Genomic DNA, 65,000 nt, shown 5'->3' on the forward strand with positions numbered 1-65,000 from the left:
GTGAACATGTCTACTAACAGATGTACTATGTAGCATCCATTCTAAATAACAGAGTCCACCCAGTAGAGGTTCTGCAGGGGTTAATACTAAGCCCAATCCAAAGAAACAGGAACCAGGAGGGTCCAATTTCAAAAGGCTCTGGAGGGTCTGGGGGGCTCAGGTGTGCGTGTGTGTGTATGTGTGTGTGTGTGTGTGTGTGTGTGGGGGGGGGGGGGGGGTGTCCACATTCCCTGCTCAGAAGCTGCCGCTCGACACCCCCGACATCACACGAGTCAATTAGAAATTCCACATTGTGTATCCACATGCTAACGCCCCCTTCGTCTTCGCTCGCCGGCGTGTGCGCCTCGTCTTGCTCGTCCCCGTGGCAACCTTACGAGTTCATCAGGGGCTTCTGCCTGGGCTTCAAGCATCATGGTGACAGTGTTGGTGTCTGCGTGGGTGCAGGGGGTCCTCAGGGACTAGCCTGGACTTGCTGCCACAGTGTGTGTGTGTGTGTGTGTTTGTGGGGTGGGGGGGCGGACAGGCGCTTTTGAAAGGGCGAGACGAGGCCCAGTTGGTACGCTGGCGGGCAGGAGGGAGAGCCGTGGCTAATTGCGCTTCCACCTGGAGCGGGCCAGGCACACGCTCACGCACGCTCACGCACACGCCGCGCTGTAATTGGCTGCGAGCGGCCGGCGTGACTGACAGCGGTCTGCTATTGTCACCTGACAGGCCATCACTCAGAGCTACTACCCCCGCACTAGTGGAAACCTCGCCCGCCATGCTCTGTTCTCTCTGGAACGCACTCTCTCTTTGTCAAGCGCGCACACACACACACACACACACACACACACAAACACACACAAAAACACACACTCAATCAACCCTCCCCAAAACCCATCACCGCCGCATCACTTAAAGACAAAGGGAGTCTTTGTTTCTGACAGGACTGTGGGATGTAATGATAGTGTTGCCATGTGCCGTGTGTACACGCGCATCTCTGCCGTGTGTGTGTGTGTGTGTGTGTGCGTGCTCCTCTCTCGTCTGCCATGATTACGCTCTGAACAGCTTACATAAAAGGAAACAGCTCTGAACAGCTTGATTCAGCTTGATTTTGACCAAACGCAGCAAATATAGCTAAACTACATCTTAGAGAGATGACGTGTACAAGCGATGTGTACGAGGTAAACCTGGACAGATGATGCTCAACTCTCCCCTTCTCACTCATTAGCATACGAGGTGGTTGCAACTGCTTCATCTCCTTCCAAAAACTCCAGAACGTTCCAACCCCCCCCACCCCCCCCACACACACACCCCCCCACCCCAAGCTCTTTTTTTTACCACCATTATATAAAACCCGAAGGCTTTTAAATGCACATCCCCTGTTTGTATTCTCCCTTTGCGTGTTGGCGTGCGTCATGCCAATGGGGAGATGGGGAGATGGGGAGAGAGAGAGAGAGAGAGAGAGAGAGAGAGAGAGAGAGAGAGAGAGAGAGAGAGAGAGAGAGAGAGAGAGAGAGTGTAGCAGTAATTTGGTAATAGGTATCACAGGACTGGACTGTGAATGAACTACTCAGGAGGGAACATGGAGACCTGAGCAAACTGCCAAACGATCCATCCCAGAGCACAGAACGAACACTGCGGCTCTTCTGAGAGAATTTCAGAAGTAGAGAGTGAGAGAGAGAGATTGGGGGGGAATGGGGGGGGGGGGGGGTGCAACACATCTGAGCAGGAGAGTTTAGTGTTGCTGGCTCCCAGCTGAGAGGGTTTTTATTTATGCGCACAAGAGGATTGTGAGCAGGCAGGTTTGATAGACAGACACGGGGCGGCCCCCTCCGCCGAGAGCTGGGAGCCAGCGCATTGTAATCACACGGGCCGGATGAAAGTGGCGGGGTGCGTGTGCGTGTGTGTGTTTGTGTGTGTGTGTGCGGCCGCATCTCTTACCTGTCGCAGTGGTTACACTTGAAGGGCTTGGCGCCCGTGTGTTTACGGTAATGCCTCGTAAGTTCGTCGCTGCGGGCAAAACGCCACTCACAGCCCTCCCAGGAACACTTGTATGGCTTCTCACCTGCAGACACATCACACACACACACACACACACACACACACACACACACACACACACACACACACACACACACAACTTTAGAACTCTCTCCCCAAATCTTGGACACACACGATCCAGTGAAGTTCACCTGTGCATTAAAATTCTATGTTAAAATCTTTACTGTACTTGTTTGTGTTCTTTCTAGCATTATTTGACAAGCTCTATGTGTGCGTGTGTTGTGTTGTGTATGTGTGTGTGTGTGTCAACCCAAACCTCGGGAACACTTAATGAACCAATCAAGGGCAATTTTCCCTTCTTCTGAGAAAAAAAACCCACAACAGGACCACGTAAATTAACTCATTCACCATGACAACATTTATTCATAATCCGGAGTCACGTTTCCAAAACACGAAAGCGCTTCCATTAACTGCTCCTACCCCCTGATGGGAGATCTGAATTTCAGATGAAGTTAAGCAGATGTGCAAGGAGATCCCCATTGTTTGACATGCCATGGTTTTATCTATCAGATGCGGGGCAGGGTGTCCGTGGTCACGGCTGTACACCAGCCTTGAGCGAATCTTCCTGCGGAACAGACGGGCGTCTGGCCCCGAGCCGAGAGGCCTGGAGGTGGAGGAAACAGGGGGGGCGTCAGCGGCTCTGATTCACATCCAGGGGTGGGAGTGATAATTGGGGCCTTAATGACGCGTAATGGGGGGTAATACCGTACGAATCCTCCAGCTGCCTGCACGCCTGATTGTTGACGCGTCAACCAATCTTCCTAACTAGACCAAACTGATGTTTAAAGTGACATTTAAGCCTCTCGAATGGAAAAGCCGGAACTCTAGAGCGCAGCTGAGAGTACAGTAGAGACAGACTGGATCACATGGCCTCAGGACTGCGACTACTGCTGAGTAATACAGATGGAGAATGACCAAGAAGCCTCCTGGAAGGGATTAGTGACTAGACGTCTTGTTTGCCCCTCCCCCCCACCCCCGAAACATGTGAGCTGAAACAAAACGCGAAGCATTTCTGGCTAATGGTCCCGTAATTCCCGCGAGGCATCAAGACATCGTGTCTGGCTGCACCGTGCTTTAGAAATCTACAAATGTGTGAATATGTTTATTTTGGTTGCATTTTGTTGAAAAGTGTCTTAAAAAAAAAAAAATAATAAAAATAAAAAAAGGTTTACATAATCTGTGGGAATACTCTGGATTTTCTCATCTGGTTGTGGAAGCCTGTGATGATGCAACAGAAAGCAAAGGATGACGGCACCCGGGCCACAAAGACGAGCCGTGTGATGTAACCCCCCCCCCGTCTGCATTTCTCTTTGCGGATTACGGGCTACGCCGGGGCCAGGACAACGCGTTTCGTTAGACCCACTCAAGTCCGTCGTCTCCCGGGCCATCGCTACGCTGGAGTCCCGGAGGGGCGGAGACGATTGCGTCACGTCGTCACGGCAGCAGCACCGAATGTCGCTCTTTGTCTTGCGATTTTATTTGATTTGCCCGTCCTTGGGCCCCACTGGTTTATGAAATCAGTAGAAGATAATGTCCCCACGGCGACCTCTTATATCTATACAGATGGGCCGATTGGGACAGAAATACAGTGGCCCGGGAAGTCAAACCACAACAGCATTTACAAAATAAACAGAAGAGAACACTAGCGCTCTGAGCACCGTAGCAGGAGGCAAACACACAACATTACTAATACAAAACGGCCAAAATGCCACAGTACTGAGAAATCAAGAGACATCACTGAGCATAAAGCCACGACACAACAACATCAACCCAAAAGAGAAACATATTCAAGAACACTACACTAGTGCATTTGAAACGTCCACAGCGGTAGGGCTCCTGGTTTATAGGGACCCTTTAGGGGACAATTAGCTGATACGTTGATCTATTAATGCATGAGCGAAACAAGCAGACTACAGGAGGAGAGGCGGAGTGAGACGCACTGCGGTGGCCTTTTAAAGAGACGCTTTCTGCCCATTTACAGCAAGAGGGTAAACAAATAACCAGGAAATGCTTTGTTAATGATTCCCTGATTCAATTCTCAGTAATCCAAGTTAAAAAGACCCTTACAGTTCAGGAGAACGTCCGTCGCGAGTGACCTCAACGCGCCCTTTTTAAAATGCATTAACTGCATTTTTTGTCATGTGTTTTTGCTTTAATGTATTTGTGTTCTGCCTTAATGCACTTGCGGTCCTGTTTGTTTTGTAATTACTGTTGTGATTTGACTCTCTTGGCCACACCAGGAACCTCCCTCACTCGGCCATTTGCAAAGTGCCGGGCCGCAGGTGTGAGACGGCGTGGCAAACATTTCACACTGCACTATGGGTAATTGGCCAGAGACCCCCACCCCCATCCATCCACACACTCACAAACATGCATCCTCTCCCACCTCCTGCTACAGCCCCCCCTCTGATAACACACTCTCTCTCTCTCTCTCTCTCTCTCTCCTTGTCTGTCAGACAGCAGCAAGGCAGGCCTGGACCTGCAACCATAGCAACCGCGACGCCGGCCAATTATAACTTGGGAAGGCATAGATGCATGATACGGTCTCCTAGCAACCAGTCAGAGAGAGAGAGTGAGAGAGGGGGAGAGAGAGAATGAGTGAGAGAGAGAGAGGAGAGAGAATGAGAGAGAGAAAGAGAGAGAGGGGGAGAGAGAGAGTGAGAGAGAGAGAGAGGGAGAGAGAGAGAGGGAGTGAGAGAGAGGGAGTGAGAGAGAGAGAGAGAGGGAGAGGGAGTGAGATAGAGAGAGAGGGGAGAGAGAGAGTGAGAGAGAGGGAGAGAGGGAGTGAGAGGGAGTGAGAGAGAGGGAGAGAGGGAGTGAGAGAGAGTGAGAGAGAATGAGGGTGATCTGTGTAGTTGCAACACAGGGAGACTCTGCAGCCCCAGCCAATTATTGTTCGCTTTAGATGAGTGTGATGTAGTTGCCTGGCAACCCAAACCTACAGGGGGGGTGTGAGGAGTGGGGGTGTGGGGGAGTGGTGGTGTGTGGTGGTGTGTGGGTGTGGGGGAGTGGTGGTGTGTGGGGGTTCTGTGGGGGTGTGTGGGTGTGTGGGGGAGTGGTGGTGTGTGGGTGTGGGGGTTCTGGTGGGGGTTCTGTGGGCTGATGCTGGACCCTCGTCTGGAGGATCTTGGGCTGGATTGGCATGTTGGAGCCCTTAACTAGTGTCCAGAGCTGCAAACAATCAGCCTATTACCACCATCCTCCTGCCAATGATACGGTTTCCTAGCAACTCACCCCATCCTAATCAACAACCCCCCAACCCCCCCTGCGTACCCCCCCCTGCATCCACTCCAGTGTCCTAGGTGCACATGGTTAATTACATTTTTGCAGTCGACTGCAAATGGATGGAGCCACTGTGATGTATGAAGTTTGGATTTCAGTAGCAGCCCAATTGCAGGGCGAGTGTTCCTCACCTCTCACGCCTTACACAGCTTACGCCTTCAGAACCAGCTTTCAGAACCAGCTTTCAGAACCAGCCTTCAGAACCAGCCTTCAGAACCAGCCTTCAGCTCACGCCTTTTAGAACGAGCTTTCAGAACCAGCTTTCAGCTCACGCCTTTCAGAACCAGCCTTCAGAACCAGCCTTCAGCTCACGCCTTTTAGAACGAGCTTTCAGAACCAGCCTTCAGAACCAGCCTTCAGCTCACGCCTTTTAGAACGAGCTTTCAGAACCAGCCTTCAGCTCACGCCTTTCAGAACCAGCTTTCAGAACCAGCCTTCAGCTCACGCCTTTCAGAACCAGCTTTCAGAACCAGCTTTCAGCTCACGCCTTTCAGAACCAGCTTTCAGAACCAGCCTTCAGCTCACGCCTTTCAGAACCAGCTTTCAGAACATCTTCTTCTTCCCCAACTGCCTATTTGGGGACCACACCATTAACCTTCACAGCACTGCACGCTGTTGACACGGCCAAGAAGCACTTTGTCATCTCTGTGTAGGTTTCCCTGCAGTAATCTTAATCTCTCTGTGTCAGTAGTCTAGTGAAATAATAACCGGAGAAAGAGGATTAAGTTAATTACATCATTCAATCCAGCTCGTAATGAACATATTGGCTGCTGAGCAGGAGTGTCTCAGGGCTTTCTGTCATTTTTTTTCCCCTCTCTCTCTTTTCCCTACATTCCCCCCCCCGCTCGATTTGTAAAAGCAGGAGCAGGCTGTGCGCTAGCATCACATGCGTGATTAGCGTGGCAGGTGCTTGCAGGAACCTGCGGGGTCCACAGGCGTCTCAGCCCCCTCCGCAAGCTGGATTAGACCCAGCAGGGTGGTGGTGGACCCCGGACCACGAGGGACTGGGCCTGGCGCGGCGGGTTCAGTGAGAGGGCAGCGGCACCGGCTCCAGGGCTGGACGGCCCCGAATTAGCTGAGAAACGAGATTTAGCCCGCCTGCTCCATCAATCATCTCGCAATTACTGACTGCGCCGACAGCTTCTGAACGGAGCTGCCGTGTGTAGTTCGGCACCACACAGAGGTACAAGACTTATTCAGGGTAGCGTTGCCGAGATATACCTCACTGCACAAAATAACTGCAAACCTACACTGTAGTACATATATATATATATATATATAATGTTTCTCTCTCAGTGTGTGCTCTCAGAGTGAGCGAGAGGTAGTAAAAATTGCAGAGTGGTACACAAGACTTCCAGAGAAACAGGATGTTTCGGACAGAGATCCTTCATCAGCTGTGTAAGCAAACCACTTCAGATGAGGAATCTGTCTGAAACGACCTCCTCTGAAAATACTGTGTGCCACTCTGCAATTTTTACTACCTTTACATCGTCACTACATTACACACCACACACACCCTCACCCTCTGTGTGTATGTATATATATATGTATACACACACACATTTACATGTGTGTGTGTGTGTGTGTGTGTGTGTGTGTGTGTGTGTGTGTGTGTGTGTGTGTGTGTGTGTGTGTGCATTAAATCTAAACCACGGTCAGATTTGTGTGCTGTGTTGGCTGGGTGGCGTTCTCAGCCTCACCTGTGTGTGTGTGTGTGTGTGTGTGTGTGTGTGTGTGTGTGTGCACCTCACCTGTGTGTGTGTGTGTGTATGTGTGTGCACCTCACCTGTGTGTGTGTGTGTGTGTGTGCACCTCACCTGTGTGTGTGTGTGTGTATGTGTGTGCACCTCACCTGTGTGTGTGTGTGTGTGTGTGTGTGTGCACCTCACCTGTGTGTGTGTGTGTGTGTGTGCCTCACCTGTGTGTGTGTGTGTGTGTGTGCCTCACCTGTGTGTGTGTGTGTGTGTGCCTCACCTGTGTGTGTGTGTGTGTGTGTGTGTGTGTGTGTGTGTGTGTGCCTCACCTGTGTGTGTGTGTGCCTCACCTGTGTGTGTCCTCTGGTGTGCCTTCAGGTGGGAGCTCTTCGTGTAAACCTTCCTGCAGCCATTAAATTGGCAACGATGGACCCTCTTCTTGTTCTCGGGCACGTCGCCGATGCCCGCCGTGCCCAGACCCCCCTCCCCGTCGCTGTGCGAGCCCCGCCCGGGCGGTGAGGGCATGGAGTCCGTGGCCACCAGCTTGGCGGCACCGAGCCCCACCTTCTTCGCCACCAGCTTGAGCGTGAGCGTGCCGTCGGCCGCGGCCGTGAGGGTCTGGGCCGGCTTGATGAGGTGGCGGCCGAGTTCGGGCGACGAGGGTGGCGTAAGGGAGGTGACCGCGCTCAGCTGCGCCGGGTTCACGCCCCCGCTGCCCTCCTTCGCCGACGCTGCGCCGCTCGACCCGCTCGACCCGGTGTGGAGGCTCCTGGGTAGGGACACCAGCAGGGGCGGAGGCGGGCTGGGCTGGTCGGACAGGCCGGACAGCAGCGGGTCCATCAGGTCCTCGTCGCTGTCCCCCTTCAGGTACGCCGGCGTGAGGAGGCAGTCCAGCTCCTCGTCGAACAGGTCCGACAGCCGCTTGGGTTCCGTCTGCAGGTAGCGTTCCAACTCCAGACACGTCTGTGGGAAGGAGACGGGCACATGGTCAAACACGGGCAACCGCACCAACCCGTCCGGTGTTGCTCGCCCTGCCGTTTTAGATCTACCGTTCGGTCAAGATATATAACGGTACAGAGGTTTGCTTAAGTGTGAACAATCCAAACCCAACTTACTTGTTAAGTGAATTAAACATGGTAGCAAATTCATTTTGGCAAGTCATATTAAACGTGAACAAACACCGTGACTCACTTTACACATCACCCGTTAGTTCGCGGTGGAGAACACACAGGAGGTAACGTGACCCTAATCCCAAATGCGCATTAATTGTGTTTCCATTCACATGAGTGGCAGATGCCAAAATGAGGTGCTAGCCGGACGCGGTGAACGGAGACGTAGCGCGATAACGTGATGGAGCATCGTCGCCTACGGATGAAGGCGTGAAGCTGCCCGCCACATTAGCGCCTTCCCCGTCAGACTGGCCTGTGCGGTCAGCTTCACGTCGGGGGTGTGAGCGAGCCCACCTGCTGTAAGGAGAGTGACACGCAGGTTTGTGGTGATCGATCACAGCCGCGGGGGAAGCGTCTAGCGATGTGGGACCCTCTCACATCCGGTGTGTTTTTGGGAAGGGGAAATAAGACATCTCAGGAATTGCCGTTATTCTGACTGAGCACGGTGTGTGTGTGTGTGTGTGTTTGTGTGTGTATATATATATATAAGTGTGTGTGTGTGTGTGTGTGTGGGGTGGGTTAGTTATCCATGTGGGTTACGCTTCTACAGAGGGACAGCTAGCGTCACGCTACTGCTCCAGAAACAAGCACCTTGCTTAAGAATATAAACCATTGGCCTTCTTTGAGCAAGAGGGATTCATTAAAGTGAGAAATACCTCAGTTAGAGAAAGTGTGTGTGTGTTTGTGTGTGTGTGTGTCCATGGCTCACTGAATGCACCTTCAGCAGTTTCCTTTCTAACGGTCCAACAATATTGTTCTCCAGTCACAGTGGCCAGTTTGGATATTAGAACTTTCCACTCTGCATGTTGTGGTTAAAGCAGTCTGGCAGCAGGGTGGACTGAGTGAAAAGGATTAAAAAATAAAGAAATATATTTCAGCTCATTCCTCCATGTCATCAGTGCAAATTACAGTTGCCGGGACTCCATTATCTTAACTTCAGAAACATGACAGGACACATCTAGAGCTTATACTCACATTTTCCTCTTCAGTTCCTTTAGCCACACCACAAATATATAAATATATAAAATATATAAGGAGACTGCACATTTTCACAAGCGTCTGTGCTGTGCCGATAAGCTGTACTTTTCATTCATTCATCCAAAAAAAAAACCCCACTGTATTTTCCCCTCCATTAGAGGAACATTTGCATATGAACATAAATCAAAGGATTTTCTTCGAGGTGACTGTTTCAAACATAACCCACTGATAAGCATAGCTTAAATACAGTAGGCACACAGCACAATGTCTCCTACAGTGTTGCAGGACGTGTACAAGGCCGCCCTTTGGCTAGCCCATTGTCCGCAGTATTGATAGGACTCGGTATGTCTAAGTAACTCATTCTTGTAATGGAACATCAAACATGTTAGTTTGAAGGGAAAAAAAACGCTTAAAGCTCCGAATCCAATTGAAACAAAGAATTTCTAGCACAGCTGAAAATCAGCTATTGTTAAGCACTGACGTACAAGACCAGTATAATTTAAATATCATGGTGACACTTCCGGCAAACGCAGGGAAACACGTGCTGCAGGGTCTGCAAGTCGTTTTGCAACAGACAAGCAATACTGTAGAAATACTGAAATTATAGCATCCTAGCTTTACCATATGATTCGTCTGACCACATACTGCAAGTTTATTTCAAATGTAAGACCTTTCTAACCATCTCGGAAATCGTGTAACGGCATGAATATGAACCGAAGCTCGCGCGTTTTGGAATGGTGGTGCGAAGCAGCGTCAAACTACCTGGCAGGTGCATAAATTATCCATGCGGACTGAGGATGAGGAGTCTTTGATCTTCGCGTTACTGAGCGAGAAATTCTGACAGGGATTGTGTGTGTGAGGGACTCGTGTATTTTGCCAGTGTGTGTTGCAGGCCTCGGCACTTTCAAAGACATCGCTTCAAGGACGCGGGAGAGTCACCGCTGATGAGGGTGCGGGGAGATGTGAATACTTGATACCGGGGCGGCTTCCTGTAACAGGCGATGCAGTGGTAAGACAAACCTGAAAACAGTATATATTTATCTGAGCAAACGCAGTGATGAGCCCACTTTTCAAAGCGGAGGGGAGGGGGGTGGGGTGTGTGTGTGTGTGTGTGTGTGTGTGTGTGTGTGTGTGTGTGTGTGTGTGTGTGTGTGTGTGTGGGTGCTAGGTGAAACCACGCCGCCTGGATCCCCCGCTACCAGTGCTCGGACGGAGCGCTACAACCAGCGAGCCCGGTCGTTTGGCTTCCAGTGCGTACGCTGCGAGGCATCAATAATAGATACGGGGCCGGGGGGGTTTCTGTACGCAGCTAAGAAGGATGTCAGACAATGGGGCAGCGCGAGGGGGGGGGGCGCAGCATCGCAAAACTGGCATTAATACGGCTCGGGTCCAGACTAGACACAAAGGGAAAATTTCCACCAATCTCCAACTCGGTTTTTCTCAGTCTCCGTTCAGCGCGTGGCTAATAAATTCAGAGTATTACGTAAACCAACACGTCTATATGTGCGGCCTTATCTGGCAAATATCTTCTTTTTCCTCCTTCTTCTTCATCTCTATTTTTGGAATGAGAAATATGATCCCCACCCCACCCCACCCCACCCCACCCCACCCCACCCCACCCCACATACAAATAGATTTTAATTAAAACGATTTGGCTTTCATCAGATGCCGTTTGAAGATCTACCTCACGACGAAACACTGATCTCTCCTGGTTGCTTACACTCTCTCTCTCTCTCTCTCTCTCTCTCTCTCTCTCTCTCTCTCTCTCTCTCTCTCTCTCTCTCTCTCTCTCTCTCTCTCTCCTCTTACACAGCGAGCGCTGATGACTAATTAGCCACTCAAACGACCCTGCAAGGAGAAGCTCTTTATTCAGCTAATTTGCTGATGGGAAGCTTAAGCGTCTGTATGCCTGCATCGCGTGTGCGTTTGTGTGTAGATCGGAACGGTAACTAAGAGGTCCCTCCTTTGGTTTCCGCCGAAGCCCCTCCCCGTCGGGGTGAAGTTCGGGGTGTCGGCGGGACCTCTTCAGGTCACCGAGAGCTCGCACCAAGGTCCTCCGAGTGTTGGCAGACATGGCGCACGTCCATTTTCAATGAAGCGGGATGAAATCTGTCCATAATACGCCATTCCACGTCCTCCCTTGCAGAACCCATAACAATAACCCATGGTGCCGTCTATCCATTACGGTTATTATCGCTCATACATTCCACAGATCATAACCATTCCTCTGTAAAATTGGACTTCTGTCCTTGATGCAGGATTTTTTCACTGTTTACACAAGAGTGGAGACTCAGTTCTTCTTCATTTATTGGAGGAATATTATTTTCTTTTCTTTTTTTTTTTGTGGCCAAGGAGCTCTTAGTGGCCGTTGCACCATTAGCTCTGTAACATCACCACAGTTCCTAGGAGACCCTGGGAGAGTCGTTGTGTGAGCTCAGCAATCAACCATGCGATACATTTCAAATATCTGTCCATAAGGGCCACCTCCCACGTCCCAACCATCAGCAATGAGATATAGAGAGAAGGGGAGATGGAGGAAGGGAGGTAGAGAGAGTGAGAGAGAGAGAGATGTAACTAGGTAAGCACACAGGCCCGGTCAGAGGTATATCTGTTCCAATGACATTTAAACCATGATCACAGCGGGAAGAATATCACAGTCATTGCAGGGCCATGGCGTCATGGACGGGATTTCACGGATTTGTTCGCCGTTTGAGGCAGGTGACCGTTGGTTGGTTGGTTCACGGGGCTCTCCACACTCTCTCTGTCTCTCTACACCCCCCCACACCTGCTCTCTCACAGGGTCCAGACAGCAGGTACATCACTTCTGGCCTGCAGTCCAAACTGTGGCTACGAGTAACCCTGGACTGGCTGATGAGGGGCTGCTGACTTCAAGATCACACACACACACACACACACACACACACACACACACACACCTGCCTGTCCCCACCTCCTTCACAGCCACAGGGTCCCTGACATTTAGAGGATACAGTTACAGCATGAGGCAGTGCACACTTGGTGATTTACTCCGTATTTGTGTATTGTGTGTTTTCACTTGAGCAAGTGTGTGTGCGTGCGTGTACATCCACACACCTTTCTGGAGGGCCGACTGAGAAGTGCTCAGAAACCCAACGAACTGGAGCATCTAACAAGCAGATCTCCCAACAAAAGCACGGAAACGCGTCTCAATAAAACAGTTAATGGACAGTAAATTGAAAGGCACTTATGTGAAAAGTCAACACGCTTCGGTTTGGTGCGGAGGATCGGCCAAAGCGAGACCCTTTGATCTCGCCCGCCATTCCCACGATCAAAGCGAGCCATCCAGATGAAGAGATCCCCGCGTCAGAAGCCCCGTCTCACAAAGGGGATTTCAGCAGCTTGTTGTGAGGCCAGAGACTGGTTCTTGTCCGCTAGCGGGCAACACATCCATCCCACGAGCTGTCTCTATTGGTGAGCCACGGCGTTTGAACCCGTGAGCGGCTCGACGAGCCCTTGGACCAAAAGGCTGCGGACCGAGCAGGACTAATGTCACGACGCAGCGCGGCACGCAAGCGTATCCCGGAGGCGACTCCATCCTGTGACCTCTGGTTACCGAGATACTGCATCCAGTCTCGCGGGCCTCCTCCTATGAAATTTTAATGAGCGACCGGTGATGGAGTGGGTCCACTCAGACTGTCCTGCTGTGTAAGTGCTCTCTCGTCGGCCTGGTTCTGCCCCTGCTCCCTCTCCCCCACTACAGTAGACCTTCGATCAGTCAGCCTCTATGGCTTAACAATAGACTAACACACACACACACACACACACACACACACACACACACACACCCTGTTACCACCCACACTTTCTGTTCTACCCCACTGCAGCCTAATAAACACAGGTTATAAAACTAATGAATGGAGGAGATCCGTGAAGAAGAAAAATGCTAACAGCTGTTAGCAGAGACAGGACAGATATGCCCGTTTAATTTGGGTGGATAATTTAATCCCATTTCCTCTGGCCCTCGGCCACCGATACAGCGGTGCCGCTCACCCTCACGGGGTCTTTTGTTAATTCTCAGCTCCTGCTCTCCGACACGTGGCATTCGACCACAGTAGGAGAAAAAAAACTGACTGCTGGTTGTTGGAGATTCGTTCCATTGGCCAGTAACTACACCATGCAAATGCAAAGTGCAGTCTACCATTTTTTATTTTTTTTTTAAGTCATAGGACACATTTCTAGAGCTAAAAATTTTACTAGTAAAGTCTTATAATAAGAGTGCTCTTTCTGCCAGGCCTTCAGGGTGAAAGTGCTAATGACTGCCCAACACAAATGTTCTCCTACCGTGCAGAGGTTAAAAAGAAGCCAGAATGCGTCATGTGGAACTGGGCAAGTTCTTAAGTCACGAGGAGCTGAACAGCGGTGGAGGGAGCGAAGGGGAGGGCCTTTCTCCGTCCTGGCCGCATCAGGTCTCCTCCAACGGCACGAAGGGGTTAACGCAGGACAGAAGCCGCATCTGAACTTCACAGCTGGGAGTTTAGGCCATTGAGAGTGCGGAGCAGAGAAATAAAAGACCAATTGCTCACAGAAGACAGATCCCTATTAGCAAGTTGGCTGGCCAGGCACATGGTGACTGATGGCAGACTGCAGACAGCCCCTAGGCTCTCACTGTCCTGGTGCCTCAGTATTGTACGCGCCAGATTTTTTCAGTGTGCGTCTACCAGTGGAACCTCTGCACCTGATTTCTCCGAAAAAGGCACTGGGGGGGAGGCCGTCGCCACGGCGCTCCTGTGCCACATTTACATACGCGTTTCATTATTGTTGTGGTTGCCTGGATACCGGGCGATAGTTAAATCCCTTGTGTCTATCCGCACAAGCAACTCCTACCGCTTATGAGCCAGGAAGCAGACACAACTGGGAACCGAGTTTCAAGAGGGTTTGCACTGCCAAAGACTGTGACCTTGAAATCTTTGACGACTTGTGATCAACTGCCCTAAAATTGGTCACTCTGCTAAATTTATGCATTTCGACAACGCCGTGATCCAGAGCACACGCACGCCGAAGTTAATACACGAAAAGAGGTTTTCCATGTATTAAATATAAAGCAAATGCATTTCTCTTGATCAATTATTGGACCTTTGATTGGGAATCCACTAACTCTTAGTTTGTCTTTTTTTTTTGTTAACATTATTGAGCACAGAAGATGACTGAGGCCCTGCAGAATGTCAATATCGAACATGAATTAGTCTCCACAGTGGAGATGCTTTCGTGCAGCAGGTCACATGTTCTCCACGGGGTCTTTGGTTTTTTTCACCCCCGTTAGGAATGCTGTCTGGCTGCCAAACCTGTGAGTGTGTCTGAGTCGTCGGTTATGTAATGACTAACACGCTTAAGATGAAGACGCTGGCTGCAGTTTCAACCGTAATGTCGGGAGTGCCGGTGTACCCAGTTTAACCTTGGTCAAATGTGTACTTAGAGTAATGGAGCCACTGGCCCTCTACCAAGAGCCTAAGAGGGCGTCTGTTTTTTTTTTTTTTTACTTGAGACCCATTTCTTGTGACAGCAGGTCTGACAGAAATAGAAAAGCAAAATGAAATCTGTGAAATATGGACTCTTTGTTCTGAATCTCACATATAAAGTCTAATTGAATTTCTGGTCAAACAGAACAGATGGTGGTCAAATCTACGAGCAATCAGCCTGCTTGACACATTAATTTACTGTATCAGGTATATAATCTTTGATAGTCTAAAGCAAATTAAGATAATATTTGCTGTCATTTTCCCAATGCTCCTTTTATAACTCACATTTTTAATGCCTGATTACTGCTTTATACCCAGCAGAGACTCAAGACTTCACCGAGAAATGGAGCAACATCTCACAGCTGGGCTGAGAAAGTTTCTTGGAAGAAAAAAAAAATGTCTAGAAACCCAGTGAACACAATACTCCTCAGAGGTCTCCAAGAAAGGCTCCACTTGGCTTTGGGTTCGAGATTATGGTAAACTCGACACACTTATTACTCTGTACCAGTCTTCTCTCTTCCGCGAAGCTAATTACACGTGTAATTCGTTGTGTAATACGATTTGCCGGTTCACGACAAATTTGTTATTTAATTGCGCCCTTGTCCTTCGCGCAACCTCCGTGTCCCGCTGTGCCGCCGCTCGCGTGGAAAGTGTCTACGCAGCCCCGGAGCGGCAGGGCTCTCTTCCTCCTCCTCCTCTTCCTCTCCGGCTGGCGAACGAAGACCGGCTCCTCTGGCAAACGAGAGGAAACGGACAGACTGGAGCTCCACCAGAGATGGGCCTGACAGCTCCTGCAGCTGTCTCCATGGCAGCTACGTCGCTAGGTTTCAAATTGTGAAATGATGTTAAGAGCCGCCTGGGAATTGGTCTTTGTTTGTGAACTTTTTCTTTCACTTTTTGTCTCTCTTTGCCACAACCGGAAACCACGTAGGGGAAAGGAGATAACTCTAGGAAATGTCAAACTGTTGTCCTAAAGCAAACACTGTGAAATCTTCACATATTCAAACTTAATAATAGTTTTCTTCTAACTTTGTGCTTTTGGTTGAATCTAAACATGGATTCTATTGACCTGATGTCGACTATTACTGTAAAAGCCACACTTCCTGTTTTCATTATCAGCTGAAGACCAGAACTGTGTGATATTCACTTAGGAAGCAGTATTTCACTCATGGAAAAAACACAAGAGACATTGAACATTTGTCTTATTCGGTTACATTATAGTGAGTGTCCAGTTATGATTCCTTCAAGGTTATGGATGGGCGCCATCAAACAATCTGTGGTAAAAGAGTAATTTCTTTCGAAATCATCCTTTGTCAAAGCCTTTTAGTCTGAAAGGAAGAGAAGTGATGGGGAAACATTCATTAGATGGAAGTATAGAAATTGTGCACGAGCTGATGCATGCTGACAGCCCCTGGTAGAAGATTAGGGCCAGTGTTCAGGTTCACGTCCCAGCTGCGAGAGGTTTATTATGACGCGTACTCTCCAGAGGCCGGCTCAAGATTGCCACCTAAGGAGAAAAAACACCTCGCCTCAGCTCGAAAACGCAGACGCGTTGGCCGAAAAAATCGTAAACAACCCTGGAAGGAGTTCATTAAGCCTTATTTCTCTGTAGACATGGCCCATTTCTCTACGTATGCTTGGTGCACGTAGGTGCAGTGAGGACCAGTGGTCGGCAGGGTCGGTGTTATCTGGACCGCACACCCTTGCTGGGAGTCACTGCTGCCAGCACGTGCGGACAGGCTAGAAAAGTGTGGACCAGTGGGCTATTCGGCTTATGGTTCCCTGACCTCAGGAACTGTGGAAAGGTCCACGCATGCTATACATTTACATTTACGGCATTTGGCAGATGCCCTTATCCAGAGCGACTTACATTTTTTTAAATCTCTCTTATTATTATTTTTTTATACAAGGGAGCAGTTGGGGTTAGGTGCCTTACTCAGGGGCACCTCAGTCATGGCCTCAGGTCTGGGAATCGAACCCGGGACCCTCCGGTCACAAGACCAGTTCCCTACCACAGGACCATGACTCCCATGCTATAGTTCTCAAACAGCACTGTGCGCTATTCATTTACTCATCAGCCAAGTGGCTGCTCACTACTTTCACGGCACAGGGGTCCGTGGGCAGACCGTAGAGCGACGACCGCCCTCACCGCTTACTGGGGCATGTAGTGGGAGAGACGATGAAGCAAGTCTCTGAAATCTGATTTGCATAACGCTGTATAGCCACCATGCCTCAGTCTCTTTAAGTGTTATCGTCCCTGCCTGTCTGGGGTTGGCACCACTTATCACTATTTTGACTTCAGAGACAGTGGGTAGTGATGGGTTTTCTTTGGACACCTTTTATAGGGCGCTGCCATTGGACACTGGCGTCTGCCAGCCTCTCCATCTGTATCCACACACACAGGGAGACTTTGGGCTTGACATTGTGCAGCTGCAGCTAATGAATACATCCATTTAGAGGAGGAGGAGGAGGAGTGGGAGGAGTCAGCGGCTCGTGTGCCAATCAGCCTTTGGCCGCACTGGTGTGTGTGGCCCCTGACTGCTATTTCTGTGTCGATAAACACTGGTTTAGCTGTCAGAATGATGCCAAATGTGTGCGGCAGAGGTCACAGGGGGGACAAAGGAGTTGTGAAAGATGAGAGAAGTGTGACCCCCTCCTCCCCACTTTGCTTTATCAGCAAATGTTTGTGGAAGAGACAATGGCCCCTGATCAAGTCCAACACAGGCCCCACCAGCCCCTACTCACCCCTGCTAACCCACCGCAGCCTAACACACTTGACTTCTGGATGGCAGAGGAGCACGGTCACAGATGAGCTCGTTTTGGGGGGAGGGAGGGAGAGAGGGAGGGAGGGAGGGAGCGAGATGCACTGCGGTGGAAGAGTGGAGGGTTTGAGAAAGAAATAAATGTCATTCAGCCGCACACACTAGCTCAAACATTTTGAAGGTTTCATAGAGGCCATTCAAATGGAGCCAGTTTTTGTTTGGGCTTTTGATCAGATTCCACCCTTTGAGCTAGCAGAAAGAATTAGCAAATGAATTAGCATAATGACCTGTGAACAAATGTGGCAAGTAAGAAAGAACCGGTTTAAGAAACTGATAACTGCTGAAAGTGTGGCAGTATTGGATTCCCAATGAAAATATACAATTTCTCTAGAGCCAGTATGTACTAAAGGCCAGTTCTGTGCTCTGGGGACAAAACCCATGCAGACAACACAGCCGTGAGCCGCGGGGAACGTGCTGGAGAAGGCAGGAGCTAGGAGCCCCGTCCACCACACAACAGCCAAACATGGGATAATCCCACCAACACAGACAGGGAGAGAGCAGGCCGGGTAGATCGGGGCTGAGCCCCGGAGAATATGGGTCCCCGTCTTCCTTTTAACTGGATTTGGGGATGGAGCCTGTTTATCTATGTACAGGTCAGACGATGGCAACCCGCCGGCTGGCGGCACTGGGGGTAATCTAATCAGGATACAGCGATTTACATTAAATCGCTCGAGCGGGATTATTCCTCATCACAAGCCGATTGAAAGGGGACACTTTTAAATAGGGTTAACAGCTTGTTATAAGATTGGGGAGACTAAGTGAGGGATACTGGTGTGTGTGTGTGTGTGTGTGTGTGTGTGTGTGTGTGTGTGTGTGTGCGCGCGCACACAAGAGAGAGAGAGAGAGAGAGAGAGAGAGAGAGAGAGAGAGAGAGAGAGAGGGAGGGGGGTGCTATTGTGCCACACAGTAGGCTAATCTTCATTACTCAATGCAAAGAGATTGTCTCTCGGGTGGGGGGATACAACACCGGAAGACAAAAGCGAACAAGAGCGAAGAGTGTGAAGAGACAAAGGGAGATGAGTAACAAAGAGAGAGCAGGAGGCGGCGCTGACCAAGGGCCTTTATGTCTCCGCAGACGCACGGCCCTCTGGGCATTGTGAGCGCTCCGGTTACACACCACTCCGAGGCAAGAGACGTGACCATAGCACCACGTACGTTAGGGCAGCCGCTTGCCACTTAGGAACTATTCTGAGGTCTGACTCGGGTCTGTACTGTGGAGAGACATTAGAGATTTCTTTACCAGCTGGGCTTAGGGACAGCGCTAGGGCTCAGTGTCATTAACGCCAGGAGTTACCACCACAGAGCAAATGTGAGAGACATTATATAAAACCCCAACTTAAACAGAAATGTTACATCATCCATTTCCAGTGATCTCGCGTACAAAATGGCTAAGCAAGACGTTTCTGTAAACCTGCGATCCCAGCTGACGTCCCGGTAGACACGTCTATGCTACAGAGGAAGTAGCTTCCTTTCCCAAAGGTTCCTTCCTTTTCCTTTTTTTAAATGTACACATTACTGAACTAAATCTGTCTCTCCACTACATCTGTTTGCTAACCCTTATGTTGAAGGCAGCGGGCCCCATCACGCTCTCTTTACCTTGTCCGCTGGTTCTGGGCTTTAGTCCAATGCTCCTCTGTACGTTTGCACTTTCTGCGTTACGAGCGGGAAGCTGTATGTATCGGGTCTTGGGGTGGTCTGGGGGTGAGGGGGGGGGGGGGGTCGTGTTCCCTCATTCGGAGTTATGTCACAACAACGTGGGTGCGTCCTGGTTACCGGAGACACTGGGTCCCTGTGTCTGTCCCCGTCCCCCTCATGGCTTCCTGTAAAGCTCTGGCCAAAGACCTCTTACCCCGTCCCCTCCGTGGGGCCTGCAAGACAGGGATTCCTGCCTCTCCTTCCCTGCCAAAGTCGAGCACAATGGCCCGTGTGTCAGAAAACCACGGGGCTGCACATCCGTCGTAGAGGCAGCCGGGGGGAACCGAGGGCAGGAGTCTTACTCAACAGCTACTGAACCGGACCTCTCCGCTACCCGTCCGACACGTCCGTGCTGCTCTGTGTTAAGTGCAAGGAGGAGAACAATAAAGGCTTTCTGTGTGCCACACACTCCCCAGAGATGATCTCACCCGGACTGAAGCGTGAAGTGCTAAAAACTGATGCAATCTTGCCGGTCATTTCTGTCGCCTTGGGCTAAATATAACCGGCTGCTCCTTTCTACCCGACCACAGGACGTGACCGGCCGCGAGAGCGCGGGGTGACGGCAACGACCAAGAGGCCCTAGAAAGGAGGAAGCGCATTCCACACATCTGAGCTCATTTCCTGTCCCGTCCCACTAAACGACTCTGTGACTCAGTCCAGCCTGGCAAGTGGAGGAAACGGGACAGGAAATCACACAGGTAGGATACAGGGGTCTGGGACTCCACTCGAAACGCCGAAAACAGGTTACGCAACGCTCCTCAGCTCCTAAACCCTGGCTGCAATCCGACCAACACAAACGAACACAAACAACCTCGGCTGGCACATTCCAGGGGAGGGTCACTGTGGGTCAGTGTGGCCACGCTACCCAAGATCTCCCTGTCCAATCTGCATTGGAGAGTCCGGATAAGCTGGCATCGATGGACAAAGGCTGTTAAGATAACAGGAATGTGAGCACCCCTCCCACACACACACACACACACACACACACACACACGTTCCACCCACGTTTCGGCCTTCATCCAGCCTGGCAGCACCGTGGCCTTTGAGCCACAGGGATTTTCCACGCTCGAAGGACTCCAAAACAAAAACCGAGAACAGTGATTTCGCAAAGCCGCTTAAAAAAAATGAAAGACGTGGTGTGCCCCCCCCCCCCCCCTCTCAGGGGCTCACCTCTGACAGATAGAAGAGGCCTGGCAGGGTCTGTTTTGTATGATAACCACACGCAATGCCGGCCCAACCCAATTTCCCGGCACCAGGTTAGGCAACCCAGTTAATTGCCATCGCTCGCTTAAGAGCACATAAATGGCTTTTTCATCCCCGACTCCGTCCTCTTTATAATTATCTTGCAGAGTGGTAATTACAAAGAGCAAGCCCAGCCTGTGTTTTATGGGACAACAAACTCCTTTGCTCTTTCCTGGGTTCCATTTCCCCCCAGTGCTTATGTCAAAGACTGGGTAAACATGGGCACTTTAGTATAAATTGAGCCCTTGAAAGGCAGGAGCTGGGGCTATTTACACACACACACACACACAAAAAAAAAAGGCAACCGATTGCCTGCTGTTAGGTGATTTGGTGAAATATTAGCAAGAGTAATGGGACTGTTGTCCATCACACAGAGTAAGAACTGGGGAGCATAATCATGTTTTGACAACTTAAACTAAACGGCGAAGTCAATTTCACAGATCGCCTTCTGAAACGTAGCTCTGATCGCGTCCTCTAAGCCGCTGTGACGTGCTGAATCAAACGTCAGAAAGGAACATTGGAGCACGAGCGAACTGGAACTTGTAAAAAAGCCTAAACCCTTTGTGAGGACGCGATGAACATGCGTTGTGGACGTCTCGAAGGCGCCGCGTGAGAGACGCACGTTTCCCGACGCCACCCTGCAACCGTGCCGACGTAGAGAACAGGCCCCTCAGCTCCGTGCCAACGGCTCTATCTGCGCACGCTGCCTTTTCTTCCCTGGATATCGGCCTCTCTCATCTGGCAAACGCCAGACACAATGGTGTGCCACTCAGGTCGTCACCGCTGAAAGGGAGAGAGGGAGAGTGTGGCGGGAGGGCGGGTTTGCAGTCATGGACTCGTCCAGAAAAGCTCATCTGAGGTATAAAACCACCACAACAGAAGCACTACAGCGCACAATGACAAAGCCGTTGTTTTGGGTGATGTGTAAAAGGGTGGGTGAAACTCGTATGCATGGCTGCTTCTGAAACAATGGCGCTTTTACAGCCTACCTGATCCAACACACACACACACACACACACACACACACACACACACACACACACACACACACACAAAACACACCATTTTTCTGTGGGGCAAAGCGACTTGCATTTTGTTTTCACTATGTTCAATTGGAAATAAAGCACTGTTTGTCTTTTTTCTTCTTCCTCAGCATCTATCAAGCATGCATAACACACACACACACACACACACACACACACACACACACACACACACACACACACAGCCACCTACACAAATCTCTCCAGCAGACTCTCTCAGATGAAAGGATGACCTCATCCCTCACCCCCCCCCCCCCCCCCCCCCCCCCCCCACACACACACACACCACCCCCACAAACACACGCAGCCCAGCGAAGCTGAGAGTGAGGTCACCTGAGACGGAGGAGCCCCCCCACCCCCTGCCTCTGACTCACTCCCACGCAGCCTTTTACAGTGATGGCACTTTGAACCCAATTACCAGTGTCTAACATGGCTGCTACAGTGACATAAAAACGGGGGAACCTAACTGGGACTTGATGAATGCCTCTGCAGTCCATTAATTCCTGACTACAATAGAAGCCGTGGAAAGGCGGACCTTTGCCAAGAGTGCACAGCGCCGTCGTGCCACGAGAGCCGGGCGGCGTTTCTGCGGCCGGCCGCGTGGAACTCCGGTTTCTGGCCCTCGGGTGTCGGCGTGCTCGCCCCAGGCACCCCCACCTGCTCGGTGTATAAATAACATCCGGCTGGGAGAGGGGCTTTTTGAAGCCGGCACGCTCCCCGTCAGGGCGGGCTGGTTCGGCAGGTGCCCCTGCTGCCGTCACACCTGTCTGCACCGCGGGGGGAAGGGGGCTCACGCTGTAGCCCTGCTGCACTCCCTCCAAAAACTAACTCCCCACCTCCCCCTTCACCCCCCCACCCCTTCTCCCCAACCCACCCCAAGGTCACAAAGTCACCGATGACGACATGGTTGCTAGGAAGATTCCCAACCACAGCTAGTCGGAGGCTGTAGCTCACGACTCTTTTCTTTTTTTCTTCACAAGAATGTCCAGTGTGGTTGGTCAGTGGGGGGGGGGGACCATTTAGCCTTTTAGCTTGGAATGAGCCGGTGATCTCATTCTCAATACTGAAGAAGGAGGATGAGTCACTGGCACTTTCCATGGAGAATAAAGCTGTTGACCTGTCTCTGTGTGTGTGTGTGTGTGTGTGTGTGTGTGTGTGTGTGTGTGTGTGTGTGTGTGTGTGTGTGTAAGCTGGCCTTGGTTGGCGTACCAGTCGCTGCACTGTAGCTGAGAAGAACGGTTCCCTCAAAGTACAGGGGGCTCTTCACGCTTTGTTTCCTTACTTGCACACACAGACATGCAGAAACTTTTATGGACTACGCTCATGACTCACATGCCTGTGTATGCACACTTTAAGCTCTCACACACACACACACACACACACACACACACACACACACACACACACACACACACACACACACACACACACACACACACACACACACACACACACACAGACAGCCTGGCCATTCCCTCAGGTATTCCCGGCAACACTGCCGATTAAAATAGCGGGCGACCCACATATCTGGGCACCGGCTCAGTAGCCCCTTCGGAGGAGACAGACTCCACACAGCACCACCGACGCACTGCCGCTACCTTCCACATCATAATTACCTTTTTGTCCTGTTTCTAATTCCACCAGATGGTGCGAGGATCGTCGTGCCTCTCCCAGATAGGCGTGTGTAGCGGAGGGCGTTAAAGGAGCCCGCCAACGCGTCACCAGACGCTCTTCGCAAACATGAAATGGGCCCGTGCGAGCCAGCGAGGATCCGAACGAAGAGCCGGGTGGCTCATCCCGCCCCACAATCCCCTCTGAAAAATGAGTCTCGCCGTGGCGCCGCTCGGCGTAGAGGCTGAACGTCTCAGCGAGCAGGACAAATTCCCAAGGTCGACGAGACTCCGCGTGTGACCCATTTAACGGCGTCGTACACAAAAGCCTGATGGCTGAGCGGTACATGCTCACGCAGTCGTCTGCTCCACCCCCCCCCCCCCCCACCACCACCACCACCACCACCACCACCACCACCACCACCTGACAGTCTTCCTGGTAGCCAACCTTCAAGACAGACAAGGCTGTTTAGCGCGTCCGTGTGATCCGTTCGTCCAGGGAGCCTCTAACAGCGCCGGGCCGATCCAGCTCCAGAACCCAAACATCCAGCTCCTGTTATCTGGCTCCATGTCTCCCGTGACCTTTTTTTTTTTAAACTTTAAAAGAATCTTTAATTTGTTAAGTGGAAGAGAAACTAAAGGGCTTTTCATCAATTTTTATGGTTGAGGTTGAACACGCTTCCTTCCTTTTGCACGCGGCATATCTGTTATGAATGGCCCATCTGTGGGACGTTAATGTCAAAGAGGAAAAATCTTCTGGCAGACGACGGCTCTTTAATCCGGATGCGAGGTCACGGTGAAGAATGCGGAGGGCCTCGTTTGTCTTTTTTTTTTTTTTGCTGGAAAAGTGGATCATGCCAACGCAGGAGAACAGGTGGGGCTCACAGCAGAGCCACACGCCGCCTGGCACACACGTAGCCACTGCTATATCGGGCATACAGTATGCCACCTGCCGCAACCCTCCACACGACAAGCAAGGGAGCACTTCAAATAAAGAGCATGTAGGCACACACACACACACACAGTGGCACCCATGCCTGGCATTGTGGCCAATGCCAGAGGCTGTAACCACGGCGATGGTGAAAAGCAGGGCTGTTGGGATGATAAATGGGAAGGAGGTTGGCAGCTGTCCATGTGGTGGGGTGATATTTGGGTGGAGAGGGTGGAGGGGGGGGGGGGGGTGGACCAGAACATGTGTGTGTGTATGTAAGGGGGCGGTCTATAGCCTCAGCATTAAATAAAGTCCCGGTTTCCTGCACAGAACAGTAGAACGCAGGGAAACGCTGGTGAACGCCACAAACAGAACCTCCGTGAAGGATCCGACATGCTGGCAGTAGTGCCTGCAGCCTGGTGTGTGTGTGTGTGTGTGTGTGTGTGCGCTCGCTGGGGAGGGGGGGGTGGGGAGTCCCGCCTGAAGACCTGTGCTCAAAGCCACGTCTCTGGTGTAGCAGCGTAAGAAGCTTCTCACGTGGGACGTTCTCAGCTCATTAGGGCATGGAGCCGAGTGTGTGCTGTGCTGAGGCTGCCCGGTTCCAAGGGGGCATCTGCCCTTTTTATTTTCTCTCCATCCCTTCAGTGGGCAAAGCTGCTGGGCTGGACACTCCGCAAGGGACGATGTGGGAGACTGAGCAGGGGGGACGAACGAGCCAAGTGCAGCCAGCACCAACACAATGGGAGTCTGGAAGGCAGACACATCAACCGCTAGTGGAGACATAGACACAGAGCATATGTAAACACACACACACACACACACACACACACACACACACACACACACACACACACACACACTCAACCATTGCAGCTCTTCAAATCCTGGGGAAATGCCACTATTATCTTGTAATGTTTTACCGCTGCCTTAAATCTAATGTTCCAGGTTGAGGACACACCGCCCATTGCAGGATAAGGACATTTCCCCCATATTATACCCCAGCTACACCCCCCCCCCCCCCCCCAACACACACCCACACACACCCCAGGAAGAGGACACCCCCCCCAACACACCCACACACACCCCAGCATGAGGACACCCCCCCCCCAACACACCCACACACACCTCAGCATGAGGACACACCCCCCCAACACACCCACACACACCCCAGCATGAGGACACCCCCCCAACACACCCACACCCACCCCAGCATGAGAACACCCCCCCAAACACACCCCAGCATGAGGACACACCCCCCCAACACACCCACACACACCCCAGCATGAGGACACACCCCCCCCAAACACACCCACACACACCCCAGCATGAGGACACACCCCCCCAACAGACCCCAGGATGAGGACACATCCCCCAAACACACCCACACACACCCCAGCATGAGGACACACCCCCCCAAACACACCCCAGCATGAGGACACACCCCCCTCCAAAACACACCCACACACCCCAGCATGAGGACACACCCCCCCAAACACACCCACACACACCACAGCATGAGGACACACCCCCCCCCAACAGACCCCAGGATGAGGACACACCCCCCCAACACACCCACACACACCCCAGCATGAGGACACACCCCCCCAAACACACCCACACACACCCCAGCATGAGGACACACCCACACACACCCCAGCATGAGGACACACCCCCCCAAACACACCCACACACACCACAGCATGAGGACACACCCCCCCCAACAGACCCCAGGATGAGGACACACCCCCCCAACACACCCACACACACCCCAGCATGAGGACACCCCCCCAAACACACCCACACACACCCCAGCATGAGGACATGTTCCTATATTACAGGATCAACACACGTGCTGCCGGTCACACTTGCAGTGTTCACGTTTGGTTGCAGTGTTCACGTTTGGTTGCAGTGTTCACGTTTGGTTGCAGTGTTCACGTTTGGGCTCTTTCACTGCCAGGGTCTATTTTAGGCCACAGACGTGGCCCAAAGGCACTTTTCTCCCGGATGGAAAAGTACCTGTTGTCCCCTAAGTGGCCGTGTTTGAGTATGAGGGTCATGATGCATCCCATACACCTATTCACTGGACCTCAGTGCTACCAAAACAAACAGATGAGCTCACTGCCTGGTGGCCAAACAGACCAGAGCTGCCAGACACACACACACACACACACACACACACACACACACACACACACACACACACACACACACACACACACACACACACACTTTCTCAAAGGCCATCGGGCTGTTTTCATGCTCGGATTCATCCGTGCATTGATGTTTATGTAAGCCGCGTTGTTTTTATTCCCTTTTCTGTCAGGAAGGTCTCGCACCGCAATCGCTCTACCGCTCCGTCGTTCAGACCCAGTTCTTGCCAAACAACCTCCGTCTGTTTCAGCTTCACAACGAGCGGCGCCGTCAGCCATTACCACGTGGGCCGAGTGAGCAGAACTGAACGTGAGCGCAGCCCCAACTCGACTCTCCGGAAACTTCCGCGCGTCTGGAACATGGAACTGAAGGGTGGCTGGGGGTGAGGAGGGGGTTTCCAGCAGGTCAAACGGGGAGGCGTGTCCTGTGGGAGGCTCCGCCCCCTCCCCACACCCCCGCCTCGGATGCAGTTGAATAAACATAAGCTCTCTCCTTCATGCTGGGGTGCCCTTCACTTCTACACATTACTCCTCTCTCTCTCTCTGTATATCTGTCTCCCTCTCCCTTTCTCTCTTTCACTGTTTTGACAGTCTGCAGTGCTACTTATAGGTGGTTAGGAATACCAAGAATATCATTATCTATTATTCAGCAACAACGCTCTCCCAGTCTATGTTAAACACTCCGCACTGGAATACAGAGAGAGGTGGAAACGCAGAGCTTGTGTCGAGTAGAAATGCCGTTTAAAATGCAAAGCGTTTCACCAAAATGTCTGCAAAACTTCCGTCGCTGTATGAATTTTTGCCATCGTTAAAAGAGAAGCAAAAGAGGCAAAATATGCCATCAAGCTGTCAGTCAGGCTGAGTGTGTTTGTGTGTACGTGTGTGTATGTGAGAGAGAGAGAGAGAGAGAGAGAGAGAGAGAGAGAGAAAGAGAAAAAGAGAGACAGAGTGAGAGAAACAATGTGTGTGGGCACTTGTACTTAGAGAAAAATGGCTGGTTCCTCACAGGCTGTTAATCAAACACTTGAGAGGCTAAGCTGCCTCTCCATGGGCTAAGGGGACGTCGGGCCTCATGCATAAAGATGCACTCTGCATTCTCATCTTTCTCTGCCCCCCCCAATCCCTTTACGGCTCCTAACAGACACTTGAGAAGCGGGTAGACAAACGATCCTGCCCCCCCCCCCCCCCCCCCCCCATAGTCACCCCCCCCCCCCCCCCCCCCCCCCCCCTCTGTCACGAGCCCCGAGAAGCTCTTGATTTCCCCGATAACAAGCCATGTCCATTAGCTCCGTGATGGGCGAGAGTACAGGAGGGTGGGGGGAGGGATGACCCGAGTCAGGAGGATGAAAATCGGCGTGTCCCTGCCGGACTCATCCAGACCCTCAGGTCACTCCCCCCCCTATTGGCCGTGAGGCGTCTCCAGTGCAGACACCTCACAGGTACACGTGAGCAAATTCCTGCATGTCGTGCCAGACAAAACTCACCTCGCTCACTAAACAATCACACCGAAGCAGGTGAGGTTAATCGGGCCCCGCAAACACCAACGAACGCCACAGATCTGGAGTGTGTATCTCTCCCAGGAGTGATATATACTACATACGTTGCTTTCACTTTGCCTGGCTCTTTTCTTTCTTTCTTTCTTTTTACTGTTGTAAAAAACAAATGTCCATACTGCCTCCAAACGCATTTATCTGCGATTCTGCTAGTGAGCGGCAGTCCTCGCAAAACGAATGATTTTCCTGACCGGGTGTAGTAACATGAAACTGTTGATGTTATCCGACCCAAACCATGATTCAAATCCTGGCGAAGACGGCTGTACCTAGCCGGCCGAGCAAAGTCCTGCGTGTGCTGCTGTGTCCCGCGACTCTCGTCAGAGTCTCGCGAGTCAGAACGTGTTCTCCTCCTTCCAGCTTTCTTGCCTTTATATGGTAGCGTCTTGCATTCCCGACATCCCGTCATGTTTCTCGGGCGCTACACTGTGTCCCGTACGTCTCTCCACTCACACTAACTGGATCGCTGAAGTCTCAGAGGAACATGGACACTGCATGCCGTTCTAATGATGATCGCTCAAAACTAAACTGGCATAAAGCCTGCATGTGACTTAATATTACTGTTTAACACCATTGACTGTTACAGAGTCCCTCAAAATGTGTTATTTAGAAAAATACACTGTCCAGGGCCAATTCTTCTTCCAACATGCAAAAAAAGGAAAAACCCTCCTAATCGTTGTTTTGTGTCCGTTCTACATTAGAAATGCCAATTATCTTTTCAGTTTCCCCATTTCACCAAACCTCACTGCATGAACACCTACATACTGCCAATTTGACAGCCACTTTGATCTATTGCGAGCAGAGAGAATAAATTATAGAGCAATTGCCAAAATTTCACGGCAACAGATATTTGGTAAACAGCTTTCAGTCAGTTCGTGCAGTGGCTGAGGTCTCAGTGTCCGCTTCATACACACACACACACACACACACACACAATATCGTGGATGCAATTTCACACCACTAAAATAACAGTACGAAGGACAAAATTATAACTCGGAGCAACGTATGCTGATTCTCCCAACTGAATGGATTTCCTGGGCTAATTCAATCTGAAGTTGCTCATTCGTTTGGTGCAGCTGGATGTTTACAGAGATTTCTCTTCCTTTATTTTTGCGGGTTTGAGTTAACGTCAACACAGAATCGCTTGCTTGTAAGGAGTAGCGTGTGTAAGCAGCTCTCTTGGAAAACAGCACGCGAGTGAAAGCCCCCCCCCCCCCCCCCCCCCACCCCCCCACTTCAAAGAAGACCTGGTTCCACCCTGCACATGAAAGACCCTGCTGCCTCATGCCAGAGCCTAATTACTGTCAGCTGTCTACAGGCTGACTGATCTAAGCTGGTACGGCCTCAGAGAGAGAGAGAGAGAGAGAGAGAGAGAGAGACTAGCCTAGCTGGCAATGTACAGTCACCTCTACTGTACAACTGTACACAGTATGTGAAACCTGACTCGAAATAAGAGGCAAGGCGGGGTGTGTGTGTGTGTGTGTGTGTGGGGGGGGGGTAAATACTCATGTGTGCGCTGTAATCCCAGCCTATGAGTCACTGAAGAGCAGCTTCGCTCCACCCTGACTGTGCTGATGTCGCCCTTTCTGCTCCGCGGCCCTGACGGCATCCAGGAAGTGCTTGGCACAATAGCTCAACTTCATGATGTCACACTGATAAACGCTGGTGGGTGACTCAACACCGTCTGACTCCTGCAGATTCCTGGTAGGCCATTTAAACCGATACCAGACAAGCTGATACAAGAGACGCAATATAGGATCAATTAAACCTGCCGCGTTTGCAAATCAGAATCTGACAGGAAGTGTTTCTCTGTCTCGACACGTCTAATTTCTTATCCCTGTGTTTACACAAGGCAATAAAACAGGCACACACCTAAATCCCTCGATGCTGAAACACATGGGATATTATGACGGCAGCGTTAGTACACGAAAGATTTGCTACATTTGCGGTACCAACAAATCAAATGACTGGACAAACATTTTCTGATTAAAAACATTTTAGAACAACAAAATAAATAAAAACAATAATTGTAAAAGCTGATTTTAAAAGTTAAGAAATAAACAAGCTCTGGTATTAAAGCTGGGACGGACCCCTGCACTGTTCGTGATGGATGTCCTCCAGGGCATCTGAGGTCACAGCTAAAGTAGAGGAGGTCAAGAGGTCAGAGTGCACTCATGCTCATGCAGATACAGAGAAGACGGAGGTGGTGTTGGGACGGACGGCCTTCAGGGCAGAAGCTGTAACATGTGGAGTCTCTCACATTCTTCTACATGTCCACATGCAACAACGTCGTCGTCATCAAGAGGGAAACCGGCAAAACAGGTCGAAAAGAGACGCCCCGTTCTCCATTTACGACCAGAGCGGCGAGAAGCACCACGGCGTACGGGTCGTAGGGCGGCGCGGGAGGCGTTTCTAGCAGCCTCGCAGGGCCGTGTGTGCCCGAGCCTCCCACACGAGGAGCTCCTGCAGCCCCCAGAAGGAGGCGCAGGAGCGGCACGGCGTCTCCGGCTCAGAGCCGTCTGGCCGCGTCCTCGTCTCCCCCCCACGTCGCCGTCCCCGGCGGAGGACGCGTTCGCCAGGATTCCTCCCTCTGCAGCTCCGCAGCCCGCCAGCTCCGCCTGTCTGGGTTCCTGGAGCTCCTCCAGCGGCGGAACGGGCCGGCGGCCAGCCGTGAGACGGGCCTGCGATCGCTCACCGCGCCCCCGTCGGCTGCTCCGTGAGAAACCAGCTGCTCTCCTCCGAGGGTTGCGCAACGTGGCGCTGCGCCCGCTCAAAGCAGAGCGCCTTAAGCTGGAGCGAGCCCGGCTCGGCCCGCGGGGGTGTCTGGTAAAGCCGGGGCTGGAATTTGAAGTTGCCTGGTCCCACGTTGACTGGCAGCCAGAGAGAGGACGGGGTGGGGGCGGGCGAGGGGGCTCCGGGGGCCGAGCAGGGCTTCCCAAACACACGAAGACGTCGCTGAACTCCATCCGAATCCATTTTTAATGGCATCGCGCGCTCTCGCTCTGGCACGGCCATGTTCCCTCTGCTGCCGTTCTGAAAGTTACTGGGCTGTGAAATGTGGAAAAACTGCGGCGCGGCGTATGCATGCGGTGTGATTCATTATCTTGTCAGACGTGGCCACTCTGGGACAGGCAGCACTCCCCAGGCGCGAGCAGACACCGCTTCTACCACGGCCGACTTCCCGCGGCCCGGCTCTGGGGGTTACCTCCGCCCCCCGCCGCGTGGGGCTCCGGGCGAGACGCCGACCCGCCCAGGCGCAGAGCCACAGGTACCCGCGTCTGAAAGGTCCGCACGCTCGAGCTCTGCCGGACAGATCAGGACCCCTCGGCGACACACCTCCGAAAGGTGTTAATGGAACAGGAGGTCAAAACGGAGGGGACGACGGGTTTTCCGGGCCGCCGCCACACTTGGAGTTTCAGGAGAAACGGCTGGTCCCGGCGTCTGGGCCACGGGGGTCGTGCGGTGGGCGTTTCAATAAGGCTTCTGCCCCCTAGCTTAAAAATAATGCTCTCCGAAGCGGAAAGCGGATAAAGAGGACGCATCAAGTCCCTGGCCGTCCCAAAACAGACACTTTCTAAACCGAAACATGGTGAGTAAAAACAACAAGGCACATTTGAGAGACAGGCCTGCCAGACATGGTGAACAGAGACACAGAGTGACCCAATTTCACTGCAGCCAGCTGAAAAACAATAAAATTGTTGGACCCCTGAAGGAGAAGAACAAACAGACGTGCAGGTGACACCCTGGAACACAAGGGGACAGATGAACGGACATTAACAAACACTTTTCCCTCCCCCACACACACACACACACACACACACACACAATCAGTCTCTCAGGTGATCCTTACTAATTGGCCAGGCTACCTAGTTTGCTTCTAATGGTGTTGTTTACCACCACAGACCAATTCCCCTGGGTTCTCCACCTGCTCCGACCGCCTCCAGGGTGGAGGCCAGAGAACCTCTCTGGGTGGTGCTACTATGGGAGGTGACCGAGGGACAACCGTGGATCCCCTCGTTACACATACAGCCCCTCTGAACGAATCTTCCTCACAGGTCACTGCCGAAACAGCACCACCCCCAACATCTTTGGTAAAAACAACAAAACAACAACGATAAAACAAACAAACAAACAAGAACAAAAGCTACCGGTGTGTTTACGCTCCTGCCTCTTCTCACAACCTCCACACTCTCCTCCCAGCCCCCCCCTGACAGTGAGAGATGGTGTCTTTGTTCCAGGGAGAGGTGAGGACGTTGCGGGGGGGTGGAGGGTACCGCTGACACACGTCAGGCCCCGGAGGGGGAGAGAACGGCGGGGTGCCCGACTCCAGCCGCCCGGGCCCTCCGTCTCCTCCCACCCCGTCCTCCACGCAGGAGCGCTGGAACTCAATTCACCCATATCACGTCCATTAAGGTCTGATTCATGTGCCATCCTCCGGCGCCTGAGAGCGTCCATCCATCTCCCCCCCCCCGGGCTGAAGGGTGCCGTTTGCTTTCCTCGCCCAGATCTGCGGCTACACTATCAAACCATCACCGCTAGTAAAAGCATCAGACGTGGACGGTGCTGCCGGTCCCGGGCAGCCTCTTTTATTCACCTGTCGTCCTGCCGAAGGCCTGACCCCCCCCCCCCCCCCCCCCCACCACTCTCGCCCCATTAAACTGGGCCACGCCTCCACACCGCCACTCATCCACTGGATATCGGGCCTACCCAGCAGTGAGAAAAACATGTCAACAGAGACGGCTTGTGGCTGGATGAGTTCTTTCCAGCCGTCACAAGGCCAACCCACCAACGCAACACATTCCTCAGCAGAACTTCCTGTGGGAGCGCCAACGTGGTGGTCTGCAGTGGCTTCACAATCTCCTCATTCCTTCCCTAAGCTCAAGCAGCATGAAGCACCAGCAATATTGGATGGTCTTTAGCCATCTTATTAAACAAAACCAGGGTATGAGAAAGTGCCATTTCATCCACCCACCCTCTCTCTCCCCCTCTCGCTCAAACACACACACACACACACACACACACAATCAATGGCCTTATGTTCAAATGGATTCAAAACAGCAGGCAAAACTGAGCCTGTGTGCATTCACAACTAATTGACTAACACACACACACACACACACACACACACACACACACACACACACACACACACACACACCAAAATCTACTGTAATTAAACCATCTATTGTTTGATGTATCAAAGATGTGAGGTGACACGGACCAGGATAAACATGTGGGCCAGACCTGGCTCGGCTAATTACTATGGAAAGGGTTAATATTAAATCCTACCAGACACACAACTGTCCTTTAACTCGTGCCAAAATGTGTTGCGTGTAGTCGAGACGAGGACTAGATGTAGGTGCTCGTGCAGGTGTGTGTGAAGACCCTAGATCTTCAAGTTCTCACTCGAGCGATAAATAAGCACGCGCTGCCTTTGCCCGCAGTTGAGCACGCGGAATGGCACTGAGGTGCGCGCGAGCGCACGAGCCTGCATCCATATTGACTCCTCCACGTTCGCCGTTACCCCAAATCACGCATTTAAATCATAAAAGCACAGTCTTGCATTAAAAAAAACACACACACGTATAAAAGCACGAGTAAACAGGAGCATGCCTTGAATTTGTTATTTGTATAATATAATACAACCGCAAACGCGACGAACACGATGACAAGACCTGGAAATCATTCTACGTGGCCCAAACGTGCTGATGCGAACTGATGGTCTCGAGATGTTCTGGTGGCCATGTGCGTGTCTCGCCACCTCAGACGACTGCAGCTCCTGACTCCATGAATGAACAGGCGACACGTCAATAACAACGTGTTACAACAATGCGTCGTGTTCAGACACTTTTACTACTTGTTTTCGACACACGTATTTCGTTACGCTGCTTGTGACTGCATGATGTCGTGCGTCAAAAGCAGGTCCCATTTGACTAGTACCACCTCACGCGCACATCCTCGCGGCGGACACACGGTCCAGTACCACCGCGCCTGGTACCGACGGGTTTAACTGCAAGTAATACAACAGCCGCGCAAATAATATTTGACAACAAGTATTTTGTTGTTACACAAATGTCTGTCTCCACCGGACAACTACGTGCTTATGAGCTTCTACATCAGCAAGACACGCACGCACACACAGGCGCACGCGCTCTCTCACACACACGCCATCAACTGAATCTAAGAACTAGGGTAATATGCAAATATTAATCTTCCTTCAGTATATTACTTCTGTAACCGCCGACAATACAGCCACATAACTGGAAGAACTCAAATATCACGCGCCCTCCAAACTTCGCTATAATTATAATAATAAAAGACATCAGCATCGCTCGAGCGCCGAACCAGCCGGAGACCCGGAGGAGCGCGCGGTATTTTGGAAACAGAAAGGCGCGTGTCGCCCGGGCGCTCGAGCGTCCCTCCGCTCCGCGAGCCAAGTTCAGCTCGCGCGCTCTCTCTCTCTCTCCAGCCCAAAACAGCGCGAGCCTCCGCGACGCGGGCGCGAGCCACTCACCTGCTGCCAGTTCTCCTCTAGCGACGGCAGCGCGGAGAAGTAGCCGGTGTCGTGGACCAGCTGAAGTTCCTGAAAGATACTGTAATTCGCCAACACGTCCATTTTGATGCGCGCAAGAAAACAATCTCTTCCTAAGGAAAAAAAAGCTCCCACTGTTAAAAAAAAGCACGGAAACACCACCAACTCTTCTGATCCGTGCCCGACGTGCTCCGGGAAAGTATCTGTGCAGATATAACGTAAAGATGCAGAGCGGAGCTATATGGGGAAAAAAGAGAAAGAAATGTTTGTTTTTTTTTTTAAATATATTTTGTCACTTTAATTGCAACCCCCTTCTCCGCTGCGAACTCTCCTCAGCCCGGGAGTGGGATGCGAGCGTGGCGACAAGAAATGGCCACCTAATTCCGCATTGCCAGATCGCTATCTGTGCTCTATAAATCCAGGTAGCCGTTCTCCTGACTGCCGTGTTCAGCAGGCAAGTTGCTGGGGCTCGCGCTCTGCCGCGCGCAGGAAGAGCCCAGGCGCTCCGAGGGGGCGTGGCCTCTTGTCAATCAATTCCGTGCGTGACCATGTAAGGTAAATAGGGTTGATGATCTCACTGGCGTCCAATTAAGGCGGTGCTAAAGTGGGTAAAAGGGAGGAGCCAAGTCGAACGACCGCGCACAATTGGCTGGCGGTGGCTGTCAGTCTGGCCGTAGATGGCAGTGAAAGGTGAGCTATTTTTAGAGAGCTATATAACAGCCTCAACACGCTCCGCTCGGACACACAGCCAGAAAGAACGCGAGTAAGAGGAGAACCAAGTTGTTTTCTCCTGTGATAATTAAAGCCATGTGGTAATGTTACATCTTCACAAGTTTCGGTTTTGTTGCTCGTGTAGCCCAATATGGTAACAAAGTTGCGAACACGGATGAAGCGGATTAAATCCTGCGACGCCACAGTTTGTGTCGGGGGGAGTGAACACGCACTTGAGAGACTGCGGGGCGCAGAAACGTGTTAAATGTAGCAAAAAAAAAACACCCAACGACACAAAACGAGTGTAACATAAGTTCAAACTAAACACCTCGTCCGAACAATACTTAACACCGTCGCCACCTCAGTCAGGCACTAGTCACGTATAGCGTTATTAACCCACCTTACATAATTGGTGATATTGATTTACAACATTGATCTGATTATTGGTTCGTAATGGACAATTCAAAACTGACGACACCCTAAGGCTATAATAAAGCTGCGAATCAATATATAGTAAACTTTAATGACTCTGCAGAAACCTTAAAGCCACAAAAAGGAATTTATGAGACTCATTTTAAAATTTATGTCAACCTTAAAGCAGCCAGACCACATATTTTAAAATTTAAAACGCTGCACATTACTCTTTTGCTCGGTAACATACCCTGTCAAACATGTTAAGGCTTTATACTTAAGTTTCCAACAATCCAAACTACAAGAAAATCTACAAACAATATAAGCCACAAAGAAATATGTGCAGGACATACTACCTAGACAGGTTGGTTACCTCAGAAAGTCTCACAGTTAGCAGCCAGGCTAACTCTACTCTGCGAGTGTTGGGCTTTGTCACATATCCCACTTCAAGTTGACTAACGGTTCAAGACGTTCAGGGAAAACTAGGCCAAGATGTCCCTTTTTACTTCACCTATTTCAACCGTGAACTCTAAACCCTCAACAATCTGAAGGTATTCTATATGATGTGGGGTTTTTAGAGAAAATCGATGCGTCAGGTTGCTAAAAAATAAGAAGTTGTCTTGACTCCAGCCCTGTCATTGTCTTTCCTGTCATTATTCTAGTACCCAACATGCTTCATCTTAACATCAATTACGAGTATAGGGCAAAGCCATTAATATTGTCTATGGGTGGTATAAGTAAAGGATGTTGTCATTTAGTTAGACAACAGCTTTAATCCACAAAGGAGAGTTACATTCCCTCACCTTCTAAATGCATAACCATAGTAATGTATAGCAAAGGCTTAATTCGGTGGAATTTATTACTGAAGCCTCCACAGTAACCCCCTGCCTTTTTCGCTTTTTGGATGCCTGCTGGAAGCTAATACCTCACTCTGGTTCTATTAAACATAGGTTTTTACAGTGATAAACTGTCACCCACAGATGCATTCACTTTTTTAAAAAAATTTGGCTGCAATTGGCATTACTTGGAGTACCCCAAAAAGACAGACTTGACAAAATGTGAATCGAAGTGTGTTTTAATTAGGTCCTCATTATGACAAAGTGGGCATGTGTGTGAAAACGTGGAGGCCGGTATTTGCAGCAGGACAGAGTGTTTTAGCAGTGGCAAGTAATTGAGTTTGTATGTGTGTCGGGCCTCTCTCACCCTCCGTTTTCCCAGGGGACACGGGTCTTTGTCTCAGTGGAGTCCGGGGGCAGATGGTTGCTAGATTGGCTGTTTCAGGACATTTTCCCTATTGATTTTTACAGGTCTTTCTACCAGTGAGAATTAGCTAGAGTTGGGGGTTGGTGTTGTGGCCTGAGTGTGTGGTTGTCTGGGGAAGTATATTGTTCTTCTGGACCGTGGTAGCTCCTTCGTCTCTGACAGAGATGCACATTAGGTTATGCCAGCTGTTTGGAGCTGGACGCTTCTAGCCGAAGAGCAGACTGTTAGTGCAGCGGCCTGGTGCGCCCTGCGGGGGCTTTGAGGGGGGGTGGGGGGGCATTTGGTGGGGGAGGCAGCTGCATCCAGTCCGCGGTTCATTTGGCTAGAGGAGGAAGACAGTGGGGGTGGAAAGGGGGGGAGGGGGGGGGGGGGCAGGTGTGTGAGCGTGTGTGCACTGCAGGTTAAGGGCAGGTGCGAATGTGCCACAGCTGGGCTCTGAAAGTTCTTGTGCCTGCCGCCGTGGCAACGCTGTGTGGCACGGACGACCCTGTGGCCGATGGTGTCTGGAACAGCTGGTGCCCACTGTGCCTGGCCTTGGCCTGACTGGACGCTGCACCTTGCAAACTGGGTCGTACACACACACACACACACACGCACACACACACACACCAGTAGTGAACCGTGACCATTATACCTCGGCCCGCTCCCATCCCCCCCCAAAAAAAGTGTTTCCTCTCCTAATTAACTGCAATAAAAAAAAATTAAATAAAAACTGAGACGACAGTACAGCTTTAGAAACGCAATAAACAATAATATATGTACTAGATAATTTCTTAAGGAAAATAAGGTTCCAACAAAATAAGGTTCACAGCTCCGTGTTTCTTGGGAGCGGAATATGTAAACAACGCGCACGAGGACGTCAAAGGAATGAATCGAAACTAGCTAGCGGTGGTACGCTAATGACAGCTAGCGTCGCCACAGCGGGCGGAAATTATCATACAGTTAAGCCCGCCCAAGAGGGAAGATATGATTGGTCAATTTTATTGTCATTTGAAACTGGTATTGCGCTGAATTATAACTGCCAGGCCCTCTGTAAACGAACAGCGGACATCACAGTCCTGATAGGGGGAGACACAGACTCACAGGCTTCCACTTAACCCCTCACCTTCAAACACAGATTGAATAGAGACGGGGGAATAATTTATTTGCTTATATTTTTGTAATTGTTTGGATGTCGATTGTCAAACTGTAAGTAGATAAAATAAAATTACATAAATTATATATATTTTTGTTATAAGAATATTTTAGAGAGGGCATAGAGGGCCCTGACGGTTCCCCACTGACACACACACACACACACACACACACACACACACACACAAACACACAGAGCTTCTTCCCATACCAGGCACGCTCAGTTCTAGTATTCCGCTGTGCTACATTGTGATTGTATCTGATATACAAATAAACACTTCCATTGGTGTTCACGGCGACGTGGCGTATGTCAATAAGATTAGCTCAGTCGTCAGGAAGAACGGATACAGCTTCAAGCGTTAAAATGGAAGCATCACCGCACATCGGTTCAGGTAGTCCCGCGTCACACGCTCTTTAATTAGCCACCCGAGCCGCGATTGTTTATACCCCCCTCATGCCGCCCGGGTGACATCATGTGAATCTGGCTTCGCATGGATAGCCATGGTAACGGATCTGTTTGTGTAAACACACGGCTCGCTTGTTCCCCCTCCCTCTCTCCCAGTGAGACTCGCCCCAGACCCCGGCAGTGCCCTGATCTACCCCTGTGCCCTGCTGCCACACACAGGGGGAAAAGCCTGGCAGCCTGGCGCCACTCGTAACTACCCCAACACCCCGCCACCACCACTCCAATTCCCTTCTGTCTTATTACCCCAGCAGCCTCTGTCTCCTGCCTAAAAAGCAAAAACCCAGAAGACCTTCAGTCACTCAGCATCTTTCTCTGGCTCCGCCCCCGACGCCTGCATCACCGCCTGCCCCTCCCTCTCCCTCTCTCTCTCTCTCGCTCTCTCTCTCTCTGCTCCGTGACCTTAGCTCACGACAGCCTTTTAAGTGGCCCCGAGCATGCTGGGAAGAGCGAGAAGTAACACGCGGTGAACCTATCACACACACACACACACTTTGAGTGTTGAGGGAGAGAGTGAGAGAGAGAGAGTGCAAAAAGGGTGTTAGAATGGGAATTATTTTTAGAGGTGACGAGAATCAGTTTCCTCACGATTCATGAACACTGTGCAACATTGCTTTCAGCGAGAGGGAAGTTTGTTTACAGAGGAAGTGGATCTTTAAGAATGAATTCAGTTGTTACGTGTGAAAACATAAAGACCAGGACTTTTATTTTGATCCAGAGAACATTCTGGTTGGCACTGGAGTGAGCTATGTGGCAGAGAGGGGAGGGGGGGGGGGGGGGGGGCTCACAGGAGAGATTGGGAAGGGGGGGGCTGTGGTGGTGGTATTGGAGCATGAGATCATAGGAGTCTCACTGAGGTAGGAATGAAATTATATCACAAGTGGGAATTGTCCGAATTAGGTTGGACTGGTCTGCCGCCACAGAGATGAAAATGTCCACTCGCATTAGAGTGTCCCTCGCCCAGATGCGTGGGGCAATTGTCTCTGTCCTACTCTTGTGCTCCGCGCTAACGTGACCCTGAGCCCTAGGAACACTGTTCTTGTTGTGGAGGACACCTTTTATGGGGGTGGGGGGTCGGAGTGAAATAGAGGAGGAGAGGAGAGGTCGAAGCGTTAACCGAGAACCTGTGCAGCAGCAACAGTAGTCGTTATTATCGCCGTCGCCTTCTCCTGGGCCCTCGTGGAAGCGCGACACGTTTCATGCGTGAGGAGCAAGGAGCTTTTTATGGATCTGAAACCCTGAAAAGAACAGAATGATTAATTTAGCACAAGAAGCAAAGTTCTGCATGATAAAGGGAATACATTTATCTGCACTCTTTCATCTGGCGCCTCACTCTTTGCGAGAGAGAGAGAGTGCAGCGAGGGAGTCAGCTTGGCCAGCGGGCTGCGAAATTCGAATGCAGTTAACCACGGCACGCCCGCACCCCCGTGAACGCCCCACCAACACCGAGCCGCGAGCCCCGTGCAGCTCACCACCGAGACCTGTCACACACCAGCCCTTCCACCGTTCCTCACCCGCCTTCGCTGGGACGTAGGGGCTCGAGACTTCTTCCAAGCGCGTCGCCTCGATTCCGGGCCCCTCCCCGGCATCAGGAGAACAAGGCGAAACGGGATGACACGCTGCCGTCGGCCGTGACATCCCAAACCCGTCCCCCGTCCCAAGAGCGGCTGAGGGGGTAAGCCTGATTCGGCTGGGACAGGAGGGTTCTGGAGGAGGGGGAGCGGTTTGTTCTTGGCCTCTGGGGTTGTAAGCTCATCAGCACGCTCTTGTAGGTCGGCCCACAGGCCGGGCACCAAGGCTGTGCTGCTGTGTGCCACGATGAAGGCGTTCTGAGGGAGAGGAGAGTGGGCAGGAATCCTGCAGCATCACAGCCTCCATGGGACACATCTGGAGCTCCCGGTGAAACACCATCTCCCACCATCTCTCCCAGTGAAACACTATCACCATCTCCCAACCTTCACTCCCAGTTGCTGGATTAGCTTCTTCTCTGCAGTTGGTTCCCTTGCTAAAGTGTCTTGCTCACTCCTCGTTGTGTTGTGTTATGACGTTTTTGCCACTGTCATTCTCTTTGTCATTTACTCCCTGGTCTGCAGTCGTAGTTCAGTGTGTTACGCTGTATGCAGCTTCTCTGTGTATCGTGGTTCCCATACAGTGATACTGTACATGCAACTGGATGTGGAAGATCTTTTCCGTTTTCACTGTGACCTCTCTGTCACATTTCTATCTTTCTTTCTTTCTTTCTTTCTTTCTTTCTTTCTTTCTTTCTTTCTTTCTTTCTTTCTTTCTTTCTATCACTGCTCATGGTTACCTCCTACACTTGCTCAGTACCTGTAGGTGAGTCTAGATAAGCTTACCTGAGCTCCAGAATAGAGATAGAGCCAAGCCAATGTAACACACACACACACACACACACACACACACACACACACACACACACACACACACACACACACACACACACAACAAAGAAGGACATGTATACTACACATATGTTCTTCCACCAGAGAGGAGGTGGCAGTAATTGCCTCTCCAGTCGTCTCCCCATCTTATCTCCACATGGCTGAGCGGAGAGTAAATATTTAAAGAGGGGGCTGAGGGCAGTGCTGGTAGACTCCCCCCCCCCAACAAACCCCCACTCCCCCCACTCCAGCCCACATCCCTGCTACTGGACCCCAGCATCCAAGGGCAGTGTGGGGCAACGGGAAGCCCAGATCCCAGCACTCTCTAGCATGAGCACGAGCATGTGTGTGTGTGTGTGTGTGTGTGAGAGAGAGAGAGAGAGAGAGAGAGAGAGAGAGATGGGGCAGGAAGGAGCATTTATCGCTTCAAAGTGTAACTGCATGATTTAAAAACACCATTTTTACTACCCATTTAAGAGGAACTGGCATTACCAGAGAAGTTAGTGTTGTGCCTCTAGTTATCAGGATTGACACTTGCCTCAGACACAAATGCACGCACGCACACACACACACACACACACACACACACACACACACACACACACACACACACACACACACACGCACACACACACACACACACACACACACACACACACACACACACACACGCTCACACACACGCTCACACACACACGCACACATTTCAGAGCAATATAGCACACATCCCCCAAAGCCTACAGACATTCTCACATAACACTGATATTGCACCCCAGTCCCCCTTTCCACCACTGATATTATTAATAATGAAGGGGAGCCAATATATTTTCTTGCTATGGGAAGTATATGAGGTTAAACATATTCTCTCACTAATTGTGCGTTCGGATTTTAATAAAAGGCAACTGCATAAGCAAGTGTCAGAGTAGCACCACCGTGCAAACAGTGAGCAGCACACCCCCTTCGGCTGCTGGGCAATAATAACCGTAGCAGTTAAGGCTGATATTTACATAAGATTAAAATGGATAGCTGGTGGCCGAGGGAGGAGTGAGCATTAATGTGTCCTACACGCTGTCTCCTTTGGTCCTGCGGTGACATTCTACCTCACAGAACCCCTGCTGCATCTTCATGAGGTCACCTGGATGTGCCGTTAGTTTGTCCTTCCTGTGTCTCGGAGAACTCCCTGGCCACACCTCCCCCACAGCCAGGAGTGTTTACATATATCATCTCCTGTTAGGTATACTGTGCACGGAGAGTGTTTACATGTATATAATAACCCTCCAGAATATGTTGCGTTTTGTGACCGTGACCGGTTTGTGCATGTTTATGAGATGATGATGATGTGTTTGTGTGTGTGTGTGTGTGTGTGTGGAGGCCGGCGTCAGCTGGTCTCTGTCACACACACACACGCACGCACACACATGCACGCATGTGCACACACACGGCTGGCGGTGGTTCCCGGGCCCCGTGGTGAGCTGGTGGTTTGAGCAGGGGCCAGAGCTAAGCTGTGTGCTGGTTGACTGTCAGTTCGGCTTAAATCGGCCCTCTGATCAAAAGCTGCCTCCAACTGAGGCGGGTGCGTCTCCCTCTGCCTCTCCTCACCTCTCTCCTCCCGGCAACCCTGACTCCTAACTTACGGGCATCACGCCACACACACACACACACACACACACACACACACACACACACACACACACACACACACACACACACACACACACACACACACACACACACACACACACACATGCATGCATGGCTGGCACTCCTGGCAGAGAGGAAGAGCGAGGGACCCAGAGACAGGGCGGTGCGATTGAGAGGGACAGACCCAACACTGATAGCCCCATTGAGACACATTCTTTATGAACCCATAAAAGGAAAAGGCGACTGCAGACTGTTCATCCATTAGAATGACCTTCCTTTTCATGATGAACCCTTGTCAGCAGGGCTTCTTTTACAGCCCAGGTAATGGCTGTTTATATATACATAGTATATATGGTCAATATAACCACATAATTCCACATAACCATATAATTAGAGTTATACCGTTCTGTTGTGTAATCCCTCGGGTGGGTTGGATTTTACACCATGATTGGCAGTTCTAAATAAATCTTCTCATTGGGTGTATTCACGGGAATTAATTACGAGGCAATTGTGTCTAACATATTAATTTGTGAAGATTATACAATACATTAACCAAGCGCTTATTAGACTCAGTTATATACCCCATTTTCAGCCTTGAAATCACATTGCTGCAAAGCCGTTTCTCCATGACTCTCTAACGAAATAAGTTAGCGTCGCTCTCGTGCAGCCTTTGGGGCTTTTTTTAAGTGATTTGTCCGGGATTAGTCTGCTGCACTAACTCCCTGTGCTACTCTGAACCACCATCAGGGGTTAGCGCTGTCTGAGCACGGCCAGCTCCTTCTCAATCTCCCAGTGAGACGTTGCCACACGACACACGTGTATGCCATTAGGTGCTGTGCATGTTTGACATAAAATAAATCGGAAATAAATGAATTCATAATTGGATGCAAGGCCCACGCTGGGAGACGAGCTTTGCGTCAGGGATTAAATTAGTTTTTGTGGGAAACTTGTTTGCTGCTGGATAGTAGTGGTGGTGGTGGTGGTGGTGGTGGTGTGTGTGTGTGTTTGTGTGGGTGGGTGTATGTGGGTGTGTGAACTGTTTCTGTTTTGCTCATTCTGTTGGGGACAAATATCCCTGTAACAACTACACGTTTGGAAAATACTCTATCTATCTATCTATCTATCTATCTATCTATCTATCTATCTATCTATCTATCTATCTATCTATCTATCTATAAAAAATGTCAAGAAAGCTTTTTATGCTGATAAAGCTTTAACTTATAAACTGCAGGTTATGGGTTTTCTTTTGGTTATTGAGCTAAAATTAGGGTTATGGTTAGCTGTAGGCTCAGCAGAATTGAACTACCCCATAAAGACTGTAAGCCCCCCCATAAAGACAGTGATACACTGGGGTGGGGTAGATAGGGAGGGGGGGTCACTGGGAAGTCCCCTGAGTGCAGGGAATACATGGCATCTTTCTCTACCAAGCTTCTCTTTTATAGGAAAAGGCCATGTGAGGTAGGAGCTGCCGTGTGTGTCCAGCTGTGGTGTGTGTGTATATATGTAGCTGCAGTGTGTTCAGCCTTGATGTGTGTAGCTACAGTGTGTGTTCAGTCCTGGTGTATGTGTGTGTAGCAGTAGTGTGTGTTCAGTCCTGGTGTGTGTGTGTGTGTGTGTGTGTGTAGCAGTAGTGTGTGTTCAGTCCTGGTGTGTGTGTGTGTGTGTGTGTGTGTGGCAGTAGTGTGTGCTCAGCCCTGGTGTGTGTGTGTGTGTGTGTGTGTGTGTGTGTGTGTGTGAGTGTGTGTGTGTGTGTGTGTGTGTGTGTGTGTGGCAGTAGTGTGTGTTCAGCCCTGGTGTGTGTGTCCGTGTATCTGCAGTGTGTATTCAGTCCTGGTATGTGTGCTTCTGTGTAGCAGAGTATGTTCAGCCCTGACATATGAGCATGTGTAACAGCAGGGGTTGATATCTGTCATGTTTTAAGCCACTGCTGGCCTTCTTCCAAGAGGTTTTGTGAGTGATCATGGGCTATTTTGAGATTGTTCATGGTCAGTTTTGGGAATGGTCATGGTCAGTTTTGGGAAAGTCATGGTCAGTTTTGGGAAAGTCATGGTCAGTTTTGGGAATGGTTATGGTCAGTTTTGGGAATGGTCATCGGCTGTTTTTAAACCTCTCTGCAGAAGCCAGGACACAGTGTTACACTCAGCACCTTCTTAATCTCTGTTCATCGTTGGTGTGGCCCACTGAGATCTCCTCCACAGGTGAGCAGATCCTCACCTCCCTGCTCCTCAGTCTGCATCCTCCTGTTAGGTACCGGCTCCTTCAGATCACAGAACCAAAACCAGTGGGTTTTTTGAGGTTGAGTGTATGTGTGTGTGTGTGTGTGTTTGTACGTGAGTGTTGGGGTGGGTAATATAACGCCGTATGTTCAGATCTCCCTCGTCCTTTATCAGAAAACACAATCCTGTTGGTAGTTTGTTGGGTCAGGATTGGCCTTTGAGCAAACAGCCCAGCAGTCTGTATGTTCACGGGTCGATAAGGGCTATATTTACTGACGAGGAGACGGCCACAAATCATTCATAGAAGGAGTTCATCAGAGCATTATAGATACACTGACTGATTCTCAGCTGGGGGGCTTGGGGGTCCAGTCATTTTCTCTGTTTTCCCCCAGGGGTGATTGGGCAGGTCACAGGCTGCAGCCCAGAGACCAGATAGTGAGAGGAAGCATGCCTTTAGGATGGATAGAGGAGACAGACAGAGAGAGAGAGAGAGAGAGAGAGAGAGAGAGAGAGAGAGAGTGGTCAGAAAGTGCATTCTCAGCGGGGTCAGCATTAGTGCTGTGCTGGTGCTTCCTGTGCCAATAGGCAGAATAAACGGGGTAAAAACGAAGGAAAGAAGGAGCGGGGGGGCAGGGGCAGGGGGCGGAGGAGGGCATGCATTTAAATTGAATTAAATAAGAATGAGGAAGAAAGAAAAAAAACCCTGATGGCAAGTAAGAGAAAGCAAGAGTGTGGGGTTGAGAGTTTGACCCTTTCTCCTCTAAAGCAAGGCTCTCAGTGAAAGGTTAATTTGATACTACGGTGGCCTATATTGTGGAGGTAATCATTATTTTTAGTAGCTGCAGTGAACCTGCCTTGCAGGACAATCAAACACCATTACTATTAAAAGCACACCAGCAATACATCACAGGTCCCGTCCATAACAGGATCGATGGCATCGCCCTGTCCAGCACATAAGCAGCTTCTGGAGTTCGCTGAGATCTTTGGAGAGTGTGCAGTGGTTCTTCTTGGAGCTCCGCTGTTGAATGTGTGCCTGGCGTGTTCTGCTAATCGACGCCCTCGTTGTCCGGCCGTTTTGACGGGCAGCTTCAGTCCTGCGGCCACCTCGGGGACCAGTGCTGAGGACACCCGGGGTCAGGTGCTTGGGGGAGTGGCCAGTCAGCCAGGGTGCCATGGCAACAGCACGTAGGGTTGTCAGCCGTCAGGTATTGACCGGCGGGAACCGGCGGAGAGGCGTTTGAAAGGAAGCCCGAGCTGAAGCCCAGGAAGAGCTCGGATCAAAGGAGCAGTCTGTCAATATCAGGCTCCTGTCAGCCTACAGGTACCTCCTCACCACTACATCTGAACTCACCTACTGATCACAGACAAAATCATTGTCAGCTCACATTTGAATCAACTCTGAATCAATTTTGGCACCGCGTGGCAGCCCCGCTCCCCAGAAGGCCCTTTGGAGCATGAAGTGGACACGAAATAACAGAGAGTCCAAAAAACGAGAGCTTCACCAATCACGTTGAGTGCTTCCACACTCGTTTTTAGTGTACTAGAACAAACCGCCAATTAATCAAGCACTCATTAAGAATGAGTATAATTAACTACTCTGATGTCTTGATCAGGGCTATTTGAGAGAGACGCTTTCCTCAGAAACATTTTTATCGTTGTGTGAACCACATCACACCATTTGCTCTGCATCATACGTACTGGTCTGTTCTTTCATTATTAGCCAAAGCTAGTTCAGCTAAAACGTTTCGAGGAGGTCTGAGGGGGCTATTGTTTTGTTTTTTTGCATGTCCACCTGCTGTCCACATGTTATATCAGTGAACGGATGTGAGCTTGACCCCAGTTGCGATGCTTCTCCCAGCTTCGAAGGCCGGCGTGGTCTGCAGCACTTGGCACAGCTCTACCTACTTCAGCACAAATGAAGCGGACAAAAGAGGTGGCTTTGTTCATCAGAGCCCGCCTCGCTTCATCCACAGTGACACACACTTCTGCCATTTCTCAGGAACACTCTGCTCCTGCATTATTCATGAGGGAATGAAATGAATATTTCTGCATGGTCATTTACTTGCTTGATAGGAACAAATTTTTCAGAGCAAATTTTATAATCTTATTTCATTGCTGCAAGACATGTCCGGAAGAGAGTGTCTTTAGAATAAGTGAGTGTAAGAAGTTCCTAGCTTCCACTGTTGTGAGCATAAAATGCTGCTCTTTAATAAAGACCTTGAAATGGCTCCAGCAAATGGAAACAGTGCCGCATGCTGATTTCAGTGATCTGTGCAGCCCTGTGTAAAACTAGAGAGCATGTGCAAAGCCAGACTCACACCTCCATTACGTGACGTTGGCTGCCGTTAGCATCGCTAATCTGGGTCTTGCTCAATCATGGGGAAATGTGTTGTAATCTTGGAGTGGAGTTATTGCTGTTCACATAAGAGCTGCTATCTAATCAGCCGGTGTGTAACGCTCTCCTGGCTGTTTATTTCAGGTCAATCCCGTCTCCCTCCAGATCTGTAGTGCCTCAAAGTTTCTAATTAACATGTTTCAGCGTTGTTGTTATGCTCCTTCATCGCATTCTAATTTGCCTAATGTGATGATCTCTCATTTGTGTTTTGTGGGCAAGTTAATTGAATCGCTTTTGATGTGTTTATATTTTTGGGGCGAGAGACCTGCAGTTACTTTCATCGCGGAAGCCGGCGCTAATTGCTAAATAAGAGCCAGTTAGCGTCAGCGGCTAATTCCGACCAGAGCAGTGAGGCTGGGCTGGGAAGGGGTTGGAGGGCAGGGAAGGGGGGGTGTGACTGAGAGGAAGACAGACACTGGGGGCCCTCGCTCTCAGCTGGCGTTTCCCCCACTCGCAATACACGAACAAGAGGACTTCAAACACGAAAAAGATGTGGCGGCTATGACTTGCTGGTGGGAAGGCGCGCACACACACACACACACACTCGTGCGCGTGCGTGTGTGTTTTCTGTGTGCAGCGGGAGATTGCTTGACATGGTTTTGACTCCTCCGTTTGACCCCCGTGTTCCTCCATTTCTTGCTGCGCTACAGAAGCGCTTAGCGCCGCGACTCCCCGAGCTGGCAGGGCTGTGGCGGCTTCTGAGACGCTGCCGGCAGAAAGCAAAAAGCTGGGCTTATTTCTTCATTTCATCACATCGCTCCTCACGAGCCTGTGTAGGAAACAGGAGGCCTCTCCCCGCTCTCCCCAGGGCAGCGTCTATGCTAATTTGCCGACATCGAGAGTAGCAGCGGTGGTTTTAGTACCAGACACGTACTTTTTCCTGCCTAGTTTTTCCTTTCCTCTTTGTTTTCTCTCTCTGTGCCATGCATACATTCATTAATAAATGCAGAGATCCTCCTCAGAAATCAAAATCATGCTCCCTGCTTTGCCCCTCACCCCCTTCTGGTATTTGAGGGTTTTTGTTTTGGTTTTTTGTTTTGTTTTTGTGCCACTCTCTTTAGCATGTCGAAGGCAGGAGAATGTGGCATGTGTCATTAGCATTGACATTAGCAGATGCCACTGCAAACCTCAGAACTACAAAGCCGTCAGGGTTCAAAGCCGCCCGTGCCTGGATAAACCGGTTCCCAGGAAAAAGAGAGAGAGAGAGGTGGAGGAGAGGTGGAGGAAAACAATCACAGGTTCCTCTCCGGGGTTTGTTGCCATGGGGCCTGATCACGCAGTTCATCTTTTCTCGATCAGCAGTCAGTTTCCCCATTGCATAGTTTGTTCATTTAGCTAAACCCCTCCCCCCCCCCAACAATATTGCACTATGCGTTTTTGTATGTTTGGTGCCTCAGATTCTATTAAGATTCCAGATTCGCTTCCTTGTTACTTAATTTGCTCAAGACCCATTCAAGTGAACGTCGGGGAACATCTGACGTGACTGCAGTGTGCCGGGGAGACATTTGATGAAATTTGCGTGTGCACAATCACGTGTGCGACAGGTGCTGCGTGTGTACGTGTGCGCGCGCGAACATACAGGAGCCGCGGCTGCAATATTGCGGAGTTAATAAAGTGGCTTGCCTGATTTTCGCACACAATTCCTGCAGCGATTCAGCCTGATGAGGGATGATGAGGTGACAGGATTATAATGAGTGCCTGACCAGGAGAGTGAGCATGGGTGGAGGAGTTGAGGGTGGGGGGGAGGGTGGAGGGTTTGACCACATGCTGGCTCTCCCCACAGCATCCTGGATCTGTGAGATTGCACTGTAATATGTGATTACCCGTCCTTTATTTATTCTCTAGGTCTGAGCCCCCTTAAATTCATTTCGATAATCCAGTGTGAATTATTTATAGGAGTAATCTCTGCATTTAGCCTCCTTTCTGATGCCATTTCACCTCTTGCTCCCAAAGACAAAGACATTCTTGTCAGAGAGTGCACGTTCAATTCAGAGGAGGACCAGAAGATAAAACAGGCTTGAAAGGCAAAGCTATAAAAGAGGCTATGCAAATAGCTGGCTAATAACGGCACGGAGCGCCGGCGAGGCTAACGGCGTAGCGCTTTACTGCTGGTGCTGGAGGCAAAAGTGTCTGCCCCACTCCCCCAGCTGCCCTCTTCCAGGTCCAGGTTTAAATGAAGAGCATCTCTTTGTGGCGCTGGTAATTTGCCGTAATTAGACTTGTTCGGGGGAGGTTAATCAGGGCCGACACAGGCAGATGAAAAGACAGGTCGACAGAGCTGCTGACGCAGCTGTAGCACTGTTGGTGCTGGAGGTGGTTTGTGTGTGTGTGTGTGTGTGTGTGTGTGTGTGTGTGTGTGTGTGTGTGTGTGTGTGTGTGTGTGTGTGTTTGTGTGTGTGTGTGTGTGTGTGTGTGTGTGTGTGTGTGTGTGTGTGTGTGTGTGTGTGTGTGTTGTGTGTGTGTTTGTGTCTGTTTTGGTGGGAGAGTTCAGGTTCAGGTAGTGTGGCCCAGCTTCAGTTCCTTGAAGATGACGTTCCTTCCTTGAAGATGATGTCTTTTCCTGGAAGATGTCCCTTCCTGGCATCCAGACAACAGGTGGGAGATTATGTGTTTGGAACCACATGGTGGAGTTCAAACCTTTCACCCACCTTCACTGTCTAATGCTTCACACACTCAGGCTTTTGACCGGAGGTAGATAGTTCACGTTCAAGAAATAAAAGCTCTCCCCAGGAGTTCCAACCACATGGATTTGCTAATTAGTTCAAGCCAGCAGGTAGAATTAATTAGTCAAATCAACTAGGTCGTACAAACTCAGGGCAGGAATTTTGCATTTTAAACTGGAACATTTTTGTTTTCGACTAGAGCAAGGATGCTTTATGGTGTTAGGCTCTTGCCCCAGACTGGATTTGAAGAAAAGGGTGCTAGACTAGCAGTGGGTCTAAACATAGAAAGCAGGTAGATCACATATAACAGGTTCTGACCCTTCTGACCAATAGCATAAAGGCTAAAATAACATGGATTAGTTTTTTTGTAGCAGAACTGCCTCCCACACAGGGAGGAAATCTGCTCAGACATTTTTTAAGAGACCAATCACAAGCTACTGGCAGACATTCAAGGTTGAAGCCATTTGTTTGAATGCACTAAAGCAACACCATTGATTGACTTGTTGAATGTGCTTCAGTAGCCGAATGTCGGTTCAGAAGGAGCTGAGAAATGCATTAGATGGGTGGTGGACGGAGGAGATTGATGTGATTTTGGTGTAGTTTGTGAGAGTGTGGAAGTGCCAAAAACAGCATCAAAGCTTCCACAGGACTAGCCCAGTCTGTTATCGATCACCTGCCAATATACAGTGAGGTGTATAAAGTGCATGAAGGGTGGTGTCTGTCTCTTCTGTTGTCATTAAGTGTTGACCTTTAATATTATCATTGCTATAGATTATTATTAGAAGTGCCTGTCCGTCTGCAGAATCGCTGTTGAGTATATTGCACATTTGTCAAAAAACAATTTCAATGCACTTTCTCCACCCATTTTGGAATCATCCGTCTTGCGCCGGCTCTTCAGACAATGGGCACAAGCAGAATCGGTATTTATCCAACATCTCAGATTTAACACGCACTTAGGGTCATTATATCAGTCGTGCGTATTACCGCAGTCATTAGAAGCCAAAAGGCAAAAAAACTGATCCCACATCAGCACATTTTCTTCGGGACGTGTGAGGAATACGGACGTGTGAACCTGTAGAAGTGCCCGGAGGCTCCTCTCCCCCACCTTGGAGAGCAAGGCAGGCCCGTCGGCCTAATGATCCGTGGCCGTGTACACAGTTTATCAGTAGCATAATGAGAAGGGACTCCCTGCACTCAGCTGGCCTGCTGGCCCGAGACATCCCTTTACCAGGTAAACAGCGTGGCCACCTTTTCTCCCTATCAAGTGGGGCATTTGTAACCTCACTCCATTGGACGCAGCTCCTCAAACACGCTGTTTGCTTATGTGCTTATCTCCGCGCCATCCTCTAGGACGTGTGCTGGTGCATCGATGCAGGGGATACAGCTAGCAGACGGTGTCCCAGAATTCCCTGCTCCTGTGTCCCTGCACCCAAAATGGCCTCAGCCTGTCTGTCAAGCATGGGATGTAGATGATAACCCTGTATGTGTGTTTGGTTTTAGTGCACCTGTAAAACCAGTGGCGAGTGCCTTTTCTTACGCTGGGTCATAAATGAGGCTCGGTGCACCGTGGTGACCTTTCCTTCTGGGTGGAGAGTGGAGATGGAGAACTATCCATCTCCGACAAGAGTCACGTCATGGCTGGCTGATGAGGAACACACTTCACCTCCTCCCCGCACTCCAAGGGGTCGTAAATATTAGTGCCCCCCCTCCCCCCCCAACAGAGACTACGCATCCCTTTCAGGACACATCAAGATTGATCACGTAGAAAGCAGCAGTCGTTCCATCAGGTGTCTCAAAGCATATTCAAACAGCCGTCACAGCGCCTGGGCAGGGGGGCGGGACTGAGCAAGATTCATCATCTCTCTCTGCGTGGGGAGGCGGCCGCTGCTGTCACATACTGCTGCTCCACTGCTGTGCTGCAGTCTCGCATGGGCATGTGGAGGGCTCCACGCTCACACTGGCCTGTGTGTAACTGGGTCTCCTGTAACTTGTGCATCTGGGCCTTCGGTGGCTTAGGAACCAGGAATCAGAATGGGGAGGAGCTGGAGGTGCTGGGTTCCGCACTGGAGTCTGATCATCTCCATCAGAGGTGGAGTCCTGCTCCAGGAGGAAGCAGGGTCTGATAATCTCCATCAGCGGTGGAGTCCTGCTCCAGGAGGAAGCAGGGTCTGATAATCTCCATCAGCGGTGGAGTCCTGCTCCAGGAGGAAGCAGGGTCTGATAATCTCCATCAGCGGTGGATTCCTGCTCCTGGAGGAAGCAGGGTCTGATAATCTCCATCAGTGGTGGATTCCTGCTCCTGGAGGAAGCAGGGTCTGATAATCTCCATCAGCGGTGGAGTCCTGCTCCAGGAGGAAGCAGGGTCTGATAATCTCCATCAGCGGTGGAGTCCTGCTCCAGGAGGAAGCAGGGTCTGATAATCTCCATCAGCGGTGGATTCCTGCTCCTGGAGGAAGCAGGGTCTGATAATCTCCATCAGCGGTGGATTCCTGCTCCTGGAGGAAGCAAGGTCTGATAATCTCCATCAGTGGTGGATTCCTGCTTCTGGAGGAAGCAGGGTCTGATAATCTCCATCAGCGGTGGATTCCTGCTCCTGGAGGAAGCAGGGTCTGATAATCTCCATCAGCGGTGGAGTCCTGCTCCAGGAGGAAGCAGGGTCTGATAATCTCCATCAGCGGTGGAGTCCTGCTCCTGGAGGAAGCAGGGTCTGATAATCTCCATCAGCGGTGGATTCCTGCTTCTGGAGGAAGCAGGGTCTGATAATCTCCATCAGTGGTGGATTCCTGCTCCTGGAGGAAGCAGGGTCTGATCATCTCCATCAGTGGTGGATTCCTGCTCCTGGAGGAAGCAGGGTCTGATAATCTCCATCAGCGGTGGATTCCTGCTTCTGGAGGAAGCAGGGTCTGATAATCTCCATCAGCGGTGGATTCCTGCTCCTGGAGGAAGCAGGGTCTGATAATCTCCATCAGCGGTGGATTCCTGCTCCTGGAGGAAGCAGGGTCTGATAATCTCCATCAGCGGTGGAGTCCTGCTCCTGGAGGAAGCAGGGTCTGATAATCTCCATCAGCGGTGGATTCCTGCTCCTGGAGGAAGCAGGGTCTGATAATCTCCATCAGCGGTGGATTCCTGCTCCTGGAGGAAGCAGGGTCTGATAATCTCCATCAGTGGTGGATTCCTGCTCCTGGAGGAAGCAGGGTCTGATCATCTGCTCACAATGCTCCTCAGCCAGATGTTTAACCCCATGTCCTTCTAGAGATGCTGCAACATGGAATTCTGGTGCTGCCCAGCAGGTCAACCATCAAACAGCAGAGACCTTCTAGGCATCCTTTTTCCTTTTGTTGTAGATGTTCTTAAAAGAACAGATACAAAATCTCATTCCCCTCAAGCTTGTAATGAGTATAAAAGGAATAACCTTGGGAAATGGGAACGGGGCAGACAATGTGCAATAAGGGTGGGTAGTATCAAACTCTCAGTACCCTTTATAATAGATGATACCACACTGTAGAGCCCTATGAGCAAGAGGGGTTTAGATGAATCGCACCGTGCACAGCAGGAAGTGAGTGGAATCTTGTAATAACATATATTACCTGTGAGAACACAAATACATACAGCAGGTTTGAAAGCGTAAACGTAACTGTAATAACATAAATATATACTGTATGTTTTAAGAAAAAAATAATGTACGAATATTGTGAAATAATTAGATTGTGGTAAGGAAACATTACTATATAGTGGTACAGGGAAAAAAATACGCCATTATCAAATCCATTTCACGGAATTACAGTAATTACAAGGTAATGCAGAAGCCTTTGTAAAACAATTTTACCTAACTTAATATGCAAATTCAAGTGAATATTGCTTTAATGAGTGTTAGCATCACAGAAAGCAGAGCGACTGAAGTCCGAACTAGAGAAGATGTGAGGACTCGGGTCCAGAAAGACTGGCACAGAGCTTGTTCTGAGGCACGGGTAGACGTGGGGCTCACTTTGTGCTTTCCTCCGCTGGATGTTTTCACGGGTCACTCAGAGCGGCGTCGACAGGCTGGAGTGTGTTCTGACGCGCAGCTGCACTGTCAACATTTGCCTTTGAGGTTCTGTGGTGGTTCCCCACAGCATCGCTAATGGAAGACACGGAAGCAAGGTAATTAGGGAAGCGTATAATGCCGCACTTAGACGACTATCGAGGGTATCCAGGAAGGGGGAGTGGGTGTGCTGGGTGGGGTGGGGGGGGGGTGTGCTGGGTGGGGGGGGGGGGGGTAATGGCGGAGGGAGTGAGGGAGAGTGGGAGCGGGATTAACGCCGACGATTTAAAGGGATTAGCAAATCCCACCGAACCCAAGTAGCCAGCAGAGCCACCTACCGCTTGCTCTTTGCCCCATAATCCTTTTCAAGTGTGTTGTGGAAACGCGTCGCTCCGTAATCTGCAGGATTCAATCGATGAGGCCCAATAAACTTGACAGACACAGAGCTGGGGGCATGGGGGGGGGGGGGGGGGGGTGTCAGAAAAAAACCTTCCAAAACAATAAAAGGATGCTCAGTCAAAGCTGGGCTATGGCAGTAACAAGTGTCCCACTGTTGCTCCCAGTGAAGGTGGACTCTCCAGAGACACCAGCCCCTAGATCCGAGGCACCATGACCGAGCTGGGGCGGTGACAACCCCTTGTGGTACTGGTTTAGCCTACATACATTGGCCAAAGAGATGCAGCGTGTGAGAACGAGTGGATCTTTGATTGCGTTCCCATCCTAACGCCTCGTTCCCGCTCTAAGAGGGAGGATGAGGGTCCGTGCTAATGTCCGCCATCCATCATGGGGTTATTAAATGGCAATCACCGCTCGCAGGAGGAGCTGCCATGAGATTGCAGCCACTTAGAAAACAAAGGGATTCCGTGGCCATCAAAAATAATGGTGCAGGGCTGCATATTCAGGATTACGAGCACAAAAGCTACATTAGCGTCTCCAATGGTGGCGGAGAGAAGGCTGTTCTCATTTCACGAGCAAGGTGGCAAATTGAATTACATGAGCTCTCGTGGCTTGAAGTAACTGCAGCGGGTCTTGGCCCCTCCCACTGATCACTGCCCACCAATCCCGTGTCCAGAGAAGGGGTTTCAGACGATTGGGATTGGACGGCTCATTAGACCAGAGAAGTCTCAGGTATCTCTTTAATGTGATGAGCCGGAAGGACTGGCGGTGACTGCGATGACAGTGGTAATTATTTTGCTGGTATTCTAATGGGAGCTGGGCGGCACGGCAGCAGTAATTAAAGTCTGCCTGATGGATCCTGTGACTTCCTGCTCTGGGCAAGCTTAAGGGGAACTGGAGAATAAGGCCTATCTCCAGAGAGAGAGAGGACCTCCACACACTGGACCCTTAAATTACCCTGCATAGATAAGTCTGCACCAGCAATACCCCATGCAGACACTAAGTGTCTCTGAAATAATCTCTCATTCTGTTCCGTGGCCTCGCGACCCCCTGTTCTGTTGCATAAAACCTCTGCTTAACGGTTCTGTGGATCTTCCCTGCCAATTGCCATGCGGTACAGCAATTAAAAGGTGATAACACAAAAATAGCACTGAAGAGTTTGTTCCATTGCCTACGTACATCTTTTAATGCACACTGCCACACTATTTCCGCTTAAGGTAACACGTCTGTGGTCTCACTGATGACGCATGCTAACTGATTTAATCTAGCATTAGCATTTTTGCATGCGGTATCCCTTGAAGTTTTGCATCTGTGTGATGTTAGTCTTTACATCAAGGTGTGACTGAATGATTGTTTCTTGTTGGTTTTTAAAGGGAAGCGAGAATCTAATTTCCTCTTATGCTAACAATGAAGATTTCAATCAAGCAGTTAGGTGGGCTCTGTTATTAGTGTCCCTCTGAGCCACAGGACTTTGTTGGCATGAGTACATTTGTAGATTTTTTGATACAGTACATTTACTGTAGATTACATGATACAGTAGACACTATACACACATTACCTCTGTTGTAAATCGAGCTTTTCTGATCTTTAAAACTCCATCCTTGTTAACTAATTACATTTGTTACCACTGTGCATTACATTCTCTGTATGTTTTCCCCTAAACAGATGGTAAGCTGTGCGTATTTCTTAAGGCTAGAAAATCACATTAACTTGGCATCTTTAAGAGACTTCGGCTTTGTCCACACCCTCATGACTACAGACAAACTGAAGTACGAGACACAAGTTTAATGATCTATGGTCTCCACTACGCTATTAGTTTTTAAATGCCACAACTTGCAAATTCTGCCCTTTGTGTCAGCAACAGTATGAGAGTGTATGCATTTGTGTGTGTGTGTGTGTGTGTGTGTGTGTGTGTGTGTGTGTGTGGTGTGTGTGTGTGTGTGTGTGTGTGTGTGTGTGTGTGTGTGTGTGTGTGAGTGTGTGCACACACCTGCATTCACATTTAGCTCTTTCTGGGGACCAGATTTCTCCATTATGATCTGATAACAGGAAATTATTTCTGTTGCCATACAGTCAGTCCCATGAGAAAACATGAAATTATTTTTTAATAAACCTAAAGATTTTCTTTTGGCTACTGAGGTTAAGGTTGTGGTTAGATTTATTCAGGAAGAGGACGCTTTAGTAAAGCAGTGGAAGCCAGTGGAAGCCTCCCCCTTAGATAATAATACAAGATTGTGTGTTTGTGCATGTGTAGAAGTAACAGCTCTACTGTTATTACGGACATCACCACCACGGCAGGTCTCTTCTATTTTGAAAGGTACTGCTGAGAAACATTCGTACTGGCCGACGGTTGACCTGCTTTCTTGCGAGTATCAGAAGCAGTGCAGTGTCCAGCTTCTGAGTCTCATGTTTGTAAGAACAGGCAGCCATTTCATCTTTCTACTCAGTGGCCTCAAAACGTCACATTATACCGCCTCTCTCGACACCCACACCTAATTCTGTGGGCGAGGGGAGATTTCAGGGCAGGCCTGTCCAGTGAGTCCGTCCCCGTGGCCCAGACGCCTCGGTCTCTGCAGGGTTTTCTGAGAGCCGCGCCGAGCACCTTAAACAGAGGCGGGAAGGAGAAGAAAATATCATTTGCAATAAAGAATACATTTGCAGCGAGCAGAACTGTGTCGTCAGTGGCTCAGAGGCATCACCACAGCCAGAATCTCTCTCTCTCTCTCTCTCTCTCTGTCTCTCTCTCTCAACCTCGAAACACACGGCAGTCTGACGGTCACGTCCGTGGGACACACACGGGGGCTTTTGGAGAAACGTCCCGGGGAAAGAGAGAAATTGGTGTCTCTTTGAAGGATTTATCTGGCATGCCGGGGAGCTCGGAAGGGCAGCGAGGAGGATCCGCGGGCTGGTCTCTCACGGCGCGGCTGCACGGAGCACGTCTGGGTAACGAGCGCTTCTTTAAGCCACTCGCGTGCGCCGCTCACGATCTGGAACGCGGACATCAGTTTGTCCGTGGAGCTGCTGGGATCGGCCCGCATCACAGGAGCCGGGCCCGAACCAGACCTCGAAACGGATCCTCAGCCACAAGAAAAGAAAAGAACCATAGTGAGAGATTCATTTATTAGTCCTCCCAATGTACAGCAGTACTGACAGAGGTGGCTGAACTCTATTTCACTCTGCATATAAAACACAGATAACAACCATATAAAGAACGCATTGTGTTTTTTTTTTTTCTGGGCTTCTGTGAACACTGAAGCAATTTCTCAGAGACGCGTTTGGGAGCAATTAGAGATTCTGAACATGTCGTCGGGTCAGTGACTGCAGGTCGCAGTGTCTGCAGCTCTGGGTGCTGAATGCTACCTTCAGGTTTATAGTCACCACTGCTGATGTCTGATAATGGGGGTCTACATCAGTCTGTTACAGTGAAGTACAGCACGAAAGCCTATTATAAAAATACAATAAAAATTAGACAGGTGTATCATCATTGCACCGTAGATATCACCAGCACCAACAAATACAGTGTAAATGTATTTCCTTTGGTCTTTGATATGTTTTGAATGTTAATGCTATAGGTACATTAATTGCCATGCTTCACAATAATCGTTATATGTAATTCATATACATATAAAATGTTGCAAATTCAATAATTTGAAATCGGCCAGTACCAGAACCAGTACCAGTACCAGAACCAGTACCACCCTCACGTATGTGGGATTATTGAGAATGTAATAGCCAGGCTAGATGGGCCGGGGGGTATAAAAGAAGAGGCTCTATGTTACTGGGCTATGAAACCACTGAGCCTGGTCAAAGTGATATACAGTAACAGAGGCTAGTAATGTCCCATATTTTACAGTGCACATTGCTTTCTTCGACACCACAATTATGGAGATGAGATTCCCACCAGTGCGTTTCAAATCGGCCGACTGTGTCTTTATATTACCGCTGTATTGATCTCAAATTGTCGGACCATGTTATTCAGCCAGATACATTATGGTCATCATCGCTCCATTATCACTGTGATGGTATCATCTCCCAGCTCAGATTCATCAGGGTGGGAGGGACTAGACCGGTGCTGGCCACAGCCCCAACGTGTGTTACTCATCTCAGAGTGGACCACGCGTGTAGGAATTAGCTGTCTAGCTTGAGATCGGGCCGCGTCATCCAAAGTGCTTCGTTGAATCGTCAGTGTGAGGAGGTGCAGGAGAAGTGCTGGTCTTCTGCTGGTGGAGGTCAGCTGGTCGGGGCCCGGTTTGCTCAGCTGTCCGGCGGGCCGCACGGTGCCGTCGCTACGTATGCGGGGTCTGGCTAGTTTACAAAACCTCAGCAGGATTTCGGTGGCACTGGTTGCAATCTGTCATCCTCTCCGCAGAAACTGGAGGAGGCAGTCCAAATTAATTGAGACAGTAAGACATCAATGCAGTTACCCCTTTGGAGCACACAGCCAAAATTTCAGTCAAACTCTAATGAAGACTGTGCAGCCTAATTATGCCAGACTTCACATCTGCTTGTGAGCCTCCGCTTCTTTTTCCCCTCTCTCCAGGTTTACTGAACCTTAGAGGCCCAAGCCTTGTCTGGAGAATCCACCCACTCACACACACACACACACACACACACACACACACACACACACACACACACACACACACACACACACACACACACTGTAATGAGAGGCTCTCTCTGCCTGACGCAAGGAAAAAAATGTGGCAAACTACCCACGGCCCTCGCGACTCCCCTCTCTGTTTGCTGGCAGGATTCTACCAAACTGCAACCCGCCCCCTCGCCTCCTGTCTTTCTGCAGCGTCTGCCTTTCCCAGACTCACCCCCCCCCCCCATTTTGTAGGCCGTCGATGATTCTCGCATTGCTTCTGGAAACTGGGAGTTGTGAAAGCCTCCTGATTGGCCCTGGAAAAGAAAGAGACAAACAGAAGGGGAGCTGAGAGTTGTTTGAAGCCTGCTTTGTGCTTGGGAGGGGGGATAGAGGGAGAGAGAGAGAGAGAGAGAGAGAGAGAGAGAGAGAGAGAGAGAGAGAGAGAGAGAGAGAGAGGGATGGGACATGGCATAAACCAGGGGCTCAGCTGCTCCCCCGGGGCCTTGTGGGGAGGTGTGGGGGGGGGGGGGGGGACAGTCAGAAGGGAGAAGAAGAGGAGGGTGCTGGCTTGTCGAGAATGATGGAAAACGAGAAAAAGAAGAGAGGGACAGAGGGAAGGAGAGAGAAAAAGAGAGATGGAGAGAGTGAGTGAGAGAGAGAGAGAGAGAAAGAGAGAGAGAGAGAGACGCAAGCTTGCCATTACCGATGCAGCACAAATTGACGGAGTTGTGTCACGGCCACGTTCTCTGTCCCGGGCTGAGATGAGCTTGTGTCCCGCTCTCTCACGCTCACATTAGTCTGCCTCCTGCCTCCAGAGAGCAGCACTGAAACACATGCTGCCGAGGGGGAGAGAGAGCTGGCACCGAGCTCCGTTCCTCACCAGCACTCGCCCGAGGAACCTCCCTCAGACGGAGAAGGCACGCAGGTTCTCCCAGGGCGGCTGTGCTGTAGAGCGAGGTCCTGCCTTCTCCACTACAGTTGTGTGATTAGCCACTGATAACGTACATTTTAGCTGTTGCTTAGACCTCAGTGTCAGTTCTCAGACCGGGGAAATGACACAGCTGCGCAGATGAAACCACTCCGGGGAAGAATGTATTGCTTCTGTGCAACGGGACATCCGGCCACAAACACTACGGCAGTAGGGAAATCAAAACACAAGTCAATCTGGGCACCAGCACTGCAGCCCAACGAAAATGGTACCAGACAAAGTGGGCGACTAATACAAAAACAGTTCCAATCCTGCCTTCACCAGAACCCCACCAGAACTCTACCAGAACCCTACCAGAACCCCACCAGAACCCCACCAGAACCCTACCAGAACTCCACCAGAACCCTACCAGAATCCTACGAGAACCCTACCAGAACTCTACCAGAACCCTACCAGAAATCTACCAGAACCGGTCTCTAATCCTGCCTCTTCTTTACTCCTTCCTCCTAACAGTCTCTAATCCGGCCTCTTCTCCACCATTAATACCTCCTCTGATCCTGGTATTCACAACAAAGCTTCTCCAAAGTTCACTGGTCAGCAATATCTGACTATCTTATCATTTATCCTTACTCTTTTCAAATGCTACACTTTCTAAAGAGTTATGCTTAAAGATACACAATAACTTACCGAGACGTACTGTTGTTTAGCATTGTTGAAGCTTATTTACCATAGACTTAGCATAGACTTTCTTTTCTATGTTAATTATCTGTGACACTGTAACACAAACAGACATACATATAATTTTCTAAGCTACAGAAACATAATTTAGAGTCCTAGCCGCCTCACTAGCTAGCACTTTGAAATATTTGTAGATAAATATGTTTGATAAAACAGTGTTGCAAGCCTTGGTTGAGCGTACACTGACACACAATACATCTATGCAAGTTATTGTGCATTCTGCAGTGTAAAGCTCTTGTCAGTTTAACATCTGCGAAGTGTAAGGATAAATGATAACGGATAACGCTGACCTCTCCGCACAGGACATCCAATACCAACGAGTTTTGGAGAAGCTGCTTTGTCAGCTGAAGGGGCGGGACCAGAGACGTTTGTCTCGACATCTGAGGCAGTCGCGTCTGGGTCTGCTTCACCCAATCCACCGTACGAGACCATAGAGATGACTTGTGATTTTTTTTTTTTTCTCAAAGTCATTCATTTAGAGGGAGAACACCATGCTGGCAGATGTCTGAGCACTAACGCTGTGGTCCGAGGACTCGTACGTCATATATTGTTTTAAATCGGAGGTTTTGAATGAATGAATGAATTGTTCAACTTGTATAGCGCCTTTCTAGAACCCAAGGTCGCTTTACAATTTTTTTTAATACAGATACAACTCTTACACACCCAATCACACACCGGCGAGAAGCGGCAGCCAATTGCGCACAGCGTACTCTCTACCGGGATCCACAGCCCCCTGGGGGACTGAATGGGGTGCAGGAAGGGGAGAGAGGACAGACCCTAGTGGCAGAGCACCATCCACCACTGGGCATACAAGCACACACTCAGACAACTGCTTTTTTTTTTATGGACATGAAGAGACAGACACACAGTCAGGGAGAATTTGACAGGGAATCAGGGAATGCCAATTTACCTAATCTCCATGTTTTTGGACTGTGGGAGGAAACCGGAGACCCCGGAGGAAACCCACACAGACACGGGGAGAACGTGGAAACTCCACTCAGATAGGGACTTGAACCCAAGACCCCAGTGCTGAGAGGCAAACGTGCTAACCACCAAGCCACCGTGTTGCCTACACGGAGTTTGGTGTTATAGAAGAGTTAATTATGGCTATAATGTAGTCACATCTTGTAGCGTTTTTGAGCATTGACCACCTCTCCCTCATTATCCTGCACTGAGGCTGTCTTGAATCTAACAGGTTCACCAGTGCTCCCACTCCGTAACTACCTTCTCTGTGTTGTGTCTCCACTGAAGGTACAAACGAAAGTCCACTCTATCTATCCATCACACCGGAAGGCCAGTCATGTTCATCTGACCCAGAAAATATGCTGCAAATTGCATTAGAATGATGAAAATTTTCCTCAGTAATCCTAATGCCATTAAGTGAGACAGCTCCATAAAATTCAATAAATGCAGACTGCCACACACGCCTGCAGAAATAGTCCCTCCCAAACAAAGGATGTGGCATGTTCTTCTGGTCACCTGCGAGGTCCAAAAGCCTTTTTAGATCAACCTTATAGGACATCTGGAAGCTGTCCAAATGCTTAACCCTAAATCCCATCAAATACATTAGCCTCCATCAACCTAGTGTACCTATAGCAGGCTAGTGTGCCTCCATCAACCTAGTGTATCTACATCAGCCTATTGTATCTACATCAGCCTAGTGTGCCTACATCAGCCTAGTGAGCCTCCATCAACCTAGTGTACCTATAGCAGGCTAGTGTGCCTACATCAGCCTAGTGTATCTACATCAACCTAGTGTACCTATATCAGGCTAGTGTGCCTCCATCAACCTAGTGTATCTACATCAGCCTAGTGAGCCTCCATCAACCTAGTGTATCTACATCAACGTAGTGTGCCTCCATCAGCCTAGTGTATCTACATCAGCCTAGTGAGCCTCCATCAACCTAGTGTACCTATAGCAGGCTAGTGTGCCTACATCAGCCTAGTGTATCTACATCAGCCTAGTGAGCCTCCATCAACCTAGTGAGCCTACATCAACCTAGTGTATCTACATCAGCCTAGTGAGCCTCCATCAACCTAGTGTGCCTCCATCAACCTAGTGTATCTACATCAACGTAGTGTATCTACATCAGCCTAGTGAGCCTACATCAGCCTAGTGTATCTACATCAACGTAGTGTATCTACATCAGCCTAGTGTGCCTACATCAGCCTAGTGTGCCTCCATCAACCTAATGTATCTACATCAGCCTAGTGAGCCTACATCAGCCTAGTGTGCCTCCATCAACCTAGTGTATCTACATCAACGTAGTGTATCTACATCAGCCTAGTGAGCCTCCATCAACCTAGTGTATCTACATCAACGTAGTGTATCTACATCAGCCTAGTGTGCCTACATCAGCCTAGTGTGCCTCCATCAACCTAGTGTATCTACATCAGCCTAGTGAGCCTCCATCAACCTAGTGTGCCTACATTAGTCTAGTGTGCCTCCATCAACCTAGTGTACCTATAGCAGGCTAGTGTGCCTACATCAGCCTTGTGAGCCTACAGCAGCCTAGTGTGCCTACATCAGCCTACTCTGTCTACTTCATTTTGACGCCCAAAGACTGCCACATGGATGGGTTGTATTCACACAGACAACATGTAGCCAGAGGTCCAACCAAAAATGGTCAAATGATCATTAGAGCACACATCTGCCATTCAGAGAGTTTGCAACCCCAAACACAGCCAATCAAACTGCTCACCATTGTGAGACCGAGTGGTATCCCAGAAGTGCCCATTCCAAACGACATCCAGACTTATATTAAGCTGAGTGGAATCGAGACTTAGACACTTAGTAGGAAATGGCTGAGAATTGCTTTGGGCCTAGAAGCTACATGTTTCTCATCCAGGCACATACATATCCATCTCCGTCCTCCGCTTTGTCAAACAAGGCTTCCTACGCCTGGTCAGGACCACCGCTCCTCCCCTGTCTCCAGGGTTTCCTCTTATCTGCTTTGACTGATACAGACAGGATGTGGTACCTCTGCGATTCTATCTGCTCTGGTGTGTGGTGTGATGGTGAGGCTCCTCACCTCATTGTGATGGCTGGAGTGAGATCTGGAGCTAAGGGGGGCACCAGAATGAGAAATGCTATCACAGGGCAAGAGGACTGATACTCATTACTGCTAGTGTTTATCTGCCAGCCAGTACTGTGATAAGATCTCGAGAGCTAGTGATACTGCTACTGTACACATCACTTGAACACTGACCATTGCTACTGAGGCTTGTATTAAAATATTTAAGAATTTTAGTTTGTAGAACAGTTTGTCAATTAGTGCATATGAGGACTATAGTGCATAGGAATAACGAAAGGATGGATGTGGGTGTAGTTCTGTTTAGTGTTCTCAGCATCACTGATGTTTAATGTTGAGTACATCAATGATTTGACACCACTTTAATGTTTAAATCACAAATATTCATGAAGCGTAAAATTTGAAACGTTAACGAAATATGATCTGATCTCCTAGCAGCAGATGACATGTTTGTTGTCTTACACTTTGAGGCGTAAAAAGTCTTTCCTTTGAACGCAGAAGTGCTGCTAATCAAGACGACTTACATCGATTTCATCAGATCTTCTTAATTTATTTACAGTTGACACAGAGAATTCACCAAGGCAACAAAACGGCTTTTGTTCCTCTTTTATATAGAAGAAAAAAAAAAACGAAAATCCGTTTTCATCTCCTAATTTCTTTCCTGTTTCTTTTTTAATTTGGGATAATGCTGTGTTAGCAAGCTGAGGCTTTTATTTACACTCACCCAAATGTTCTATGCTCAGTGCTGCTACCAGTAGTGCTATTGTCAGCCTGTGTCTTATGGATGTCTCTATTGATTTGAGATGCGGAGAGACAGGAGTCCTGTTGCGGTGCCTGAGCAGACACACACTGTGCTGGCTGTGATCAACTGGGGACTTGAAAATCTGGATGGATGAGGGGATGGCTAGAGGGGAGGAAACAGGAGCGGAGAGAGAAAGAGGGGGATGAAAAACAGCTTATAAGCGTTTTAATTCCACCTGGTCCAGGCCGGCTGTTTGCTGGATTTCACTTGCAGGCTCGACCGGGTGTCTTTCAACTCGGAGAGGCAAAACTACGGGGGTAACCTGCACAGTGCACGTCTGAGCCGGATAGAAGCCTGCTGTTGATAACCAGGGAGCGTCTGCAAATTCTCGCTCTCAGGGGTATTCTGTGCAAAATCTAAGACATGTGGTGTACCAGTGACAGAGGAAGTCACACAGGACAAACGTTCAAAAGGGGATTCGTGAGCACTGATGTTGAAACAAAAAGAGAATGAGAGATAAAGAATGAGAGGGTGGCGTCACCAACTTGACCCCTCCTCTCATCCCCTCGTGTTCGTCCTAGTGCCTTACATGTAGAGGTGCGTGCTAAAAACAGCCCCGTCTTAGAGCCGGTGCCAGTGCAGACAGGGAGAGGGAAAGAAAGAAAGAAAGAAAGAGAGAAAGAGTCACATTGCTTATAGCGGAGAAGCGATGCGACAGCGTGGGACTCCAGGAGGTATGATCTTCCTGGTGCTCCTGGAGATGAAGGTCCCTCCTGCTCTGAGCCGCCGTGGTCTGGGTCTGGCACACTGCCCGCCCCTTTGGTACCTGTTGGCTCTGATCAGCAGAGCTGCAGGAGGGTAGGAGAGACGGAACGATGAAGAATTAAGCCCACGTCAATAATTGATCCTCATCACGTGCTGGGGATACCAGCGTGTTGTCAGGAAGACAAAAAAAATTCAAAAATTCAGCATGCGCAGTGTTTGAGCCTCCGAGCAGGCGGTGGCCCGCCAGAGAGGCGG

At 50.0% G+C, this 65,000-nt stretch overlaps 1 protein-coding gene across 1 annotated transcript; it reads right to left on the bottom strand.

The window, feature by feature from the left end:
* Window positions 1-1,842: 1,842 nt before the first annotated feature.
* On the bottom strand, window positions 1,843-34,709 carry klf7b (Kruppel like factor 7b). Its single transcript, XM_076995936.1, has 3 exons — window positions 34,219-34,709; window positions 7,370-7,982; window positions 1,843-2,047 (listed from the first exon to the last, which is right to left on the bottom strand). The coding sequence occupies exons 1-3, from the start codon at window positions 34,318-34,320 to the stop codon at window positions 1,920-1,922; spliced, it is 843 nt and encodes a 280-aa protein (XP_076852051.1). The 5' UTR covers window positions 34,321-34,709; the 3' UTR covers window positions 1,843-1,919.
* Window positions 34,710-65,000: the final 30,291 nt, after the last annotated feature.

This window comes from Brachyhypopomus gauderio, unplaced genomic scaffold (assembly GCF_052324685.1).
Source record: "Brachyhypopomus gauderio isolate BG-103 unplaced genomic scaffold, BGAUD_0.2 sc289, whole genome shotgun sequence".
Lineage (NCBI taxonomy): Eukaryota > Metazoa > Chordata > Actinopteri > Gymnotiformes > Hypopomidae > Brachyhypopomus > Brachyhypopomus gauderio.

Coding starts and splice junctions, on each gene's coding strand:
- klf7b (XM_076995936.1), bottom strand. CDS start 34,320: ATGGACGTGTTGGCGAATTACAGTATCTTTCAGGAACTTCAGCTGGTC. Junction 7,983..34,218: donor TAGAGGAGAACTGGCAGCAG/GTGAGTGGCTCG, acceptor TCCTTCCCACAG/ACGTGTCTGGAGTTGGAACG. Junction 2,048..7,369: donor ACACCAGAGGACACACACAG/GTGAGGCACACA, acceptor ATGTGTCTGCAG/GTGAGAAGCCATACAAGTGT.